The sequence below is a fragment of the Typha angustifolia genome, chromosome 14, assembly GCF_048772165.1.
Source record: "Typha angustifolia cultivar Huaian chromosome 14, ASM4877216v1, whole genome shotgun sequence".
In the NCBI taxonomy this organism is placed as follows: domain Eukaryota; kingdom Viridiplantae; phylum Streptophyta; class Magnoliopsida; order Poales; family Typhaceae; genus Typha; species Typha angustifolia.
This window is the reverse complement of record NC_133252.1, coordinates 7,184,029-7,256,117: the sequence shown is the minus strand read 5'-3', so window position 1 is coordinate 7,256,117 and position 72,089 is coordinate 7,184,029. Positions and strand designations below refer to the sequence as shown.

The following is a 72,089-nucleotide window of genomic DNA, read 5'->3' as shown; positions in this document are numbered from 1 at the left end:
CCTCTATCTGTCTATATCCTTTGACTACAAGTCTTGCCTTATATTTGTCAATTGAACCATCTGCTTTCATCTTTCTTTTGAATATCAATTTATAACCCAAAGGTTTACACCCTGGTGGAAGATCCACTAATTCCCAGGTATGATTTTGCAAAATGGATTCAACTTCACTATCAATGGCTTCTTTCCATAAAGGAGCTTCAGGAGTAGACATTGCTTCCTTATAACTCTAAGGTTCTTTTTCTAACAAATATGTTAGAAAATCAAGACCAAAAGACATAGAAGTCCTTGCCCTCTTACTTCGTCTAGGTTCATTATCATTTCCTTCTTGCATAGACTCTTCGTCCTGCTTATTTTCATAAGTTCTTTTGAGAGAACTTATTTCTAATGTAGATTTATATGGAAATATATTCTCAAAGAATGATACATTCCTAGACTCAATAATTGTATTCTCATGTACCTCAGAATTATCTGATTTGTGAACCAGGAATCAATATGCACTACTGTTATGAGCATAACCAATGAATATACAATCAATAGTTTTAGGTCTAATTTTTGTTCTTTTAGGAACTGGAATTGCAACCTTTGCTAGACACCCCCACACTCTTAAGAATTTATAGCTAGGTTCTCGACCTTTCCATAACTCATAAGGTGTTTTATCCAATTTCTTATGGGGTAACCGATTGAGAATGTGATTTGTAGAAAGCAAAGCTTCTCCCCACAAATTCTGGGGTAAACCAGAAGTTCTTAACATGGCATTCATCATCTCTTTTAGAGTTCTATTCTTACGTTCAGCAATACCATTTTGTTGTGGAGCGTAAAGAGCCGTTATTTGATGAATAATTCCATTTTCTGTACATATTTGTGCAAATGGTGACTCATATTCACCACCTCTATCACTTCTTAGCATTTTAATTTTTCTGCTAAGTTGGTTCTCAACCTCTATTTTGAAATGTATAAACATTTCTAATGCCTAATATTTGATTCTTAGCAAATACACATAACAGTATCTTATGCAATCGTTAATAAAAGTAATAAAATACTTTTTTCCACCTCTAGTTTGAACAAATTTTAAATCACATACATCGGTATGTATAAGTTCTAGAGGTTCTGTACTTCGTTCGATAGAATGAAACGAAGTCTTAGCTAATTTGGCTTCAACACATATTTCACATTTTTTATTAAAATCAATTTGGAAATTATGCAACATGTTAAGATTAATTAATCTACGTAATTTACCATAATTAACATGTCATAATCTACCATGCCAAATTTCACAAGACTCAAGCAAGTAAGAAGAAGATTCCCCTTTATTTATTTTTGGAGTTACAGTCATTACATTCATCTTAAAGAGGCCATTTAATAAGTAGCCCCTTCCAACATACATGCCATTTTTTATAAGTACAAACTTATCAGACTCAAACACCAACTTAAAACATTTCTTACTCAATAATGATCCCGAAACCAGATTCTTTCGAATGTCGGGCACATGCATTACATCATTAAGAGTAAGTTCTTTCCCTAAAGTCAATTTTAACACAACCTTTCCTATTCCTTCCACCTTGGAAGTTGCTGAATTGCCCGTGTAAAGTTTTTCATCTGTTGCAGTTTGATAAGATGAAAACATCCACCTATTGGCACAAATGTGTTGAGTAGCTCCGGTGTCTACCCACCATTCTTTAGGATTACCACCAATCAGGTTTACTTCTGAGACAATAGCGTAGAGATGCATATCATTGACATCAGAACGAAGGTGTTCCACTTCAGTTACATTAGCTTGTGGCTTCTTCTTTTCAGAGTTCTCCTTTTTTGAGTTTTCCTTCTTTTTTCTCAAGCGGCAGTCCTGAGCACGATGCCCTTGTTTGTCACAAACGTAACATTTGCCCTTGAACTTCTTTGCATTGCCACTTTTAGAGCCTTCGCCAATATGCTTTCTTTTCTTGTCCTTTGTGGACTCCACAACATTTGCCTTTGACACGTACTGGCTTCCAATTTTCTTTTCAGCAATACGATTGTTTTCTTCAATCCTCAATCTGACAATAAGTTCTTCAAGTGTCATTTCCTTGCGCTTATGTTTTAGATAATTTTTGAAATCCCTCCAAGATGGTGGCAGTTTTTCTATAATAGCCACCACTTGGAATGATTCATTAATCATCATCCTTTTAGCATGAATCTCATGAATTATTACTTGAAGATCTTGCACCTAGTTAATCACTAGTTTAGTGTCAACCATCTTGTACTCAAGAAATTTACCGACTACAAATTTCTTTGCATCGGCATCTTCTATCTTGTACTTCTTGTTTAAAGATTTTCATAATTCCTTAGACATTTTTACTGAACTATACACGTTATACAACAAGTTGTCCATTCCATTGAGGATATAGTTTCGGCAAAGGAAGTCGGCATGCTTCCACGCATCCACTACAGCAACTACTTGTTTATCAGTTTCCTCCTTTCGGAGCTCAGGCACATCTTCATGTAAGAATTTAGCCAAATTCAAGGTGGTCAGATAAAAGAGCATTTTCTGTTGCCATCTCTTAAATTCTGCACCATAGAACTTCTTAGGCTTTTCTCCATGAACTGTAGGTACTGGAGGAGCAGTGATAGGGAAAATAGTACTCTTTACTATTTCAGCCATCTAAAAGAATAAAAGAAAAATAAATCCGATCAGAAGAAAAGAACACTGATTGGAATCAGAGTAACAACCAAAAAATTGGTCTTAAGATTGTTGGCGGTAACAATCTGATTCCAAAGAGTCACAAAAAATCCGATCAAAATTAAATAAACTTATAGATTACAGAATATAAAATTCTGAATAGTCGAGTCTAGGACGTCGGTCTCCTAGGATACAACGACTGCCTTGCACTAGAAAGGAAGCAGCTTTCTAATGCCTTGATTGAACCTGAACCGTGCTGTACTCTCTTTCAAATGTAGACTCGGATGCATTATTTCGGGTCGGGTTCAACCAACTAACTGACCCATGCGTGCGAACCGAGCCGGGCGGCGCGCTTGTGTGTGAGTTAAATTGCATAGTAACATTTACCTAAAAAATAGTACCCCCCTTTTGGGGCCCAAAGCCCATAAGAAGTTTGTTACTTATATACCATACTAACATTTCTCAAATATCCAATATGGTACTAAACTTACTTTTCTTTATTTTCCATTGCCATGATACCCACTTTAGATCCAATTTTCATTCACTTCTCTTCATGGATTTGACTAAGTGAATATTTGACAATAAAGTACACTTTGAGCTAAATTAATTCCACCATTAAATCATCATTAATAATGTGTGGGCCCCACTTAAAATTTAGCTCAAAATTAATAAAAAATTCATGTCAAATACATGAAATTACCAACAACGGTGACAATCTAAAGTGGCTAGCATCGGCATACCGAGAGGGAGATGGAGTTTAAGAGCAAAGAACGAAACAGAGAAAGAGAATGAAAGAGAGGACATAAAGAGAGAGAGAGAAGCGGTGAAGGAGGTCTAGCGATGGCTGCGTGCGCGTGGCACCCTTAGCACGCGCCAACAACTTGCATAGCTATATATATTATGTTAGTCTTTCATCTTGTCTCTCTTCTTTTTTTTTTCTTTTTTTAATTTAAATTTAATTTATACATTGTTATTATTATTATTATATTTTAATCGAGGTTATTACATAATCTGTATGAAAAATAAATAAAATCCGCCGAACAGTGAATTTATATCATGCAGTGTGGGTACATATTGACACAATTTAAGTGAAGTACGACAATTTTTCGATCTCCATAGTTTTGAGTTTCGGGGAAAGAACTATATTATTCCAACTAGATTGTTCATACCACTATTTGCATGCCTTAGCCATTTGAAGAGAAGAGAAGGATACATGGCATCCGTTGAGTTTTGATACATCTAAGTATAGTTCCCAAGTGCTAACAAACAATTAGCTTATGTATATACAAATACTTCTAATTTATAGAACTATCACAGTACTAACAAACTGTCACCACACAATGTAAGTGAAGTTCGTCAATTTTTCGGTCTCCATAGTTTTCAGTTTCCAAAAAAGAACTAGATTGTTCCAACCACTATTTGCATGCATTAGGCCTTTGACAAAAGGATACGTGGCACCTGTGAGTTTTGATACAACCAATTATAGTTCCCAAGTTTTAACAGACATCTAACTTATGAACCATATAAACAGATACTTCTAATTTGTACAACTATCACAGTACTAACTAGATTATGAACCATATGTACATTATAGTTACCCAGTATTTGATTTCATTTCATATCTCCACTTGCAATGTCCGGACAGAACTGTCTAAAATGAAGAGAACAACAACAAACTGCAAAACCAAGGAACCGCAAGTCAATGTAGGAAAATAAAATCTCACTACTCATTGGTAGGAGGTAATATAGCTGAGCTTGAGCTTGATCAAGCCTAGCTCTTATCAAGTTTAAATTAATTATAATTTTGATCCTAGATTTGTGATCAAGATGGAATTAAAATTATTTTAATTAAAATCAATTTTGAGCTCGAGCCTAAACAAGTCGATCAATAAGTAATTTTAAGTCTTAATCAATTCAAATCAAATTTTAAGTTTAATAAAAATTAAATTAAATTTAAGTTTGATTTAGACTTGAATCATACTTAAAATAAGGTCCAATTAAAAAATATAAACTATTAGAACTGTCTATGTAATTAAAAAATATAGGATATGATCAGAATTCAAAACTAAATTCCACAACATCAAGGTACATTTACAATCTATTTAAGAAAATTTGAAAATATAATAAAATTATAGTATAATATAAAAAATATTACTTATAATATATATTATAGTTATATCGAGCTTTGTTGAGCTTATTTGATTGAGCTGGCTTATGATCAAACTTGTCTCGAAAATATTTTTAAGCCTATTCTAAAGATCAAACTTGGTTCAGCTTATTTTCGAGCCAAGCTTACTTGAGGCTTATCAGTCGAGCTCGAGTTGGCTTGTTTATTTTGACAGCCGTACTAATGGGAACAAAACAAATATTGAAGTCAGAGAGAGGGTTACTAAGGGTAATGCTACTAATTAAGAGGTCTATTGCTGGGAAGAGGGTTTGGTCAAAGCGGAGAGATCACTAAGAAAACAAGGAAGATTGTGTCGTGAGAAGCTTGCTGGGAAATTCGTGATCGCCAGAAAGGTTGTGGTCGCTGAGAAGGAAGACTCGACAGAGTAAGAGAGGAGAGGGTTTTTGGGTGAAGATGACCGAGTGCAAAATGACAAAGTGTTTTGTGTTTAAATAGCTATAAAATGCCTTCCTAGAAAGCGTTTTATTAAGTAATTTGCTATCCAGAAAAGCAATTCAGTAAAATGCTCTTTTGGAGAGTGATTAATTAATCGCTTTCCACTACAGGCTTTTATATACAGAACAATTGTATTCTAGCAAATTGGTCCATTACAATAACTCGCTTTCCAAGAGAGCGACTAATAAACTGAAAAGTTTTCTCGAAGAGCAGTTCACTAATCGCTCTTCCTGATGGTTTTTCAGCATATTAACTTAGTGATTAATTGAGACAAATTCGCAGTTTGAGATAATGATATGTTGAGCTGGCAAAAGTTGTACAACGGGAAAAAAAACTCCAATTTTGATGTCCTTGTGTTACATAGAATAATTGTTTAATAAAGTTATGTATTATGTTATATTTTAAATAATCTTATATCTAATGAACTTCATTATTCAGTTCTTATGTTAAATAACTGAATTACTTGTTAAATTAAGTTACTACTAGATATTTGATTAAATAATTTAATCGTAGTATTATTTTTTAAATATTAAATTAAATTAATTCGTTAGATAAAAGGGTACAGTTGATACGTCAATCCAATTTCTTGATCTTCTTTCTATATTAGAGAAAAATAAATTAAAAATCCAAATAATAGAAAAATAATTTTAGAAGTTATAATCAAAAGTTGCTCCACATGTCCTCAGATTAAACAAGATTATCCCAAGTAAATTGCTCCACTTGGCCTTAAGGCTTAAGCATTTTCAATTCTCGTTACTGATCAGGTCGTGCAAGCCGGTCGTCCCTCGGTCGGGTCCCTTGGCAGTGGATAATCATAAGAAATGGACTTAGAGCGATTGACCAAACTAGCCCCGTGTCAAATTTTATTTATTAAAATAAAATATCACTCAAACTTATTATCAAAAAGGGTATATTTTACTATAACCCTAACTAAAACGTTGAATTCATAAGTGTTTTATATTATTATACAACTGTTGATTAGTTCGGCATTTTTACTTATCCTAAAACGCTAGGCATTTCAATGTTTTATTTGTATAAATTTATTTAAGTTAGTATTTCAACAATTTAAATTAAAATTTTACTTATATGTAAAAATGCTTATCTTGATAGCGTTTTTACTATAAAAGTAAAACACTTATAAGTTCAAATTTTTTTGAAATATTCAAAAGTCATATAAATTTCTCCACATATTCTACTATTATTAAGGAAACGTTTACTGGATAACCAATAAGAAAATACTTAATTTTAGTTTACTAAATGGTTAATCTGATCGTATATGTAAATTGTCTTATATACTCTTTAATTTTTGAAGGGATGAAAATTATTTTTAATAAATATTGGTTAGTATCGTGTCATTGCTCAAGTATCTTAATAGTAATAAGTTTGAGGGGGCTGCCTATATTGATAAATAAATTTCGGAACAGATCTAATTTGGTCAAAAATTCGGGCGATTTACAACAAAAGGCCCCTCAATTATCAAATTGGTAAAAATAGGCCTCTAGTTATCAAATTACAATTTGAACTTTTTTTTTACTGATTTAGACTAATTTATCTTTTCTCTAACTCAACTCAACTGTTTAATCTAATATATCTAATTAATTAAATCTTTAACCGCTCAAACCCCTTACTTTTCGTCTTTTTTCATTTAGTTTTCTCCTCACACTTCAAATGAGTTTCTCTCCTCACCGTCAATCCCAACTTCCTCTCTCACGCATTGAGCCCCCGTCTTCCTCTTTTTCATCTTCTTCCTCTCCTTCCTCTTCTTCCTCTCTACTCTTTTCATTGTCTTTCCATTCTCATGCATCAAATCCTAATGCACACATCGACCATAATATTTTGCCTTAAAGTTGTTTGCATCAAACCCTAAAGCATGCATCCAACTCTTTTTTGTTCAATTCTTATTCTCTTATTCTCTTCTTTACCATTTTTACTATTTTTAATTGATCTTATGGCTCCTCGGCAAAGAAGCAAGATAAATCCTCAGGTTACTTTAGGTAATTAGTTTTTTTATTAGTATGAAATATTTAATTTTCTCTATATTTTTTAATTATTCTATTTATCATTGTTTGTCCTTATTTAATTTCTCTTATGTTTAATTTTGATAACATAGTCAATTGTTATTTGATATAAATAATTCTGCAACCCTATAAAGTAACCAATTGTACATCTTCATAGTTCCTCTAATCCTTGAATTTATAAAGTTCTCAATGAGTTACACAATGTTGATTTCAGACTAAACTAGAGCTAAAATTTGGGGCCTTAGAAGCAATAAAAATAGTAAAGATTGGAAGCTTCTTCAACCCATAAATAGTAGGGAGAAACTCGAAAGTACCATGGTTTCAGCATTTTCCTCTAAGTTGGTATAATTGTAGCTCAAGTTTCACATGAAATTTAACGAAAATATCATTTTGCCCAAATTACAAGAATTGAATCCTAGTCAAAATAAGGTGTCCATTACAAAAGGAAAAGCTCCTACAGTAAATGCAATTCATGGTCACTTAGAAATCATTTTGTACAGGAAATAATTTCAAACATAAATGAATCTCTTATGGTATACTTATATCTAGATTATCCAATATTCTTCATACTTTTATCGGGCCAAATATCTTTGTTTTTTAATTGACTAGTGATATTTTATCTTTCTTTAAGACAATCTCTTTTAATTCTTCTAATGTCCATTATTTTGGGTTGGAATTTATTTAAAATTTTTTTCTATTTTTGGAACAATTATGTTGGATTTACTTCATAAGATTGTAATTTGCTCGATAAGCTATGTTCTACTTGAAATGGCAATAACTTATTTAGCTATTAATTGTATAATATATTTTGTTCTAAATGCACATATGTTGTACACTAGATGTACACATTTTTATAATAGAATACGCATATTGACTAATATGAAAACATATAATTTATATAGGTGTGCATTGTAAATCAGACGCATATATTTTCTTGATAGAATGCATAAAATTTACTTAAGAGGTACAATATGCTATTTTAATAGTACAATATGTTTTATTTTCTGAGTGCGCGTATATTTTGTACACTAAATGCACATATTTCTATAATAAAATGTGCACCTTGACTAATATGAATGCGCACCTTTTGTAGATAATCATGAAAGTAGTATAGTTAGTAAAAAATCTAAGCGAGCAATACAAAATCTTGAGTAACCTAAAAATCAAGAAATTTTGGCAAATATGAGTAAGAAGCAAAAATTAGAAGATGAACAAAATAAATATACGGTATATTTATACTCTAGATGCTAAACTTGTGTCATCATAGAAGCTACAAAAAAATTTATGAGGGAGCCACATAATAATATCCTGATGCATACATGCTTTGCAAGATTGGTAGAATTTCCTTAAATTGATGCTAACATGATACGAACTAGGTTAGCTCGGATCATATCAAGGGGATATTGAGCTTAATGAGTTGAGTCTATTTATCTTATCTACTTTTATAGTTTAGTTAGTCTTAGTAGGTTAAAATTTTATGTAATTAGCTAAATCTAGCTCTACGCAGTTTCGGAAAAATATTCATAAGATATTCGTTAGGTCTCTGAATATTATGAAACCACTTGGATAAAATCGACAGCGTTAGTTGGTAAAGAGGGAGGAGGGAGATTGTAGCCTTCAACTAAGATAAGAGGGGAGATACTAGGACGCAAGATAAAAGCCCATTAATCTTTATTTTATGCATATCTAAGATATAAGCCATAAGGCCCTATTTATAGAGAGTAAAACATTAAGGCCCTATTTATAGAGAATAAAACATTAAGAGTCCTAAACAAACTAAACTAAACTAATCTTTCTTATCCTTTTCGGATTAGCCTTTCGTTTTGTCATTCTGAATCTTGAGAAACCTTGAATACGAAAGTTATGGATCAGGACGTCGTCGATTTTACCAAGTGGTTTCATAATATTCAAAGATTTGGCGAATATCTTCTGAATATTTTTTCGAAACTGCCCAAAGCTAGATTAGCTAATTAAATAAGGTTCTAACCTACTAAGACTCTAACTAAACTATAAAAGCAGATAAAATAAATAGACTCAACCCATTGAGTCCAATATCCCCTTAATATAATCTGAGCTAACTTAGTTCGTATCATAACATGCTGTTGGTGTAAGAGTTACTCTTTTGTTAGCTATATGAGAGTTGCTTCAAGATTGGGCATCTCGTTCTACCACTAACAAAGGAGAATGTAGCTGTTATTATTAGTATGTCGATTGTTGATCTTTCTATTGACATAGATTACAATAGGAATGAATCATTTTTGGAATTTGTTACAAAGCATTTGGATGAAGATAATTAGAAATTAGATCGTTTTGTCATTCTTAGGATGTTGGAGAAGCTATCACCTAGCAATGTGGAAAGTGATGTTGAAGATTTTGTTCACTTTTTATACTATCCATATGCAATAGCATACTTTTCCAAAGAAGTAACTACACATGCCCACCACGCCTTACACATTATTTGGAGGATATTGAAGGCCTTTTAAAGTATTCATAAGTATTCATGGACATCTTTGTTGATGACTTCTTAATATGATCTATAGATAAGACACATAAAAGAGAAATGAATGAAGAAGAAAAGAGAAGGAAAAAAAATATGTTATTTAAATGGTGTCGTCATCTTGCTCATTTGTTAGTTTTATAAGCATGTTGATTTTGTGAAGCCGTCAAACCCAAACGTGTTCCCTCAGCTATTCAAGTGGGTAAAAAATAAGGTGTTGCATCGATCCACAATAAAGAAGAACCTATAGAATAAGGCCAAGCTTGGTAATGTTTAATATTTATCTTTCTCAATTTTATATAGATATTATCAACCTTGACTCATTTTAATTTTTTTTATAAATTATTTCTCGTAGGTTAAAAAGACATTGATATATGCACAAGAAGAAATGAATTTACTTGTGCATGAGCATAGTGCATCTGTTATGAACCATATTTGAACATATTTACATAATGAAATTATAAAAATTTAAGTGGTGGTAGCCTTATTAGTTAGGGTTCTAATAGTTATAATTTTACATAAATCGAAGGTCTGGATAAAAAGATATAAATAAAATAGTAAAGCAAAGTCAAAACAAGGCAGAACGATAAATATTCGACGTTGCAGCGATTGTTGAAGGGTGGCGAATGGCCAAGGGTTGGTGGTGGACGACTGTATAGTAGGGTGGCTGCTGGAGGAATGTGGTGTCTAGGATTTTGGTGTTTGAAAGTGTTCTAAGTTACGATGTACTCCTATGAAAATAAGAACGATCTAACGGCTATAATAAAAACGGTAAATACGATAATAAGAAAATAACTAAACTTAATTAATTCACAATGCTTGGATGAATAAACAAAGAAGCCTAGCCCCTCTATATATAGAAGTTGGGTATAATGAGTTCTACTTGGACTTAGCCCTAAAGGCTTATACTACTCAAACAAGGACTTACCTTATAGGTTTACATGACTTAATTGAACTTGTTTTGGTAGTTTACATGACTTAATTAAACTTATCTTAGTAGCTTATATGATTTAACTAAACTTGCCTTAAGGGCTTACATAAGCATGATTTAACTAAAAGATAAATATGCTTGATCCATCGAGCCTAATGTTCTTATGATACAATTCAATCTAACTTGGTTCGCATCTATCCACTACATTTCCAACCACCTTGTCCTCAAGGTGTCCGTGGTATACTGATACGATTCGGACTTCACCGACGTCGTCTCGAGCATGGATTCACTTTAGGGGTGTTTTTGTTTCATGTTTTAGTGTTTAATTTCCATTAAAATAAGTTTTCTGTAAGTCGCATTCGAACGCGGATGGAGTGAGTTCGAATGCGGTTTGTGAACGGGGTTGTGAACGTGGGTGAAGAGAGTGCACTGTGCGTTCGAACGTGGTTGGCGAAAATTATATTTTTAGGGTTAATTTTGAGTTGTTGGTTAGCCTTTAAAAGGATGTGGATGGCAACCAAAGTCATTATTGATTATTGAATATTGAGATTGAGTTTTGCCTTGCCTCCTTCGTCTTCTTCACTCCCGTTCTCTCAATCCCCAGCGACGCCGCTTCTAACCTCCCTCGACCGGCCAATCACCCTAGTCCCTTAGGGGTGACCCTCTCCTCCCCATTCTTCCAATCTATCCAACACTTGCCCTAACCATTCTATCAACCATAACCCTTCCACCACCACTTTTTACCGGTGCCACCCCATTAACGCCGGTCCACCTTCAACCACCATTACCTAGGATCACGTGCCTCCATCCATGGATCTAAAATAGATCATCCTGACGTTCGTCCACTAAACGGACGATATCTTGAGATCCCCAACCCTGATTCGCTTGAAAATTGATTTGTTAGAAAGCTCTTTTACGGGGGCTACAATATCAAAATTTCATGTCGATCCAACGGCGCCATATTTTGGGATCTTATTTCAAAGTTCTGTGCCAAATTTAGTCCAGATCTGAGAATCGGAAGAGATCGAACTTTAGCCTAAGGGAAGATCGTATCAATTTGGTATCAGAGATCCATAGCCCGAGGCGTGATCGTATCAAGCTTGGTATCAGAGCCACCGTTCCTCGGACAAGCACTTCCTATGACGACCACCAGATCCATGGCTGCACGGCGAGATGATGAAGAAGAGATTCTTCCAATAGAGGAGAGAGAAACGGTTGCGGGGACTTCCACCTGCGGAACCACCTGATCTAATCGGAATACGGAAGAACCTAGCGTTCAAGCCGTGTTGGGTTCTCTTTCCGAACAAATGGCCATCAACAACCAAATGATGATGAAGATGATGCGGGAACTACGGGCGATAAGGGAAGCAATGGCGAACGGGAACACACCCTCGACCCCATGACGCGAGTCCACTCCCTTGAACCCACCGCCACCGATTCAGCCTTTGCAACCACAAGAGCCGTTGCTACCACCACCCTATGGGCAGAGGCAAGCAAGGATGGTTACACCAGGTCCAGTTGCGGGTGAACCCATCCGACGAGCAAACTACTATGGAGACCACCTTGGAGATCAAGATCCGTGGGCGGGTCAACATGATCCGGAACCACGATGAGTTAATCAAAATCTAAGGAGGGATCATTAACCCCTCATGGTGCATCCTCCCCCGGTTAGACAAGGACTTGGACATGATCCGGAACGAGACAATGGCATCCGTGGATAAGTCGTGCGTCTCGAATTCCCCAAGTTCAAAGGTGGCGATCCGATCGATTTGTTGTATAGGGCGAAGCAATTCTTTGCATACCAAGGTACGGCGGAAGAATACAAGGTGACGCTTGCGAGCTTCCACCTTGAGGATGCGGCGCTTCATTGGTTTCGAGCAGCCAATGCCATAGAGGCCATCGAAACTTGGGCTGAATTTTGCGTCGATATCACACGGCGATTTGGAGCATCGGGGTATGAAGACTTTGATGCTCTCCTCTCAAAAATAGTGCAAAAGACTACGGTTGGGGCATACCAAGAAGAATTTGAGAGGATTAGAAATCGATGTCATCCACCATGGATGGATCAGCAACTTCGCAGCACCTTCATCTCCGGGCTGCGGGGTGACATACAAGCCGATGTGAGGACTTTAAGACCTAGAACCTTAAAGGAGGCCTTCGAGGATGCAGTGCTTATGGAAGACAAACATAGGGCCATGAAGATACACCTGAAATAGAGTTGGACAAGCCAAGGAAGCCGCAATCAATCCCAACCAACCATAACGGCAGGAAACATCACCGGAGTACCAAGAGTTGCTGCTACAGTGGTACCTCCTCGAGCACCCTTGAAGCCATCCCAAGATGTGAAGTATGCACCTAGAGGTCCGAGACGAGCACTCACACCTGCCCAAGTAGAAGAAAGAAGGGCCAAGGGCCTATGCTTCCGTTGTGATGAGAAGTTTGTACCCGGGCATCGCTGTGCTAAACCGATGGGATCAGTGATGCTAATCGATGGATTGCAGGAAGCTGAGGATGAATTTGCAGCTGAAAGTGCAGATGTGGCTGGACATCAAGGAGAAAAAGCTGAGGAGCAACCCGTGGAGGACATGATAGCCGAAATCTCTCTCCACGCCTATTCGGGGACAGTTGCGCCAAAGACCTTGTGGGTGAACGGTATAGTCAAGAAAACCACAGTGAGAATCTTGATTGACACCGGGTCCACCCACAACGTCAGAACCCACGAAAGGGTTCGATGTGACGATCGAAGATGGCACCACATTGCGAGCAGATTTTATTTGTGGAGGTGTGGAATTGAAGGTGCAAGGCCAAATTTTCACATTGGATCTCTATCCGTTGGCCTTGCAAGGTGTCGATATTGTTTTGGGAACTCAATGGCTTCAAAGCTTGGGCCCGTGACATTTGATTTTACAAGCCTCACATTGATATTTTGGAGAAATGACCAGAGAGTGCTGCTGGATGGAACCCAACCGCGGCAGGGGCCGACATTGCAACCACTTGTGGGCTTTCCTTATGCAAGGGATCGGGCTCTACTATTGCAAATGGATGTCGCTGAACCTAACTCGAGTCATTGGGAGGACCTAATCCAGATCCACCAACTGCATATAACTCGACCTCCCGAGCGCAATCGGATGCACCAGATTTCTATTGCTGAACTGACATTGAGTCAAGTGGTTCGACCACCCGAGACCAAGTGGACTCAATGTAGATGGACCCGAATTCCACCTTGGGCTAGTAGGAGTACAAGTATCCAAGCTCGACTGAGGATGAACCCCTTTGAGGCGATAATGGTCGCACTCCCCCTGTCTTGCGTGCCTACGATAGACTCGTGGCGACGGATAGGACCGTGCTTGACTTGGAACTTGCTGATCGAGAATCGAGTGGCTAATGCTCTTTCGCGCCAACCGGACACAAGTAAGCTTGCCTCATTTTCAGCACCAGTATTTCCTATATCTTCAGATATGTGGGGAGCTAATGTAGAAGATCATACCATGGAGGAACTTGAGTCAGAGTTCAAAGATCGCTTCACAAACTTCAAACCTTGAGGACAAGGTTGCGGAAGCGTGGTGGATTGATACGATTCGGACTTCACCCGACGTCGTCTCGTGCATGGATTCACTTTAGGGGTGTTTTTGTTTTATGTTTTAGTGTTTAATTTCCATTAAAATAAGTTTTCTGTAAGTTGCGTTCGAACGCGGATGGAGTGAGTTCGAACGCGGATGGAGTGAGTTCGAACACGGTTTGTGAACGGGGTTGTGAACGTGGGTGAAGATAGTGCACTATGCGTTCGAACGCACTGTGAACGCCTGCATCGCGTTTGCAAATCCAGAGGAGTGAACTCGGTGCGTTCGAACGTGGTGCGTTCGAACATGGTCGGGCGAGTTCGAACGCGGTCGGCGAAAATTGTATTTTTAGGGTTAATTTTGAGTTGTTGGTTAGCCTTTAAAAGGATGTGGATGGCAACCAAAGTCATTATTGATTATTGAATATTGAGATTGAGTTTTGCCTTGCCTCTTTCGTCTTCTTCGCTCTCATTCTCTCAATCCCCGGTGACGCCGCTTCTAACCTCCCTCGACTAGCCAATCACCTTAGTCCCTTACGGGTGGCCCTCTCCTCCCCCTTTTTCCAATCTATCCAACACTTGCCCTAACCCTTCCATCAACCATAACCCTTCCATCAACCATAACCCTTCCACCACCACTTTTTACCGGTGCCACCCCATTAACGCTGGTCCACCTTTAACCACCATTACCTAGGATCACGTGCCTCCATCCACGGATCCAAAATAGATCATCCTGACGTTTGTCCACTAAACGGACGATACCTCAAGATCCCCAACCCCGATTTGCCTGAACCTTGATTTGTTGGAAAGCTCTTTTACGGGGCTACAACATATCAAAACTTCACGTCGATCCGATGGCGGCATATTTTGGGATTTTATTTCAAAGTTCCGTGCGAGATCTAGTCCAGATGTGAGAATCGAAAGAGATCGAACCTTAGCCTAAAGGGAGATCGTATCAATTAGGTATCAGAGCTCCATAGCCCGAGGTGTGATCGTATCATATACCTTTCGTCGCTCTCAAACTGCATGTCTTTGATCTCCATATGGGTCTCGTGTACCATGAGAAGGAGGGCCCCATAGTGGGTTCTGCTCAAGGGCCTACTTATTCAAGCCATAATCTACTATAGCCGCTGGCGGCTTGGCCCAAATCCTAGCCATAAGTGGTTCGAGGCAAGGTACTAGTGCATATGGTTTAGGCCATGGCTCGGGCATAGGTGGTCCAAGGAAGTGATCAGTTATGATGGTTTGGGCCGGTGGGGCCTGGATTGCTACTAGTGGAAAGCTAGAGTTTTTAGCCCTAGCTTCCAACGCAGGTGGGGAAGATGACCCTGCGGCCACTACTGGGGGCTGCTCTAGCGCTACAGCAGCTGCGGGGATGATTTGCGGTGGTGGGGGAGCCCCCACTGTAGCCAGAGGAGGGGCTGCGACCGTAGTTTGGGCCAACACCTCCTCTCTCTCTCTCTCTCTCTCTCTCTCTCTCTTTCTCGGGTTGTGTAGCGGCCCAACTTCTAGAAAAGTAGATCTAGATTTGAAGAAGTTGTAGATGCTTCTAGGTGTGGTAATTCTCTCGTTTGGGGTCGAGAGAGGGTGGCCACGACCTGGTGGAGGAGTGGTAGAGGACGGTTGTAATAGAGGTATAGAGGAAAATTTCAGAGGTGTTGGAGGAGGCTATTTAGATTGTGGCTACTCCTAAGGCTAAAACTAGCTAATTCATTTCATAATGAGCAAAAGAGCTGCACACCATAATTTATAAGTAGCTAATTCCAAATTAGGCTAGTTAACCCTTATTTGGACTGACTAATGCTAATAAGCAAACTTAGACCAACTAGGTCTAATAAACAAATGCAACAGATCGTAAGGTCTTAATTAAACAACTTAAAGAAAATAAACAAATCTAAGATAGATAGTGTGTGCATCCAATAGTTGATCAAGTGATTTTGCTTGGCTAGGCTAGATCAGCTTGGACTTGGGTCATAACACTCTACCACGCTTCCATTCACCTTGTCCTCAAGGTGAATATTCTGGAGAGCGTTGCATCAGCTTTGACTCCAACTCCCATGTTGGGTCCTCAACTGGTCCACCGATCCACTCTACTAGGACTTGGGTCTCAAGTCGACCTCCCACCCGTATCCTTCTCTTGGTTAGAGTCCAAAGTGGAACTGGATCATGGTCTTCTGTGATAGGCTCAAGAAGTCGATCCAGTACGACCTGCTCAGCTCCAACTCGCACTCGTGGAGTCGACACGTGAAATACATGATGTATTCGCTCCACGACCTAGTATGGACCGAAGTAACGGTGAGCTAATTTCTGGTTAGGCATCGATCGAATTGAAATTTGGTGATATGGTTGTAGTTTGACAAAGACCCAATCTCCTACAACAAAAACTCGATCTGTGTGTTTGCGATCATAAACTTGACGCATCCGATTATGAGCTCGAGTTAGATTTAGCTTCAATTTCCTGAGTTGCTCATCCCGCTCCAGTAGAGCTTCTTCTACTTCTGTCCTCTCTAAACGTTGTTCCGGAAGATATGCCATAAGAGTGGTGGTGGTCTTCCATAGACAACTTCAAAGGGCGTGACACCAATAGCGGAATGGTGGCCAGTGTTGTATGCCCACTCCACCAATGGGAGGATTTCTAGCCATTTTTGTGGTTGCTCACTAGCGTAGCAATGCAGATATTGCTCTAAGCAATTATTAACTCTTTTAGTTTGCCCATCAGTTTGAGGATGATAGGCGGAGCTCATCTTTAACTCGGTCCTTTGAAGAGGTGCCATTTCAGTCCAGAACTTGCTAGTGAAGATAGGATATCAGTTGGACACAATAAAGCGTGGAATCCCATCGAGACGAACCACTTCACATTATAAAGCTTCCTCTGTTGTCCGAGCCGTGTAAGGATGACTTAGAGTAATGAAATGCACGTACTTGTTGAGGCAATCAACCACAACCATGATCACATTTTTTTTTCGAATTGTTGGTAGGCCTTCGATGAAATCAAGTGAGAGGTTCTCCTAGATTTGATCTGGTATGGGCAGGGGCTGCAGCAAGCCAGCGGGCTTGGTTGACTCAGCCTTGACCCGTTGGCATGTATCACAAGCCTTGACATAGGCTCACGTATCCTTCTTCATCCCTATCCATCTATAGCTGCGTTTAAGATGGAGATAAGTTCTAGTCATACCTTTATGGCCGGTTGCTAGAGAGTCATAAAAGTAGCTGACGAAAGCTCTTCTAAGTTCAACATTTGTAGGCACCATAATGTGCCATTGGATCAGAATCAGACCATCCCTTATGGTGTGGTCCGGTTTAGCCTGATTTTGCTCAATTTGAAGTTTGATCTTCTAGAGCTCTGAGTATTCTTTGGTGGCAGTCCTAATTCTGTCTAAGAGAGAAAATGTTGGACCAAACAAGGTTGCTAGTTCAGCCGATTCTAGTTGCCTTGATAGAGCATCTGCAACATCATTTTTGCTACCCTTCTTGTAGGCCAAGTCGTATTCGTACCCAAGTAACTTGGCTAACCATTTTTGCTATACTGGAGTATAGATTCACTGTCCTAGGAGGTATAGTAGCGATCGCTGATCGATGCACACAATGAAGCGACGCCCAAGTAGATAAGGTCTCCACTTCTCAATTGCATAAACCACAGCTAACATCTTGCGCTCATAGGTGTTGAGATGGCGCAATTTCTTCGATACATCAAAACTGCTCCTAGACCGGTCCCCGATGCATCACATTCCACCATGAAGGTCTTAGTGAAGTCGGGTAAGGCAACCACTAGTGCACTTGTCATAGCTCGTTTCAATTCCAGAAATGTAGATTCAACTTTTTCACTCCAATTGAGCCCGTTCTTGCGCAGGAGTGCAATCAAAGGTGCCGCAATCCATCCATATCCCTGCACGAATCGTTGGTATTATCCGGTCAGACCAAGAAACCCTCTAAGCTCCTTGGGTGTTCTCGGCTTAGGCTAACGCACCATGGCCATAATCTTCTCCGAATTTCCCTCTACACCATTGGCTGAGATTATGTGGCCCAGATAATCAACTCAAGGCTGAGCCCAGGTGCATTTGCTACTCTTGATTCATAGGCCATGCGAGTCTAAGATCCCCATAATTGTGTGTTGGTGGTCCATGTGCTCCTCTCGGATTCTGCTATAGATGAGAATATCATCAAAGAAAACTAGAACATACCACTTTAGTAGGGGATGGAACACATCATTCATTAGCCCTTGAAATGTTGTTAGGGCATTGATGAGGCCGAAGGGCATCACGAGGAACTCGTAATGTCCATCGTGAGTCCGAAAGGTTGTCTTATGAACGTCTTCGGCTCAGACTCAGATTTAGTGGTATCCTACGCATAGATCCAATTTGATGATGATTGTTGCACCCGCTAACTCACCTAGGAGCTCCTCAATGATCGGAATAGAATACCGATCTTTGATGGTGATCGAGTAGAGGGCACGATAGCCCACATAGAACCGCCATAAATTGTTCTTGCGCACAAGAAGTACTGGTGAAGAGTAGGCGCTATGGTTTGGTTGGACGATCCTTTGCTCTAGCATCTCACGTACTAGCCTTGTGATTACCTCCTTCTGAGTGTGAGGGTACTAGTATCACATTATATATGTGCATCACCTACCTTTATAATCTATGCATATTTTATATATATACATGAAAGATTTTTATAATCTATGTGTTTACATTACATTTGACCTCTAGATTATTTTTCAAAATATTTCGATCATCAAAGAACAAGATGAGAGAGATGTTTAATGGACAAATTATCTTCTAGGATTGCCAAGTGATAATTTAGAGGAGAAAGAGTATTTGAATTGTTAGTGATAAAAATAGAAGATGAAAAAAGAATGAGAGAAGAAGAATGAGAATAAAGAGGAAAAAGATAGGGAATAGATATATGAGAAATAACGCTAAGGAGGAGGACACGATAGTCTTTTTCTAGTTTGTTAAGTTTAAATTAGTAAATAAGGTAATAAGATAAGTTTGCGGGTAATAGCTATGTTATTTTACGATACAATAGTCCTTTTGAGATTTGTTAGGAGTAAATTAGTTAAAAAAAATGTTTGAAATTGCAATTGGATAACTAGTTGCCTATTTCTGCCAATTTGACAATCGAAGGGCTTTTTGCATATTTTTTTCGTTTCCTTTAAACCAATTACTTAACCGGAGGAACCCATCCTCTTTTCGTCTCCCAAGTTGGTACACAACCATCTCTAATGGCGATGGAGGGAGAAGAGATAGTCGTGATCCACTCGTGGTCGGCTCCCAGATCCCTCAGCACCAGTCTCATGTACTCCTTCGCCCAGGTCTCACTTCTCTCTCTCTCACTCGTTCTGTATGCTCTTCTTCTGTTCTTTTTCTTTTCTGTGTTACAAATGTACATCTTTGAGGCCTTGCATCCATTAGTGCACTTCATGTGTTTGCTGATTAGTCCCATTTGATTGGTTATGCGAAATCGCTGGTCAGTTGTTTGCTTGCTTGCCCACTAACACATCCCAAATATGGGATGGTTGATTCTTGTCGAGTATAGAGTAGACTTGTGATGTCTCTCTCAGGTGTTGATGCAATCATACTAGTTGAAGTTTGAGGAGGCATTTCCTTTAGAAATCAAAATATGGTGTTGAGATTTAGAGAAAAAGAATAAAGGAAAAAGAAAAAGAAGGAGAGAGAAGGTCACATGCTGCATTGGATATCTCTTACTTGACAAGTTTTAGACCTGTGAAGCTATCCTTGCTTACTTTCAGTATTGGATTGATCGATTAACATAGACAGAACTAACCTAGCTTGTTTCTTGACTTGATCATTTCATTTATTTATCTAATGGCAACTTGAAAAGGTACTCTGTTTTGCAAGTCTATAGTAGGATGCTTAAAGGATTAGCATTTATTATTTCAAAGTTAAGCTTCCAAAAAGAGGAAATATTTTTTATTTTTTATTTTTCTGCATTACATGCTTTTTTGGCCTTGTACTTTTATAAAAAGTACATATTGCTGCTGTAGTAATTTCTTAAATAAATTTTATTGGTCAATTTCGGAGTAACTTGAGATGCTTCTTTTAGACTGGTTCTGCATTTGCAGTTGCATTATCCTGATATTCTGATATGTTTCAGAGGGATGATACAGAGGTGCTAGATGAACCTCTCTATGCAAATTTCTTACAGGTTACGGGTGTTGAAAGGCCTTATCTTGATGAGCTTCTGTCTAAAATGGTAAGTTGATTAGTGAAGAATTTAATAGATTAAGCATCCGCCCATTAATTGTTATGCATGTTCGTAATTGCTATATAGGAATTCCAGTTCCATGATATTGCTCGACTAGAGGTAACAACCATCAACAATTTCCACCATCTACTTCTTTGTGGCTCTTTGCATTAAAATTCTTAGATTGTCATAATTAGTGCATTCTATAGTCAAAATAAATTACGTCATTCCTTCTGTTGTTATTATGCCTTCTTCATTCATTCTTAACAAATGATCTTACCTTATTGGTGAGTTGCACAGCAGTTAGTAATTAGTTTTATCATTTACTTTCCTCATTTTGAACTTTTTTTATCCTGATGTAGGATCCTGATGGAAATAAGGTTGTCAAGGAGGTTATTTTTGGTCCTGGAGAGAAGAAATATCGTTATTGCAAGGTGATTTTTTTTAATCTTAATTTGAACACAATGTAATGCAAATTACATTTTGAGTAAATCTGATTCACTAAGAAGTATGGAAGTTATTATGTCCCATTATAATTACTTAACATATTAAAACTTTCCCCCTTGGAATAATATGCTCATTGGCTGTAATGAACTCAATATGTTTTCAAGGCGCCGTTTTTTTTCCTAGTTCGCTTATATTGCAAGTATAATTGCATCTTGAACAGAGTTTCTTAGCACAACGAAGCAAATGCTCTATATGAATTTAGAGAATCTTGTTATCTACGCAACATAGAAAGTTTATATAAACTTAATTGTCTAAGTAGGGAAGTCATTCAAATGAAATTATCGGTTCCTTTTATTATCACGAGGTACTTACATTGTTTGTTTGGGTTGGGCCAGGGTAAGTGCAGCCTCTAGTGCGCCTTGAGCTTGGGCCGTTTTTTTCCTCTCTTCCTTGCAGATCTGGTTCAACTAATCCAATTTAGACTCCATCAGAACTGCCAGCGAGAAGGCCTAGTCAGAAGTAGTGGGCGTTAGGTCTTTGATCTCAACTTGAATGTCAAGCTTGAGCCCACTGATGAACGTGCTTTTTAGGGCTGAGTATGACCAGTTGGTAGGGGTGAAAATGGATCGGATACAGATTGGATAGTGCTCAACCCATATCCGGATCCATATTTTTAGTTCGGATACGGATATTGGACGGATAGCAAAATTTAAAACCATATCCTAACTAAACGGATACGGATAATTTTCGGATAAAGGATCGGATCTTAAAAGGATATTTATTGAATTTAAAAGAATTATAATATTTTATTTAGATATAATTAACATAAAAATATTAAGAGTTTTACAACAAATAAATTTTTTGTATGTCAAATATGTAAAATTAGAGAAATTAATCTCTATAAATAATATATAATGTATTATTAGTAATAATATTAATATTTACTATTTAAATAAGCAAATTAAAAACTGTAAATCATTCAAAAAAATATGTGGGTAAACGGATATCCGATATTCGTATCCGAATCCGAAAAATATATCCGACCTGTATTCGAATCCGTATCCGAATTTTTTTCAAAAACTCTATCCGTATCCGAATCGGATAGAAATTTTCTATCCGAATCCGATCCGAATCGGGTCGGATAGCGGGTTGGATCGGAGTTAATCCGACTCGTTTTCACCTCTACCAGTTGGTGACCCAGTTGCAAATCCATTCGAACTCCTCTCGGTAAGCCCGAGTTGTTGTTGACTGAGTTAGCTTAGTCAACATTGCTTGGAAATTGTCGTACTAGGTCATATCGAATCGAGCACAAATCGTGTTAGCAAAAGTCTACCAAGACTCGAAGGGTCAAGTTCGCTTTGCAGACTGGTACCACTTGATTGCCATCCTCTAAGTGAAATGATGTAAGCTGGACTTTCTAGTGGTCAGAAGTGCCATGAGATGAGAAAAACTGCTATGCTAGGTAGGTCCAGTCTAGCAAATCCCCTTTTGATAATTTTGGGAAATCTAGCTTGACGGTCTGAGCTTGAATTCCCAAATGTAGTATGTTATCAAGAGCCAGACGGTCTCGTTGTGGATGCTGGTCATATGGGTCATGGGTCCATGAGTTTGGCTCGTGTCGTGTTCGGGTTGCATGTAGCAAGTTTGGTTCAACTAACTGATGCGGGCTCATCGGGTTGTTCCATCAGTCATCCTTTGGCTCGTACTCGGGCTCAAAGTCCTGTTCATGAGTCCCAAACTGAGTCATGCGAGGTGGTCGAGTCAGTTTGCGAAAATTCAGCCTACTTCGAGAAGTGTGCACTTCATCCCTTCCACAATTTTGCCCTAACCATATCCCTAGGGCCGAATTACTGTTTTGGCCTACAGGTGCCGCTAGGCCGCTGTAACCTCGGTGGCGGCTAGGCAAGGTCCCTGGCCGGTGGCAATTGGTTTTCGGCAGATGCTCACAATTGGCGATGGAAGAAAATTGTTGATCTTAGGCTCAACTTGCTGCATGGGCAGCCATGGCATGTCTCCGCCGGTCTTGTCGGCCTCTGGTGGTTGTGGTTGGTATTCAGGGTCCCACTGCAACGGGGATATTTCACAATGATGGTGGTCGTCAAGTTTGGCCACCCGACGGTCAACTACGACTGCAGCGATCACCATTGGCTTTGGCCCTCATGTAAAGGAAGCCAGCCGTGGTCGTTGGTGGTCGCAAAAGGGAGGGAGATGAAGTAGGGTACCTTAATCACCAGTGGGAGTCGTTGTTGCGAGGGGTAGTCGCTGCTGAGGGAGTCGCTGTGCGAGGGAGGGGAGGGGAGGAAGCTTTCGTCGCCGGCGTGTCAGGGAGGAGGGAGGGAGGCTTTCGTCATCGGCGCGTGAGGGAGGCAGGAAGGTTATCGTTGCCGTCGACGCATGAGAGAGAAGGGTTTTTTCGGCTAGGTCGCGCGAGAGAGAGAGGAACGAGAGAGCTGTGCGTGAGCGATATCGAGTTAGTTAAATACTAATGGGTCAATTATTAATGGGTTTTAAATGACCCGACTAACTTAAACAAGTCAAAAACGTATCTCGCTGTATTTCGCTGTATCTCCATCGTATTGGATATAAAATTAATTATTTTAAATCAGATACTTTTTATAGCTATATTGAATACGTATCGGGGCCATATTGGTATCCGATATGTATTTGATACTGGTACGGAGGCCTAAATGAAGTATCTGTGCTTCATAGGATGGAGCTGATTGCATTAGTCGTGGGTTTGTTGCAGCGTAGAAGGCCATCGATGACAGTCTTTTGGTCGGCGTTCGTGCGAACGGTGGCCATGGCTTAGGTGTGAAGGACCCAAGGAAGAGATTGGCAATAGTGGTTTGGGCCGGAAGCTCGTGAAATGACGCCGGTGGAGAATTAGGGTTTTGGGCCCTAGTTTCCATTGCAACCAGGTAAGATGATGTCAGGGCTATTGTTGGGGTGTGCTTCGAGATCATTGCAGTGTTAGGGTGCGTTTGTAGAGATGGCAGGGGCTCCACCGTGGTGGAGAAGGTGCCTTTGCTGCGATTGGTGATTCCTTCCATCACCTTCTCGGTTTGGCATTATTTATCATGAAGGCGATTGTTCCACTACGGGTGGTGGTGGTGGGCAGTGGTGCTGTGTCAGGAGAGCCTCTATCAAGGCTTGTAGCTACTTGTCGAGTCGTTTGGTGCTCTTCATGGTAGAATTTATGGTTTCCCTAGTTAGATCTTTCAAAGTCTCCATTGATTTGATTAGCACCTTTGCCCACACAAGTGGTTCATTAATGGCGGTGGCCTCAATGAAGCTTCCACAGGGATGGAGATGAGTTTTGGTTTTCCGTGGTGGCGAACTCCTTTGGATTTGCTTTGGATCGCGTGTTTACTTAGCCAAGGAACTTTGGTTTTGATACTGCTGTTACAAATCAAATCTGGGCCAATTTGTTTGCAGAAAAAAATCTATAAATTTTATTGGAGGTAGCTTCGTGAGTCTCAAATCTAATAGCTTTGGAATGAAGTGATTCCAAGATCATGATAAAAAGATATGAAGGAAATAGTGGAGAAGGGTTGAAACCAGATAGAAATCAGTAAACTGATGATGCGGCAGTCGTCTAAGAGTGGTGGATGGTTGTGAGTTCAGGTGGTGGAGGTCGGTTGTATGAGTAATTGGCTTGTGGAGGTAGAGAATGGTTAGGGTTTGGAGGTAGAATTAGGGTTTCTAAGTTAGATATACTTCTAGAAAAATAAACAGCTTGATTAAAAGGTTAAAAGAGAGATAAGAGATTGAATAAACCAATATTCTTTTCATGATGGTCCCAAGTAGACAACAACCGCTCCTATTTATAGTAGAGACACGGTGGGCCGGGGCCAACTTGCTCTATGGGGTTTATATATGTGGATTATCCGCTTTAATTCAATTTTAAAAACAATAAGCAAAAGCAACCAATTAAACTCAACTCGACTTAACCTAACTGACTCGACCCTTGTGGTCGGATCGTATTAGACACCATCTTCAATTTAACTCAGATGAAGTTCCATGAATCCAAGTGGATCTAATATTGGTCTAATTGACTTAATTAGACTCATTTTACTTTCAATTTAATTTGTTGAGCTGATTCTAATGTAATTGATCAATTGGGATCAACAATTGATGGTTATGGTTAGCTTATAGTGGGGAGGATATCCACATTGAGTCAATTGTAGTTTGGATTAGCTAATTAGGCTAAATATTACTAGATTTGGGTTAAATAGAGTCAATTAGAGTCCTATTAGGAGTTGAAGTCCTATTAGAATCATCTAGAATTGATTCTATAACCTATTTAAAGGGTTATGCAGATATTATATTTAAGTGTGGTGAAATACAATTTTTTAATCAAAATCTCTCTTTCGGTTCCTTTTTCTTCTCTCCTCTTCGTCTCAATTTTCTCTTTCTAACCTATCTCTTTTCTTTCTCCAAAATTATTTGATCCCTTCTTTCTTTCCTTGAAGTTTCTTTCTCAATCTTCTTCTTCAACCTACCCAAAATTTTAGGCGAAAGGGGACAAAGCTATCAAGTCACGTAGATAAGAAAAAAAATTGAACAATATTTAAAGTATTCAAAATGTTAATGTAAAACTTCATTAACATCAACTAAGTTTTACATCTATCATGCTTATTAAATAATAAAATAATACTCATGTATGTAAATTTCACTAAAAAGTAAGTCCCCGTAGAATTTTGTTTCGTAAAAAATGCTATATTGTTGCCTTATTGTCGATGTTCTTAAAATTTACATTTTGTTGTTACCTATTTGTTTTTGTTATCTATAATAATATGGTTTGAAGCAATGCCTTTGAAAGTGGCTAGATCATCTTAGCGGGGCAGGGCATCAGCCACTCGCAAAGGGAGTACGTGACAATGGTTTGGTGGTTAGGTTGCACGATGAGCAGTAGGCAACGGCGGCGGCTAGCTCCTTCTCCTTATTCTTCTTCTCTCTCTCTCTCTCACTAGCTACCACATGCCCCACTCACCCAATCTTTCCTCCCTCTAACCTCCAAAGCGCTGACATGGAAAAATGGATGCCGTGGCCATGTTTCGACATGCCGGGGACACGGACACCCCATCGACACGTGTCGGATATGTCGTCGAGTATCCAATAGTTAAAAAAATAATGGATACGTCGTGGACAAGCTCTCAAAACTCAAACCCTAAAAACCAAAAAAACCCAAATCACAACCTACCTCAATGCCAATGAGCTCCTTCTTCCTCGACAATGCTCTCGACGATCTCCTCCCTTGACAATGCTCCTGATGAGCTCTTCCTCCATCAACGACGCTCTCGACGAGGTCCCCCTCCCACTGAGGTATCTCTCTCTCTGTGTGGCTGAGTTGAGAAGGAGTGGGTAGGTGTGTGTGTGGGGGGGTAGGTGGGTTCTTATTTTGATTAGTGGGTGGGTGTATTTTTTTTTTAATTTTAATTTTTATATAGCACTACAGCATAGCAGTGAGTAAAATTTAAATTATAAATAGTTTTATTTAGTGATTTAATCATTGTGAGTTAGTGATTGACATGTATATATATAGGTTGATATTTATAATTTTACATATATATATTATTTATTAATTTATTTATTGTCGTATTCTAGCTGTGTCTGTATCATATCTTTTTTAAGATTTGTTATATTGCCGTATCCGTGTTTCATTGTCTCTAACTAATCATAGCCGTCATGCACCATGCATTAGATATATTTAATAAAATATGCACGCACACACACACACATATGTAGACATATTTCTGAATTGTGATCTTTTCTTAAAAAATTAAAATTATGGTTATAAATTGCACTAATAAAATTTTTATATACATATAATGTACTATATTAATATTTAGGGTTAAACACATTATATTACTTTGTATTTATGTCCAAAATTATTTTACTCTCCTATACTTTAAAAGGACTCAAACCAGTCATTGTCTTATGATTAAAATTGTTAATTTTTCTGTCAAATTTAATTGAGCACCATGACTAATTTGGTTATTAGCGACATTATCTCAAAAATATGCATGTTTTGTCTAAAAAACACGATAGAGATATTTTGGTCATTTTAGTGTTGTTCAGTTAAATTTAATAAAACTAATGGTCTCACTTTAATCATAAGTACAGATACTGGTTTGAGACTTTTTAAAATATAGGGGGGTAGAGGGTAAAGTCATTTTGGGTATAAGTGCAAATGATAAAATATATTTAACTCTAATATTTATTATATATCATATATACTTATTTTAGTCTCTCTTGACATACACCTTCTGCCTTGGTACTAGGCGGTAGAATGACCGCTCGCCACCTATGATTGCCTTTCAATACACTGGTTCAAAGTTTCGATTTTAGTGTCAATCCCTAGAAAAAGATGGAACTTCTTAAAGTTTTGGTTTGTTTTGAAGTTTAGGATTAAAGAATAGATTTTTCAAGTTTCAACCTTTTTTAAATAATAAAAATAATGAAAACTCTAGGAAATTCTAAAAAATAACAGAAAATTAAGGAAAATAGCACTAAGTTTTAGAAATTACAGAAATTAAGGCAAACCACAAAAAAAATCTACTACTCATATTGTGAAGAAACAAATCAATAATCACTACCAATGGATGGAACTTCGTTGAGGATTATGTTTAAATTTTAGTGGCCGTTGCTATCCTCATTGTCATTCTTATCACGTCGATGAAATAATATTGATGATGAGGACCAAACACAAAATATCTATCTTGTCAATCCTTCCACGTCGTAGGAAGAAGCAATTTATTGATGCTCTTGATAAGCATCCCACTCATTAGATTGAATACCACCATAATCTCTATAACTATAACTATGCCTCGACCCTTCCGAGTAGATATGACACGAAGAATCATTGGGAGCACAAAAACCCTAATATTGTCCATGTGCACCATATATATCACCTCCTTGACTTTCTCACTCCCTACTAAGATAAGTAGGTCTAGGTTGATCTCCTCCGTATCTAATCGACCTCTCCTGTGATGCAACATGATTATATGTTGATAGGATAGCTTTTGCAATGTCATTATTGTCATTGTCATTGACATCGTACTTGTATTCTCAGTTCTAGAATGGCTTGGCCCTACCCTTGCTTTTGCCTCTTGTAGTTGTAGGATGTTAACCAACTATGAATTATCTCTATCATCGAGAACTCTATCCTCTATCTAGCTTGCCTTAAGGCATCAGTTGATCTTCATCATCAAATACATAATCCGGATCAATGAGGTTATCACTTTGTTCTCTCCTTTCTTTGAGTCAAATATTTTAATGATAAAATACTAGCTTTTCCAATTTCTCCATCATGAGTCTCTTTTGAGGTTTTGTATGGATCAGTAAGAAAGTTGTCCAATTTTGTTCACACTGACTTAATGAAAGTCATGAAACAGTTACAATTCAAAACTTAAATGCGAAACGAGATGCATTTTACCATGTCAGCAAAACTGTTGAACGGGATGACGGCTTCTAAATATAAGTCGTTTTTCAGTTTAGCTACTTATATGAAAATTTGAAAATATCTAAATAAATTGCTAAGTCTTAGGAGAGAAATTTCCACATAAATTCCAGTTCAACGACTTTCAAATAGAAATCACTGCATCAAAAAGCGACTTATGTGAAAATTTTTCTCCCAAGACTTAACAATTTACTTAATAATTTTCAAATTTTCTTATAAGTTGTTGGTTGACTTGGAAAATGACTTATATTTGAAAGTCACTTCCAATATAGTAGTTTTGCTGACGTGGCAAAACACACCTAGTTTTGAAGTGAATCATTAACGAAAAAAATAGCAGCAGACTTAAAATAGTCAAAAACTCAGTAAAGCTGCATATATTGTCCCTCCCTAGATCATACACTTGTAGATTTCTCATGCATTGAGGAACCCTTTCTAGTGGCAAGTATTACTGTTTTTGTTCCTACTAGCTAGCCTATGTTTCATTTCTATCCTGAATTATACCTGGTTGGATTAGTATTCACGCCATTGACTTCACCAATTTATTTTGTGGGAAAAGAAAACACTTTTCCTACTTGAATTCAGGTTCTTTAAGTTCGTGATCAAGATATAAGATTGTCTTATCAGCTAATGTTGCATACTCAATGCTAGTAGGTTATGTTTCTCTTAGATAACTGATATAATATGAGTTCTTGAAACTTACATGTACTTCACTGTGTTCATATGAATGTGCAATTTCTGAACCTGTTTTACTAGTATTGGATGATTTACTCTTTTGTAACTCTTATCCTAATCTTGTCTACATGGAAGCTCTAATTTTCTTGTCCTATTTTCCCTATGTGTAGCACATGGCTAAACAATGTCTTCCTAACTTGACAAGTGATTTAATGAAGAAAGGAAAGCACTTCATACTGATAAGGAATCCTCTTAATATCTTGGTATGCATACAATGTTATTATTTTTCAATGTAGAATATCATTTATGTAGCTCTTAGGTCTTTTTCTCTGTAAATTTACTCTTCTTCATTGATGGTAATGTTGTCTGTTAGTGGTAAGCAAACACATTAAATATGAAATCTTAGTTTTCAAGGATTTCTTCCTGTCTTTGTTGTAAAGTTATTGCTCTCTCATTGTGCTTATATTAGATTTGTTCTTTTCCTTTTTATCATAGGATAGCCATTTCTCTTTTAAAGATTCTTTTGCTAGAATGAAATGAATACTATTCCATCCTTTGCCTGAGCTAATCTTCTCCTTTTCTTTTGTTGTTATTTTGCTTCTTCCTAAGTGCTTATTGTAAAATAGTGCTATGCTTGTCTTGTACTTATGTCGCAAAATATTTTGGTAGTAATACTTCACTTAGGCACCTTTTCCTTTGATCTGTTAATCATGATCAATTTGATTTTATCAAGTTAATTATCATATCGAAGAATGAAGAATCTAATTATAGATCTAAGTTCTAACTGTCATTAGCTATAGGCAATTAAGTTAGTCTCTGATATTTGTTTTCTTGATGAGTGAACTTTATAATTACAGATTTATTTAGAATCAGAACATAAATGAACACATTTGAAGATCTAGTTACACTCCATGCTATTAAATTGGCTGGCTTACTATACAATCGGTGAGTGCTTATTAAGCATATTAACTCTTAGAATCAAAAGCTTCATATGATCACATTGTTAGATATTAAGAGAATATTTATTACTAGTGAAGATACAAAATCCACGTACATTCTTGTGTATTTGTATATTGTTGTAGTTATGGATGATCTATGTCATTTCATGTTGGTTTCGGTTTGATCAACTATCCTTTTTGAGACATAAAGCAGCATTAGAAGCTTCCTCTTCCCCTTTGGCCATGGATACATAGTTGCTGGTCGTTGTTACACTTCCTAACTTGTGAAGCTTCGCCTATATCTGATATTGTTTCCTTTCTTTTAGATTGCAACTTCCTTTGTAAAAAAACATCATAAATGTGCAAATTTATTTTATCATTTGGAGAATATTGGATTGTAGTATTGTACTCTTTGAAGCTTTCTTTCCTGTCAATACATATTACTCCTACTTGAGCTCTTTGTTAGTTACTGAATCATGGTTTGCAAATATCTTGTCAGCTATCGTTTGACAAGATTGCACCATTTTCTTTTCCTCTCAATACATTTTTATGCGGAAACTTTTTTTTTTTGTTCAGACTAAATTCGATTGTACTGTTTTAAAAATTTCTTCTCTTTCAATACGTATTACTTCTACTTGTTCTCCTGGTTGCTTATTGAATCATGGTTTCCATATATCTTGTCAGCCATCATTCGACAAGGTTGCACCATTATCTTTTCTAGAGCTGGGTTTGGCAGGCCTTGTCTCCATATATAGTGAACTATGTGAGCTTGGAAATGCTCCACCTATAATAGATGCAGAGGATTTGCAAAATCATCCTGAGGTAAGTTTTATTTCCACCTGACATTGCTGCTAAATGATTATATACTAAAATCTGTTTTTTTAATTTTAATTTTATTTTTATTTTTAGTTTCCTACCTATGATATTGACGTCATGACAACTTAGATCAAGAACAACATATTATTATACCTTAGACATTATATGGTGAAATCAATTCCAACTTAATGGAAAGTGGCTATAAGCCTATAAGTATTGAGTCATGTCCAGAATGCCTCACAGCTATGATATCTTCCTATTCTACCTTTAGTAAAGTTTCCTATTTCTTGTAGAACTGCAAAACTGTATGTACAAGGTATAAATATAGCAAAAGGCTTCAGATCCAGTGGGAACTTTTGGGAGCTCATAGTAACATATATTCAACCAATTGCAAAAAAAATAATATAATAGATCCTAATCTTATGATAGAAATCTGTTTGGAGATGATCTTGTGACTAGGAAATACAAATACTTCATACTAGGAAAATCCACCAAAGGAATCTCTAAGTTTGAAAGAATTTTAGATGTTTCTTTTGCTGTCTTGTGCCATCGGTTTGAACGGACCTATCTTGGTTCGCACCAAACTTATATACCTTTAGTATTCTGGGCTGAAGTGTGCCACAATTTGCATCAACCAAAGCTCAGTTCGAATTGAGTTTTGTGTATTGCTAAATTTTGCTCTTTTGGTCTTTGTTCTTCGATTTCTTCGCATAGACAAGTTTTCGATAAATAGTGTGACTTGATTATACATTAAACCCTAGATTGTACAACATAAATACTAGTGTTTTGTTGTGTCCATGAATTTGCCATTACAAACTATTACACTAACAATTAACAGTGAGATTTCCAGGTTGGTTGTTAGTCTTAACAACTGGGACTAGAGTTCCTAAATTTTCAGATTTCCTTGTTGTCTATTTCTCATTACATTTGCATTCCTGTGCAGGCTGTTTTGCGTGGACTTTGTCAGGATTTGAGTATTCCCTTTCAGGCATCAATGCTCAAGTTAGTGAACAATTAGTTTAAAAAAGAAGCATAGCTTGTATTTCAGATTTCATTTTTAATTGTTTTGGAGGCTTAATATAATAAACAGAATATAGTATTTAACTATTTATCATTTCTAAACGATTTTATGGTTTCATTATGATTATCATGGAAAGTGCATCTGCTAGCACAGGGAAACTTGGTTAGCTCTGTTCAGGATTTGAGCATTACTTTTTAGGCATTAATGCTTTAGTTAGTGAACAGTTAGTTTAATAGAAGCATAGCTTGTATGCTTGTAATTCAGATTTCTTTTTTTAATGTTTTGGGGGCTTAATATAATCCATGGAACACAGTATTTACATTTCTAAATGATTTTACGGTTTCATTATGATTAGCATGAAAGGTGCATCTGCTAGCACAGAGAAACCTGTTTAGCTTTGTTCAGGATTCATATTTTTTGTCTCCTTGAGTCAATATTTAAAGTGCTTGAACTGAATAATTTAGGCTAGAGAATTGGAGTTAGCAAGTTACTCATTTATTTAATCGCATGAATCTGCACTACAGGAATCAAAGTAATGGAACAATTTAAGTTGTCTTCATTCTGTGTTTTATTTTATCTGGCTACATGTATGGCAGGTGACCAAGATAGAGGCCCAGAATGACTAATCTATCATTTGACATTTCATAAGCAGGGCTGTTGCTTCTTCTGTTTATTGAGTACATTGTACGTTAAGGTATGTCCTGTACAGTTGTCTAAGCGATTGGTATAAACCAGAAGTATGTATTAGAAAGACGATTTAGTATCGGCACTATGCAGAAGAAAATCAAAGAATGAAATTACACAGTGAGAAATTAAAGGTGAAGCAGCAAGCTATATTTACTTCATCAACATCCTCTCTTGAAGTAAGTTGTTGGCACCAATACTAGGGCGTCTCAGTCTATAGACCTCCTCATTAAAAAAAAAAAATAAAGAGGAAAAACTTTGGTGTATTATGGATATCATGCCATATAATCCTATATGAATTAGGTGTCTTTCGTACCACCTATGGTACTGGAAACTCACATAGATAAGCTGCACAATCCATATCGTGCTGCAGATGATGTTCATCTCCTGTGCCTTGTCATAAAAGTGCCTCATGAAGGGTGCTTTTGATCTTGGAATCTTTTTCCAAGCTCCACAAACTTTGGAGAGAAGTGTTGAATAGGTGGGGATTCACAAATCAACCTGTTCAACTCCAGGATAGCCTCAGTGGGTGCCATATGAAGGATTCTTTCATTTTATATCATGCTAGTCATATCTTGTTACAAACCCACAATATTGAGTGAGTGCAAGCAACTTGTCTACCTTCACATTGTTTAAACTAAAATGTAAACTGCTAGCCTTATGGTCAGTTGAAAATTTTACTAGCATATGAGGCTTTGACGCAGATATATCATTGAGAACCAGGAGAGAGTAGGACATCTCAATCACTCACTTAGATGCTAGCTCAATTTAAAGCTACAATAAGCCATAGGTAGAACTGTAGAAGGATAAGCACCTAGGGCTAGCCATTAGGCAAATGCTTAGAGCCTTAGACAATAGGAAGAATCAGAAATCAAGGTGGTTATGCAAAACAAAAACAAAAATTATACAATTAATAGATAAAAGTTAAAATTAACCATTAGAAATCCACAAGATTTGGTAAATCTAAACTGAGGTTGAAATTCATGATGTACCGAAATCCTAACATGATGAAAAACCAAGGCATGTACCTTAGGAGACTAACTGGGGCCTAGGGATGCTTCATGTAAGGTGAGTGGGTGGTATTGCAGTTGTTTTGAAACATTGATGTTTGGATTCATGCAGAATCATGGTGGTGTTGTGCCTGTTGTGCTGTGGATTGATCTGCTAGTAGACAGGATTTGGAATCCACCTTGGCTATAGAATTATATTATTAAGGTAGCTTGGGTTACTGAGTATGGAGATCTTAGCATACTTGCTTATGCATATGAGGTGGTTAGTAAGGGAGCATGGAGAACTATTAGAGACCAAAATTCCAAATATGGGTATCAGGATTGGCCACCTAAAAAAACAATGTACATTGGCCATATATACCGATTTGGTATTAGAATTTTTTTAATTATATAAGATTCTAAACATTATTTAAAAGTATAAAAAAATTTCTAAAATTTAGAAAAATGATAGAAAAATAAGAAAACAATAATCACTCACATATAAAACCTAAATTAGAAAAAAAAAATATTCACTTACTCAAACCTATGATAATTTTGAGCTAGATCTAGAAAATTTTTATAGTCGTCATTATCATTATCACCATAAGTTTGTAAATATTGATACCTAGGGTTTGATATTTCAAAGATTGATGGGATCAAACTAGTCATGTCAAATGAATGCCTTTTTTGTCATGTTTAAGAAGGATAATAACTAGCATATAAATCTTGTGATGACATTAAATAATGAATAGTCGATGAATTATTGTCATATGGAGCAATATCTTGTAATATATGTACATTCTCATTTTTTGTTTTCAATCTTTATATGTAGAAGGGACGATCTTACTAGGTTCATCATCAGGGTTATCGCTAGTACTATTGGCTCTATTATTTCTTGCTATTGAACAACACATACTAGCATTTACCCTCATTATTCTCACTCCTATAATGCCTTGTCGAACCAAGGATTGTCTCTATCATTTAATAATCTATCATCCACTTCTTTGATTTGTAGAGTCAAAGGATCTTTTTCATCAAAAGTATGATTTAAATTAATCAGCTGATTATTTTCTGTTTTGTTAAATTTCTCTTCCCCAATCTCATACTATAATGGCAGAACACTAATGGTTTCAATCTCTTAATTGCCAATTTGTTATGTAATTTGGTGTGAATCGACGAGAGAGTACTCTAATTCCTTTCATACTACGATAAAGATATAGTTTGACTTAAGATTTTCTTTGTGATTAATGTTAAATTTGGTGCCTCCTCATATCTAATTGTAACAAATTAGCAGTACTAAATTGTCTAGCTCTCAATCTATATCTCTCAACTTGAAATATATTACTGCATGTATTTTATAAGATATTGATTAGGTTGAAACTTAAAACAAGTAGTAATAAAATTATTTACTTGAATCATAACTCGTTTCTCTGTAGTAAAGGATTTGCTTACGAATGTCAAGCTCCAATCTATTGATTACTCTTTTTGATAACATTAGCGATTTTTCAGAGAATTGAAATCTTGGATTAAAGAAATACCTTATGGATATTGTAATATGAAATTTATAAGCAATCAAACTTCAAAAATACTTATACATTAAAGTGAATTAGTAAATTACAAACATGCTTACTAACAATACGTATATCTTGATGTAGCTGTTTTGTTATGTCCATAGCGTCATACAAGAAACTCATCTTAAACTTGTCGTCACTATCTATAAGTCGTAATATTTTAAGAAGAGTCTTGAATAATGCAGTGGCAATTGTGATATTATTCCAAAATATATTTTCAAGAACCATGCTATTCGAAGTTTTGTCTAAATCACTTTATGTTTTTTAATTTTTATAAACCATTCTGTAATGTGAACATATGTATAATATCATTTTTGTTTCATATGATGCTTTCCAATGCCTTTTGAGACTAAGTATGATGATCTCTCTATCACTAATTATCTACCTAAGTAAATTAAGAATCCCGCCATGCTTATATATAAAGTTTGTCAACTTTTGACCTCTATATGTCACTTTGTTAATTTTAGTTTTCGCAACATGATATTAAGACAATGTGCAGCATATGTCATCCAATACCAATATTGTTTATTCAGCATAAGTAATTTTCTAGCATCTTTAAAATTTGCTCCATTATAGATAACAACTTGGACTACCCTTTTTTCACCTATTTTTTCTATTACATCATCCATTTGCCAAAAAAATATAATTTGTATTTTTGAAATAAGTAGTGACATCCACAAACTTTAAAAATACTATCTCAATGCCTGAGTACACCTAGAAATTAATTATATTTTTCCTATTATATATAATCCACCTATTATACAACAGTGTACAACCAAATTTATCTTAAATATTTTAATGTAATTGTGAAGCTTATCTACCTTTGACTCGAGATTTTTTGTAGCAATATTATTTAAACTAAAAGAGTGAACACTAAGCTCTGCTGATTGTATAGCATCCATTATAATAGAATAATAAAGACTATCAACTTAATTGAAAAGAATATAGTTGTAGAAAGCTAGGTCATCGGTCGTTCTTCTGTTATACTCTGAGAGTGAGCGGTATGGATCTGCAACAAGATACATCTTCTTGTATCTTGCTTAGGACCTCAAAGGAGGCTTGCATCAGTGAGGTTAACCTAGGTAAGTGTATGGTGGCAACCATCTCCAAACGTTGGATCTTGGTGAAAGCGCTTGAGATGGCGATGCGAAATATGTGGAAATGGAAAACTGATTGGAGGGCTAGGAGTGTTAGGGGCTAAGGGTGGAGTTTCCAAATGCTAAAAGAATGGAGGAGGTTGGGAGAGAAGGTTTTTGGTACTGCTTCATTTTCCTTTATCAATGGAATAGGGAAATGAGGGCTATGACTAAGAAAGGATTTAGTCTGAATTTGTCCTTTTGGTTTCCTTTTGCAATATAGGTGAGTTAAGAAGTTTTCACAATTCATTTCTTCTTTTGGTGTTTTGGATGTGGTTGATAATAGAACTCTAGTTAGTTGCAAATCTAAAGATCGCTTGGTTGCGTGTGATGCTCATGATGCCCAAAGACTTTCTCAAACACTAAAGGTTTCTAACTTTCTATTGGTGGTTTAGTATATGAAGTGAAAATGTAGGTGGAGAAGGACCCTATTGCTAGTTCTGACTTCTTAGGAGCGCATTGTAATGGCTCCTTTCGACGCCCACATGCACTCTCACGCGCCCACACGGCACGCTCAACGAACGTGATAGAATGGACACAACCGTCACACAAAGATAAAACTATACTTAAGATAATCCATTCCAAAGATAAATCATACTATCATCTAAAGAAGCATATTAAAATATGAATATCTAAATTCACAATTATACTATACTTTACATAATCTGGTAGGACCTATACAGGTCATGACAAACTATCACGAAATTGAGCTCTTTTATATGTAAACATCAATGAAATTTATGGGAAACCCTAGGGAAATCTCCTTTGGAGGCCTGTTCTCATAAGAAGACCTATGTTTTCGGGTCTCAGAAGCTCTATGGTGCTCAGAAATTCCCTGCCAAAAAAGGGATTTCTTCTAAAAGTAAGGAAGTTGTTGAACCTTGCATGGAAGACCAGAGAAGTGATGCAAATCTAGTATGAATGCAATGTTTTGGAGAACAATTGACCCAAACAAGTAACTAAAGTAAAATATAGTAAGCAATACTGATAAGAAGTTAATTGATTAAAATGATCACTACTAGATGGAAGGAGAGAAAACTACTCAGATAAGGCAGTAGCTTCCTCAACTCTCAAATAGGTACGTTAATAGTAGAAAGACCTAAAATATGGTGTAAGGAAAGACCTTAGAGTTTAGGTTTACCAATAAATGGAATAGTAGTGCTTTTACTTTGAAACTAAGTCCTCTTCACGTCTGGGCACCCAAAGATTCTCTTTCACTACTGGAATCTTCTGGACAGCAACAGTAACCAACGAAAAAGTAGATATTGAAGAAGAAGAGATTAGAGAAGAATTTTAAGATAGAGTAGGAGAAAGGGGGAGAGAGAGAGAGAGAGAGAAGACTTCAGGAGAGAAAACGAGAGATTTCAAATAATTTTTATTCCAACTTGTCCTTGTTTCTCATGCAATAATCCTTAAATAGGTTAATAACTTTAATTCTAGCTGATTCTAATAGGAACTTATTTCCTAATAGGACTCTAATTGATCATTTTACCTAAATTGACTAACCCAATTTAGGTAATAAATCAATGTGGACATCCCCCACATATAAGCTTACCATAATTATCAATTGAGATTTTAATAGGAATTTATTTCTTAATAGGATCCTAATTGATTAAGTCTTACCTAAATTGACTAACCCAATTTAGGTAGTAACTCAATGCGGACATCCCCCGCATATAGGTTACCATATCTATCAATTGACTAATTCAATTGATTATTTGAGTTAAAAATCAACAAATTAGACCAAAATTGGACTCAAGCAATTCTATTTTGGTCAAATTGAAGATAATGCCCACATCAAGAAGTGAAGTTAACACTGAGGTCTCAAAAGAAGATTTAGAGAATGTGACTATGATTGAGAGGGTCTGGCAAGAGAGGTCTATCTTGATGGAAATTAGAACTTGGGAGAAGATGTTGGAAGTGGAGAAGAAGGTTAAATTTGAAGGTATGGAGAATGTTGTGGAAGAAGAGGTGGACAGAGGGGATTCTGACAGTAATTGGCAGCTTGCTGTTCTTCCTGATGAAGAGGTGTTTGATATTCAAGCTCTTCATTCAGTGGATTATCAGATGATTAAGGCAATAAGAAGAATATTATGCCAACCTACTAGGAGTAGTATCAGGAATATTCTGAAAAAAGGTGATCACTTCAAGCACACTAATGATGTTGTGGAGCAAGCTTGACAAGTGTGAGAGCTTTGGAGATCTCGAAAAAGAGGTGTCTAAGAATTGATTTGGCAAAGATCCTTCTTGATCGCCAATGCCACAATATAGCATTGTCGGTGAAGTATATGGATGTTGTTTGGACCTTCTCGTCTTCGTCCTCAAACCGCATGGCCTTGAGGTAGCACTCTACATTCCATAGAAAGTTCTCAACTTCCTTGGCATCACACATGCCTTTGAAATAACGAGGTTTACGGACGCATGACCTGGGTGTCCCTCGCAGGCACACCTCCACTTTTGACAACCCTCTCAAGGAGAGCAATCTTGGTCTTGAGATCGTCAATCTCGTCAACCTTGGTCTCCAACTTTTCTAAGTTGGTTGTTTCAGCCAACGATGGTCGTGCCACAGGCACGGACCGTGTAGACCACCGGCCGGCATGACACATGCCGTGGCACTTGCCGGTCGTGCCGTAAGAGAATGAGAGAAAGAGGTAAGGAATAGTCACCTTTGTCATTGTAGTCGTTGTTGTCGTCGCCATTGCTCACCGATCGCCGCCCGCCGCTCGCCGTGGCCGTCGCTTCGTGCCCTAGCCCCCGAGAGAGAAGAGAGATAGAGAGAGAGAGAGAGAGAGATCCGAACTCGCAATTTAAGTTTTTAACCCTCTCTCTCTCTCAATCTCTCTGTCTCGATCTCTCTTTTCTGTCGGGGGCTAGGGCACGAAGCGGGCGGCGATCGATGATGCATTAGGAGGGGTGCCGTGCGGCACCCTTGTGCCACGTGTCAGTATGCCGCCGGCACGGTGCCGGTCGGCACATCCATCCTTGGTTTCAGCAACTCTTTCATCTGTTCATCGAGCAAGCTCCACCCTAATCTCATAGAATTGATCTTCGAAAGCACTCATGGCATCTTGGACACTTTCCTACACAACTCGCATATTCTTTTCAAAGCCGATGTGAAGGTTCTCCAATAATAACATGGCATCATATAGGGGCACACATCAATCCTCTATTGTGAACAAGCGATCCTCCAACGGTAGAAAATCCATTGTAGGCTCCTTCCTTGCTGTGATTGAAGTACTCATTTTAGGTGCAATGCCAAATTGTTGATAATGGCAACTTCGGAGGACGACATTCCTAGCAAATCACCGCAGGTTCTAATACCACTTGTCACGGACTTAGGCTTTTGTGGCCTGTGAGTCTGTGCAGCACCCTATCTTCTTCACAAGGTAGGACGAGCCTTCTCCCAATTAGAGTTTGTTAGAGAAGAGAAGAGAGGCTGCAGGAATTGTAAAGACACTTTTATTATAATAATTTCAAAATTTTCAATATACATGCATTACATGTGGAGGGGCTAGCGCTTTATATAGAGGCAAAGGGGACACAACTACAAGTATAACAAGTATAAAAATGAGTGGTGGAGGGCTTAAGACAAATTGCTTGCCTTCCTGATCTGCTGCCCAGAAATATGCACACACTGAAGGCGGAGTGAGCTCCTCTCTTTCTTGCAATTTGTGATTAAGGCATGGTCCCATTGGTCCAATCTAGTAGCAAGGTCATTTCTTGGGTCAGAGAGGGCTGCAAGAAGGTGACTTGCTCTCTCTAAAGCCAACAAAAATTGCTGCAATTTGCTTTACTATTATCACTGCAGCAGCAGTTCAGCAGTAGATAAATAGGTCTCTCCAAATTACCTTGGTGTCTCTCATGGCCAACTTAGTCAAAACTTAGTTGGGCACTTGGGTTTGGGCCAAAATTTCAATTGAGTATGGCAATGGGCTGTGCCAATTGATACTTAAATCCTTCTCGTACACAATAATGCTTTGCTTTTCACAATTTATCGATTCTAAAGATTTTCTTTTTTCCTTTTTGTCAATGTAGCATCATGCTTCCTCACTTTTCTAGTAATCAACCTTAAAGATAAAGAAAACTTATGTTTCTCAAATCTAAAGATTTTCTTTTTGTTGATGTAGTGTCATATTTACTCACTTTAAGTATATTTATAACTTTATATAATTTACATGGAATTGTTGTCAGGTGGGAAGCTGGTCCAAAACAGTTTGATGGAATATGGGCTCCCTGGTGGTATGGAAGTGTGCACAAGTCAACAGGTTTCTCAAAATGTCGTTCTTATCCCTTGGTAAGAGTATCTTGATTACACAATTATGTTTTGTTTTATGAATATACTAGATTCATTCTATGGTGCTAGAGTTGGCCCCTGTTGTCTGTTGCGCTAAGCAGAAATCTTTAAAACAATTTTATCTACTTATTTATTTATTTAGATATTTTAGTTGTGTTGTTCTAGATAAAATCACATCATTTTTTATGAGATGGCAACTTATTTATTACTCTTTTATATGACCAATAATTGATGGGACAGCTTCCCGAAGAGAATATTACGTTATGTTTTGATACTGTTCATTTTATTAATGTGCAAACAAGATTGAAAAACAGATTTAATTTGTTCTCGAAGTAAACTCTTCTTTTTTCTCTTTTTTTCCTGTGGTATAGAGTCACAATAGATTAGTGATTATTCTTTTCAAAATTTTGGATGACTAATGTGAAGTTTAACAGGTAATATAGACGTCAGCCCACTTGATGATCCCAGAACTATTAAATCTTCGCCAGCCTTGGTTTATATTTCCATTCTAGTGAACATGTTATATTAAGTTTGTATTGTCAAATACGTTTTTCATTCTTTCATTGCCCTTTCATATGTGTCTTTTTGTTTCCAAGCTAGTATTGACATGAGAAATTATCTTGCACTCTTTTGCAGATATTTCCATCTGGCCTATTTGACTTGCTAGAGCAGAGCATGCCTTTCTACAACCTGCTTAAACGTCAAACTAGAAAAACAACATCTTTGCAACCTTCTTTACCTCTTCCTGGTCTTCCTGTCCCAGACAATGAGAAAATTCTTGTTTGGGTTGATGATGAGCTCTTACCTCGTGATAGTGCAAGGGTATATGACAAATGACTACTATTGACAAACCTTGTATTCAAATTTATTTTTTCTTCAATATTAGTCTAACCATAATGCTGTGAAGGTTTCAGTTTTTGATTCAGTTGTACAAGGGGGTGATGCAGTGTGGGAGGGGCTCCGTGTGTATAGTAGAAAAATTTTTAAGCTTGATGAGCATTTAGATAGGTGTGTTGTTCCTAACTTTTTATAAGATGAGAAAAGTACACTTGTATGTCACACTGAATATGCTTTTCAGTTGTCACTTTTAATGTGTTCTTACGTTTTTTTGTTAGCTTTTTTCTTCCTCCACCTGCTACAAGTCAGTTCCACCCTATTGATATGTTCTAGATTTAATTGGCTTTCTTTTTTTCGTCATAACAGATTGTCTGATTCTGCCAAAGCTTTGGCCTTCAACAATGTTCCAAATCGTGAAGCGGTACTCCTAAAATTCACTGCTTTATATTTTTAATGTTACTCTAAACCTTGACCAGAAACATGCTGTAATATGGATATTACAATTTATGATTGTAACTAAACGGTACTTTGGCTCAAAAAATTGGAGTTCTAACTTTGCTGAGTTTTGTGTTTTTCCTTCTTCCTTTTTTTTTCAATCAAAGCTCAGATTAAGGAGGCCATCTTCAAAACTCTCATTTCCAATGGAATGTTTGATAATGCTCACATCAGACTCACTCTTACACGTGGAAAAAAGGTAGTCTATTTCTTGCAGATAAAAAATATTAAGCTACTAGTGATGGTTATGTTTTTAGGCATAAAACTGTTTCACATAATATTAGTATCTTTATCCTTTAAGGCTTTTAATTTTTCAACTAACTCAATTCATTCCCCTTTCTAGGTTACGTCCGGGATGAGTCCAGCATTCAATCTATATGGATGTACTTTGATAGGTATCAATTTATCATTTCTTTCTTGTAGCGTTTTATGATGTGCACTTTTGATTGTGCCACTTAGGTAGAGATTTTGTTTTTCCCTTACTTTCCGAACATGCTAAGTGTACTATTGAGCTGATTTATACTAAGGATGGTTGAGCCGGTTTCTATGCCAAATTTCTCATCAATTTATCATTAAATCAACTTTAGTTATTTTCTTAACAAATATGATATGACATCTTTTTTAGTTATTTTCATCAATCATCATCAACTTTAGTCATTTTAGAAATGACAACTCATGTCTAATTTTCTTGTCATTCTTTAATTTTCAATCAAATCAAATAATTAACTCATGTTTTGTCTTCTAATTTTATTTCTTTTTGTCTTTTCTTATTTTCATCCATTAACTCTTTTAAATGCCTCTAAAGTTCCCATGAAGTGTTAAACATAATTATATTATGGAGTATTCAATCATTAATACTAGTTTTAATGATTGTATTCAATCATATTATGTGCTGAATAGTATTTATATTTAACTATTGCTTTATTTTTAATAAAATAGATCATTTACAAAAATAATCTAAAAATAAACACTATAATGTAGATTTTGATATCTATATTAAAACTAAAAATTAAAGATTAACATACTAAAAACCCTAAAATATTTTTAAATATCCTAAATTTTTTATTAAAAATATGTTAAATGTGTGCCAATGGTACGACCATCGTTAGTTTATGTAACAATAGAAGATCCAAACCTAGAATAGGTTTGGAGAGAAGAGAGGAGAAGAGGAGAGGTTTTAGTGAATGTATTTCTCATTGAATGATAAATGGGCATTGGGCCTATTTATACAAAGTCACCATATATGGATATGAAATTTGGATATGATAAGATATAGATATACGGATTCTGTAAACCTACGACAAGGATGTGATGATACACCAAAGATATGTGGGGTGTATATCTCTACATATCTAGGACTGTTCCCTAACCTCACCAGAGTCACCCAAGAAAGTCACCGCAGTGATTTGATTTAGAACTTTCTCTTGGACTTTCAGATAGACTTGAGTTATCACGGAATATTGCACGCGATTTATACTGGGACTGTTCTCTAAGTTATACCAATACTGGTCTCATTTTTTTTCACAAAAATTTAATATTTGTATAAGGTATGGCGATGCACTGAGTATAATGATTAAATACACACAGAAAATGTAACAATTAAATTTGCACGTAAGGATGAAATAAATAAATTTGCACTTAGAAAATTTCATGGTTTGACAAGGTACAAAATATAATAGAAAAAAATAAATAAATATGTGAGTGAACTCACACGAGTCTAGGTAAGACAATCAAAATCTCAAATGTCTAGTTCACGTACTAAAAATCACCACCTTTAATAATAAATAATAATAAAATTTTTAATTTTAATAATATCAATATTTCTAAAATTTAAAAAAATCTAAAAAAAACTAAAATGGGTTAAATTACCCATTGGATTAGGCTAGGCTACTGCTAGCCCGGCCCAATCCAAAAATGAAACCAATCGGGCTGGGCCAAGGCCCAACCAAAATAATGGGTTAGGCTACGGGCTGACCCGTAGCCCAACCAAATAAGTGGTTCGGGTCGGGTCTTTGGATCCGAAATCCAAACCTGAACCCGAACCACAAATTCGTAATAAAAGGGTTGGCTCGGGTTAAACTTGAGCCCAACCAAATCCCTTTCGTCCCATGATCGACGCGAGGAAGAGAAGGATCGAGGGAGAGAGTGGCCGCCGGTGACCCTACCGGCGACGGTTCACGACCGGCTCTCTCTCTCTCTCTCTCTACTTCGTCGTCCTCATGAGGTGGAGGAGAACCCACCACAGATGGCCGACTCCGAAGCCGACGACGACTGAAGCCGCGAGGGTTCTCTTAGAAGGCAACCATGGCGCAAGGTCAACGGCTTGGAGCTCTTGAGCACGAGCAACAACAGCCCGAAGTTGCTGGCCGACGTGAGTTGCCGGCGAAGCCGAAATCCCCCCAAATTAGGTATTTCTAATTTTCTTTATTAAACTGAAATTAAACTAGAGGGATAAGAGAGGGCTCACTAGGAAGGAGTGTGATGGTCCCTATTTACTCCGGCGATGCTTCGACGGGCCGAACCCACGTCGCGATTCCGACGGTAAGGAAGAAGGAAACAAAGGAGAAGAAGAAGAAGGAAAGGTAAAAGGAGGCTTGGGGGGGATTTGAGGAGAGAGAGAGAATTAGGGTTTAAATTTATAGGGCAAAGAACGAAATCTGAATTAGATTTGGTTTCGGCCGATTCTGTTACGCCTCGTCGCGTGCCGGAGAGGGAGAGGGGAGGGGGCTGCACGTGCAGAGCACATGCACCCTCCTCTCTCAACGCCTAAATATTTTTTTTCTGGTTCTTACACGATACATGACCTAAATGCCAATGCCACAGGTCTTAAGGAGATAGGGGAGTGACAGGACAAACATTGGAACTAGGTGGAGGAAGATGAAGCTGGTTTAGATAGTAGAGCCCATGAATTCGACTACCGGTCCCAATCCTCTAGCCTGTTGACGTGTCCTGCACAACATACGAAGTAGAAGAGAAGGACACAGTGTAACCAAAGTTAGAAAGCTGAGTAATAGAAATAAGGCTCATTGTAAGACTAGGAACAAGCCAAACATCAAATAAAGTAAGACGACTAGTAGGATCCGTGGTCGGGGTGATGTAACCAATGTAAGAGATGGGGTAATGAGTCCCATCAGTAGTATGAACATGAGGAAGATCGGTGGGGGTAGGAGTGAGACTAGTGAAAATGGACGAGTCACTAGTCATATAATATGAGGCGCTAGAATAAAAAATCCAAGATTTTGTCATACCAGAGAAAGCAGAGGCACAAATAGAGGCACCAGTGAAGCTAAGGCTCTCACGACTGACCAAAACACAAGGAGTGTCATTAGAAGAGACAACCTATCAAACACTTTGAGGGTGTTTCAAAATTTTTTTGACTTAGGCCTTCGTTAAACACCCGGTGAACAGTGGTGTTAACCTTGACACGCTACCAAATAGATGTCAAATTTGGACAAGTCTGCAGAAAACTTACGGGCTCGACATAGTGGACTTTCGTCGAATATTTGGTGAGCAATTGCTGAAAATAGAACTGCTAAAGAATAAGAGCTCGACACATTGACATTTTGTCGAACATTATGCCCACATGCTAGAAACCAATTCTGTTACTATGCTGCTGCTGCATTTGACACAGTAAACTTTTGTCAAACACCTGGTGAGCGAAAACTTTGAATAGTGCTGCTGAATGAAAGAGCTGAGGACAAGTGAACTTCCGTCAAACACTTGGTTGCTGTGCAGAAAAAGAGAGTTGTGGACTCTAACTTTCGTCGAACACTTGGTGGGCGCTCGCTGAAAACAGTGCTGCTGGAAGAGACTGCGACTGTGGTGATGGTGAGGAGAGGAGCTCGTGCCAAGGGAGAAGCACAGCTGTGGCTGACTGTTGCTGCTGCTGCAGTGGCGGTGGCTGCTGCTATAGCGATGGTGGCTACTGCAGACAGGATGGCGAAGCGAGAGGGAGAGGCTGCTGCGGCAACTGTTGAGCTCGAAGAGGGTGAAGGAAAGAAAAAAAAAATCCAAAGAGATAGAGATAGATTGTTGGAGAAGGAGAGATCCAATCTTAAGAAATGTTCCTAATGATCGGGAGGCTTTAATACCATGTAACAATAGAAAATCCAAACCTAGAATAGGTTTGGAGAGAAGAGAGAGGAGAAGAGAGGATTTTGGTGAATGTATTTCTCATTGAATGATAAAGGGGCATTGGCCCTATTTATACAAAGTCACCATATACGGATATGAAATTTGGATATGATAAGATACAGATATACGGATTCTGTAAACTTACGACAAGGATGTGATGATACACCAAAGATATGTGGGGTGTATATCTCTACATAACAAAAAAAAAGAATATTTGGGTATGCTTATATTACATTGAATTAAGATTGTATTATTATAACTTCTGATAGTGGCTAAGCTCCTTTAACTTATTCATTGACAAAGATAATCATTTATAATAAATTATTGAATACTTGGATTAAGAGCAAAGAACATTGATTTAAAAAGCATGAGTTGATTTAACATCTGTGGCATGAATTCCGAATATTGTTTCCCTTAAAATTCAAAATTCGTAGTGCACATAAAATAAGATCTAGGATCAGTTTTTCTGCAAAGAGAACCTTCTTGACCTAGTAGAAAACATCCAATTTGACTTTCCTTTGGACTTTCAAAGATATATAAGTATACTGAAAGTATCCGAGAGTATCCACTTTTCTATTTTTATTTAGAAAAAATCAGATACATAAAGGAAGTATCCGACTATCCGACATGTATCTGTAAAGCATCTGACAAGTATTGTATTCGATAGTGTCCAATATGATACAACTTGAGTTCTCCACACTTCTATCTTTTCTATAGCATACTACTCTTCTGTACTCCCTCTGTTCTTCCCTTTTGGCTGCCTTCTCTTGCACTACAGCCTTCTGCATCTTCCTACTGCAGTCAGTCTTGCTCTATCAAATAAAAAAAAGAATTCTTCCTCCGTTGCTTCATTGAGTCAGCACTGTTATGAAATTGCATCTCTGCTGGATTCTGCTGAAGTTTTTACTGTTGCCAGAACCAATAAAGGTGACTCAGAAATCAAGAACATTGATGCCATAAACATGAAGATAAAGGCTCAGATTCAGGTTTATGGACTATTATCTTGTTGGGTGAGGAATAAACATGAAAGACATCTTTGGAGATCCTAGTCTAATTCTTACTGCTCTCTTTCTATCTCTAAGCTGAGAACATGGGTTCTTCATTTGATGGTAAAGTGGCTGGATTGGAAGTTTTCCTGTCTGTTTCCAATCTTTCCCCTACCATATGATAATAAATTTCGCATGTACTGCTCATATTTTTCCTTTCTCATCTTGTTTAATCTAAGAGCTTTAACAATTTTGAAAGTCTTGCTCATCTCAACGGGCCTTGGAACATCCATATATATATAACAGCTGAGTCCAATGAACTTTCTTTCAACAATACAGTGCTTGCTGAGTGGAAACCGCCGGTTTATGACAACTCAGGCGGTATAAAATTGGCTACTGCTACCACACGTCGTAATTCACCAAATGTAAGATCCACAATATATTTCCTGTTATTCTTTTTCTTGTCAAATTTCTGATGTAGTTAATTATTTCTGTGAAAGTCAATCATCAATCCTGTTGTCTGCCATGGAAATAAAAATTAAATTTTGATGAGATGAACAGGAACAACTGAGGCTTTAAATATCAGCAGATAATAATATACAATAGGAAATAGTGAAGAAAAGGTGAATTTGCACAACTATTTTGCTTAGTGATTGATCTTTTAGGTTTATTCTGTTCCCTCAAACACAGGAGAATGGTATGTTGTCCTTTTATTATCTTCTCTCTCATCCATCTGGAACACTTAGATTGCTTTTATTTTCTGGCTTTGGTTAACGAGTTACAGTGTGATGTTTCCTTGATAGGCTGCCCAGATAAGGAGAAAGATTCCAGCCCGTAACTATGCGAGCTCACTCTTATCAGGGTTTTGAAGAACTAGGATTATATTAGTCCATCTTTAACTCATCATTTTGATAATCACAATAAAGTAACTGAGTGTTAGATCATTAGGTTTTTCATATGTTAACTTAGGTCAAAGTAAGGTATAATTTCTTAAATTCTTGTCCAGAAAAGCATCAAACTTTTTTTAAGTTATAATTGTTACCTAGAAGCATGGATGGCACGGGGTGTACCAGTGGCACACCCCCGTGTAGGGCTGTCAGGCTTGACGAGCAGCTCGGGCTCGGCTCGGGCTCGGCTCGGATGAAGCTCGAGTCCGGCTCGGCTCGATCAGAGCTGAGCCGAGCCCGAGCCATTATAATAGGCTCGAAATTAATATCGAGCCGAGCCTGAGCTGGAGCCGGCTCGCTCAGGCTCGGCTCGATAGGCTCGATAGCCTGAGTCCCTATGACTAAGGACACGTGGTATAAGGAAATATTGCCACGTGTCCCTCACTAACTCATTCTCACCCGTAACTATCCCAACATTCATCATCCTCACCTACCCCACCCTCACCTACCCTCACCTACCCCACCCTTATTAATTACTTCACCTTTCCCATCACATCACCTTTCCCATCATCAATTCCCCCACCCTCACCTTCACTCTCACCCTCATCCACCCGATCACCTTCACTCTTCCCTCCCCGTCGGTTTCCATCAGCAACGACGGCAAGCCACCACCACGGCGCCACACCTTCCTCTCCGTCGGCCTCCTCCAACTCCTCCTCCATCGTTGGCCTCCTCCTCCTCCTCCTCCGTCGTCGGCCTCCTCCTCCGTCGTCGGCCTCCTCCATCCGTCTTCGACTCCTTCGGCAAGCCGCTGTCCATGTCGCCACCGCCCACATCGTCACCGCCCACGTCGCAACTGCCCACGTCGCCACCGCCTCATCCTCTAATCAAGCTCGAGCTTTGCTCGCGCTCGGCTCGGGCTCGGTTAGGCTCAGCTCGAGCTCGGCTCGGGTTGAGCTGAGCCGAGCCTAAGCAACATTGTGAGGCTCGAAACTAATTTCGAGCCGAGTCTGAGCCAGAGCCGGCTCGCTCAGGCTCGGCTCGTTTACACCCCTACCCCCGTGCCGACCCATGCCGAGCCGTGCCGGGTTGGCATGGCTGTGTGCCATTCGGCACAGTCCCGTGCCAGTCATTGTGTCATGTGGAGCCATTTTTTTTAATTTTTTTATTTATTTTCATCAGTCATTATCAAATCAACTGATCAATTGATCATTTAGAAGGCTTATATAAAATTAATGATAATGAGACTAGAAATGATAATGATGATGATGGTGATGGTGATGATGATAATAACGAAACTCAGTTTGACGGCAATGATAATAGAGAAGATACATACGTCCCTATTATACAACATTCTCAGAGAGGTATTCTTTTTACAGAGGACTTGAGTTTGTAGTTAGCAGGACCTTAGGAGAGGTGCACCCACAGGATGATGTGAGTTCATCATAATTACCATCATATCAATTACACCCACTAGAGCTAAAACACCAGTATTATACTCTATATCTACCAGCTACATATGCTTATGGTGTGTCTGTGCCTGTGTCGGTGCCGTTCATTCCCGTGTATGTTCAATATTCATATTATATCATATCATAGGAGAATTATAAAATTTCTATTTGTATGAAGGCCATGTGAAACGTTACAACGAGTAATACTATCAGTAAATGAGTTTTGAAAAATATTGATAATATTTAATGCAACATTCTTGTGTTATTCTTATACCGACAAATAAAGTATTTGATTCTCTTCGTCATTTTATGTTCAGCTAAATATTAATTTTAATTATTAAACTATTATTAATTAATATTATGCGTTCAATTATATTATGAAGTGTTCAATCATTAACATTAGTTTTAATGAATGTCTTCAATTATAGTATGTGTTGAATAATATTTATATTTAACTATTACTTTATCTTTAATAAATATGTCATTTACAAAAATACTCTAAAGATAAAACACTATAATATAGGTTTTAAACTTTTATATATATTTAAACTTAAAACTAAAAATTGGTGTATCGAATACCGAAAAACATCTTTAAATATCCTAAAAAATTTATTAAAAATATTTTAAATACGTGCCAGTTGCACATAGAGGCGTGCCATTGGCACGCAGGGATGTGCCATTGGCACGGCGGGGCGTGCCGAAGTGTGCCGCTCGGCACGCCTCGTGTCGACCGGCACGTGCCGTGCCGATGGTGACATGGCACGGCACATGCCACTGGCACGGCCATCATTGCCTAGAAGCACTGAACTTAGTCTAGAAAAGCATCGAATTCTTACCTAGATGTATCATATTTTCTTAATTCTCTTGGTAAAGTAAGGTATAATATTTTACATTATTTGGTCTAGAAAAGCAAGATCTCATTATGTAAGCCCTTAATACTCATATAAAAAGACTGAACTCTGAAGTACACATAATTGTCTTACACTATTGGTTTAGAAAAGCAAGATCTCATTATGTAAGCCCTTAATACTCATATAAAGAGACTGAACTCTGAAGTACATCTCTCTTCTTTTGTTATACTTTTGATGTCTGAGTACAGTCTGATATGTATTATATCTTATACTGGTATGTCCCTCTGGATTGGCTGTTGTTGAGTTGGTTCGAGATCCATCCAGCACTTTGTATTTTGTGGTATTGTTAAAGGCGAACTCGTGCAGTAGTGTAGAGTTGCTATAAGCCTATAAGTATAACATACATGTAGGTAAGAGATTAATTGAGCATTGAAACAACCTTTAATGTAGTGAATGCAGGTATTGATGGAATTCTTAGGCCAATGATTTTTATTGCAAGCGCAACATGTATGATTTAAGGAGGAAGAAAATTCGTCCAGTCCACTACATCAAAAACACATCCCTACCTGTTTTATTACAACCTCATACAACACTAGAAATACATAAACTGTCACACACTATCACATTATGTCTACTAATGTGTACATCCAATTGAAAAATGCTCTTGTACACGTCACCTAGCATTGCATCCTCGTGACTGGCCTCTCTGTCCTGCTCCTCCACTTGGTGGTCGAGTGAGCCTAATTCTCAGTGATTAAACCTTATCATAAGTGAGAGGAGGTTAAAAACTTGTGCTGGAATTGCATATGAATAAAACATATAATGCCAATTTTCACAACATATAATGTAATATCATCATACAAAACTAAATGAACAACAGTCTCTATAGTAATTAAGTAATATAATATTTGCAGCCAGATATAATGAAATTCACATATCCTATATATTTGATGGCTTTGAATAGTGATTGTTTGGATCCTCCATCCATATCTCGTTGGATTATACATGTAAAGACTGGTCAGCATGACAATCCTTGAATGTAAGTTAAAGATTAGATATACTATATATTAAGTAATGCTTTATGATAATTTTATATATATATATATATTTTTTTTTTATACATCAAGATGGGGAATATCATAAATCATAAATCTTACATAGATTGACATTTATTACTCATATTTACCCTTATCATGAGTCTTAACTTAATTGGGGATAATTAACATGTGTACATCTAAACATAATGCATTAATTTTTAGTTTCCAACTGATATGACCTGATACGTATCGGATATGGCTGGAGGAGTATCCAAATTTGAAAAATTAATTTTTAATTTCTCGGATATGTTTCAACTTTCAATAACAATTTGAATTTCATATTAGTTTCTGTTATAAAATTATTCTAGTGTTTTAGGTTTGTAGCTATGAAATTGATAGCTATATTTCCTCTTATGTTATCATTTCTGGGATGTTATTATTTTTACCATGTGTTATATTGGTTGACAATAGATTGAAAATATATTATTTATTTATTGGCATATCTATGCCACATCCATATCCTACTTTTAAGAATTGATCGTATCACCGTATCCCTATCATCGTATCTCTGTATCTTGTATCCGTATCCATGCTTCGCAGGCTAACAACGAAATGGAGTAAAGAAATTTAAAGAAGGAAAATAAATCAATAAAAGAAATTAGGTAAAAGAAGAGTGTGATGCAATTGCCTTCCCTCTGGCTGGGTCAAGCTCAACAATGTTGTGCTGAGTAAGAGGAGAGAGAGAGGAAGGGAAAGGAGGGAGAGAAGGAGAGAAAGAGAAAGAGGGAGGCCTAGCTGCCGCCAACCTAGAGATGAATGACTTGCTCCAATGAGTGCAGTGAGGGAGAGAAGAGAGCATATTTAAAGGGAAGGAAGAAGATACGAGAGAGAGAGAAGAATGGAGAAAGACAAAACAAGAATAAGTGTAAGGGAGGGAAGGTTTGATTGCTTTAATTTTTTGGCTATGTCTATTGAGATCATTCCAGGACTTAATTATTTATTTTTCACATGAAAACCTTTTCAAATGCTCAGTGGAAATGGATTTCGCTAGAGAGAGAGAGTCGGTTGGGTGGTGGGTGAGGTGGAGCTGCTGGCTACTGTTAATGGAGAGGGCAAGTGGCAGCCCTTGGCCCTTGGGTGAATAGGCCCCTATTCACTTCATGGACATGGGCATGCAAGCCAATTAGCCACACTTTTGTCAAATATGTTGTCATTGAATCCACCTATATTATTCATAGTCAATTGGATGAAATTGCTCATCCGACAAATTGATCTTGTACACCTAACCACCCTCTTAAAGTTAAAGTGAACACTAAGAAAGTTAAATAGTTGATCTTTTTTTGTATCTTCTTTTGACAATATGTTGAATACACTTATCTATTCTGTAATATCTTTTCTCGGTAGAAAAATCAACTAGTTTGTCCTTTATCTTTTTTTCAGAGCATAGATTCCAAGATTCATCACAACAATCTCATCAACAACATCTTGGCAAAGGTTCGCCTCTTAGATGTGTACTTAACTACTAATAATTCTTGAAATAAGTTAACTATGTTACATTTACTCTATCTTTTTATTTTCTAATGTTGCGACTTTCTAATTATTACAGATAGAAGGAAACCTTGCGAAGGCAGATGATGCAATCATGCTAGACCAAGACGGTTTTGTATCGGAAACTAATGCAACCAACATTGTAAGAGGATGTTATGTTAGGAATTCAGAGACACTGTTATAATAATGAAGAAAGTAAATTTTGGGATTACTCACAACTCTAGTTATGCAAATTGACAATTCTGCAGTTCTTGGTCAAAAAGGGGCATATACACACACCTCATGCAGACTACTGCCTTCCAGGCATAACTCGTGCAACTGTAAGTATAATTACACTGATATTTAACTTCCTTGGAGTTAGGAGACTCGTAGCCTACTCAGACTTAGCCATATGGAAATGATAACAAGGTCTGCAACACACTAGTTGTACCAAATAAGTGTCACATGGCTTTCATAGCTTGAAAAGATTTAGTCATTAAAATGTTTGTGGCAAAGGCCCTCTTCTGAACTTTTTTTGTTCTCCTGAAAGTCAATTGATTGCAGATCTTCATTGAAATCATAGGTTATGAATCTAGTGGTGAAAGAGAAACTGGTACTACATGAGAGGCGTATTAGTCTATCTGAGTTCCATACTGCAGATGAGGTATGCAAAATGTTGATCTAGGGAGATTCAATGCTTAGTCACTGATACTTGCTTTTTGCTTATTTCATTGAAGCAACTGAAAATCACACTTTGACAATGTCTACTGCTTGTGCAGCTTGTAAGCAAGATACATAATGCTATATATTTTATTGTTTGCCCTTTCAAAGTATTACTTTGCTAATGTTTCTGGAGTTATGACCTGAGATATTTTCTATTGTCTCAACATGAGAATGATGAGATGAACCTGCAATTATGGAATGAATAGAGATAGATTTTGTTTGAAAAGAACATAAGAATATAGAATTTCGACTGTTAGGACACAATAAACAAAAGGGAGGTAGAATAAAGGAAAAGTAAGGGTCTAGGCACTGATTTACATTGTATAGTTAGATAGTGTAAAGGTAGATTAATTGACCTGGAAGAAGAAATAGAGAATATTATAAGGTAACTCTTGGAAAGAAGAAGATTGTGAGGTCTAATCTGATAATTGTTATGTTTGACACATAAAAGTATAATACCCTTCTAATGCAGAGAAGTACAGTATGCATGTCTGGACTTTGCTCCATGTGGATAAATGTAGATGGACATATTGGACTGTTATTGTTATATTTATTGCCCTTCTAACCAAGACATCTGTTTCTCAGTTCCGTAGGACAAATATTGGGAAACTGAAGTATTGTTTTGGAAGAATGTTCCAAAGCAGTAGAGCATCGTTTGCTGTACAATTGAGCTTAAATCTAGTTTGTTGCTGAGTTGCGAATTATGACTATTGGAACTTTAAAGTTTAAACTGAACTTTATATCAGGGAAGTGGATAAACCTAAACATTTTGGACCTAAGGATTTTGATTTTTTTCTATTCACAAAATTTAATTACAAGGATCATGAGAAATTATGATTGCTTAAATCTTACTCAAGAATTCAAAATTTAATTTTTAGTTAAGATTGAATTGCAAAGGTTGAGTTGTTAATACTTAACAACACTTGTCATCAAGAGTTTACCTAAGCAAAACTGCACTAAGTTCAATAAAGTGGTTATGGTATGTGACCAGCCAGGCACCACAGTCCATACACACTAGTTGCAGGTAAGCTTGTGTGACTGTCCATGGTAAACATATATATTTGCTATTTTAAATTCAGAAAACATGTAAGAGTATACAACAAATTAAAGATAAAAGTGGTATAGGCCATGATTATGAGGCTCTCCTCTGGTCCAGCATTGCCATTACAAAGCAGGGCATCGATCAAGGCAGTCTTGTGCACCATAGCCAGCATGGTCGAGCTCAGTTGCTGGAAATGCTCTGCTGGGCCGCTCTCATTGACTTGGCCCCCACGCCTCTCTCCTCTCATCCTATTGCTGACGTCTGAAGAAACTTCCCGATTGGACAGTAGCATGGGCCCCTCATCCGATGTTCCCTTCAATATACCTGGCCTACACCTTAGGATGGGGACAATAGCCACATCTACACCTACTCAAGGAGACCCATGGTTCAAGCCCAATCCTTCTCTTTCTCTCTCTTTCTCTCTTTCTCTTTCTTTCCCTCTCTTTCTCTCTATTTCCCTTTGTCTCTTCCCCCTCTTTTTCTCTTACCCGTACCCGTCTCGGGCAGGATCGAGATCGGCTACGGCTGAAATTAGGATCCATGATGGAAACACCTTGGACTCTTGGGTTTCAATTAGTGCGTCCAGCTCCTTTAGAGGACTCCTCACCGGCTGGAACTTTTTGTGTTTTTCCATTAGGGTTCCTCACCACTTGGGTGCTTACTCCATCCTTGTTTCCCTCCAAGATAGCTACTCTAGTCTTCCCTTCTCGGTCATCAACGTCTATGGTCCCACGAGCTCAGATCTAAAGACCACCTTCTAGGCCAAGCACGCTTCCACAATCTCGATAGCAGAGGATGTCTTCTACATTTATAGGCGATTTCAATGTCATTCATTTCTACCACGAGAGGTCCAACAACTTTGCAGCCTTCAATAATTTTAGCAGCTCTCACAGTCTTCTCACCTGCCCTATCAAGGGTAGACTTTTTGCGTGGTCTAATTACCAATTGTCGGGAGTTATAGTTGACGAGAGTCATAATTGGTATTTTCTTCCCTCTCTAAGAGTCATAGTTGACGGGAGTGCTATCTCCACAAGATCTCAGCCTAAAGTAGAATCTAGTTGAGTGATTGGATGCGAGAAGACCTTTAACGGTCTGCAGGAGAGAGGGGAGAGAGATCCTCTAGCTAGTCAAGGGCAAGGATGCTAACTAAGAGGTCAACTTTAATTTTTCGGATGTCGTGAAAGTCAAATATGCACCAGCTCTTGATTTTTGCACAAATTAACCTGTGCTTGAGCAGAAACTATGTTGTAGCATTTGATGCGGACAGAGCCTCAAACCACCACACAAGGATGAAGTTGGAGAAGCTCTAGTGTTGCAGCCAAACCTTCTTAAAGTGAAAGACCTTAGGAGATCTTCAGAACACGGCAATCTAAGGAAGATTTGCACATGATCAAAGATTAGGCAAGTCGGGGCCTCACAATAGGAATTGGGGAAGAGAGGTCCCAAGCCTTAGAAATCAAAGCTTTGTCTAGCTTGGAAAGAGTGGCTACTGATTGGTGGTTGTGCCAGGTGAAGTTTTCCCTTTCAAGGGGCAATCGGTGAGGTCATTAGCCTGAATGAAGTCTGTAAAGGAGGCAAGGTCAGTCACATTGGCCAAGCTGTTGGAATGTTCCTAGAGGAACCTAATAGCATTGAAGTTCCCAAAAATGCAATAGTTGCTGTCAAAAGATGAAATAGAATAGGATAGCTCTAACCAATAAGACTACTTTTTGGTTAGAGGCCATGGGCCATAAACATTGATTAAGAAAAGGGAACTACCAATGGTGCAATTCTAGAGAGTGGTAGACAGAGAGAAGATGCCCAGATATCTCATGCCAGATTTAGAGGAGTTTTAGCCCATGATGATCCCACTCGATGCATCAATGGCATTGATCTAGGCCCAAGAGTTGATAGAAGGGCCCTAATAGTCTTTAGGCTAGGATTAGTGGTTTTGGACTCCTAGATGCAGATGACATCACATTCACTAGAAGTAACTGGCTCACGCACATGCCTATGCTTAACAAAAGAGCCAAGGCACCTTACATTTCAAAATGCAATTTTCATTAAAAAACCCCAAAAAATTGAATCCAAAACAGGAAAGTTTAATCCTTCAACTTTCCTTTCTCCTTGTATAGACGAAGAAGGTTGGCCACTTTAGCTGGATCTTCAAGCTGGATGGAGATACCAACTATTTGGGCTATGCGCAACTTTTCTAGTTTTTACTAGCGATCAGAACAAATATAAAAAAATAGGCTTGACATGTGAAATTGTAAACTTAGAAGAGTATATCTTTTATGTCTACTCTTTAGTTGGTCATCTTGTACATGTTCCTTGAAAGTTGTAGTGAATTTTGGGTCAAATTAGTGAAAGAAGATTTTTATCCAGTTTGTTCTTTCCATCCCCAGCATCCTAGATCCATAATAGCATTCATTGGATGCCCCTTTTACCTAAAATTTGAAAAAAAAAAATTCTCTAAATTTAGGGTGAAATTGTAGGACCGAATTACTCCTATTTTTACATCAATTTGGAAAAGTTTCCAAAGACAATGCGTCCCAGTGCATGAGGTAGAATTGATTTATAGTTTTGGGTAATTAGGACAGACTGTATCTTTGTGATGAGTAGCCTGTAGGCAGAAGACAGTCTTTGAAACACCCAACCTCCAAATACACGTGTAAACCGCGTGGGTAAATCCCTCCACGCGGTGCATCACATGACCTGTCAGTACAAGGATTTCACAAGACACACAACAACACAAATTCACCATAATTAAACTCAACCATAAGAGTCCGGATACAAGTTCCACAGGCCACAATAAGCCTTTTAAATACACATCAAAAATACAATGCTAAGTCCAAAATACATCATTCATCATAACGCCCTCACAGGGGCTTAATACAACTAATAAACATACTGAAAAGGAAAAGGTATCTACTCCTCGCTACCCGCACCTGCGTCCTCTAGCTCTGAAATAATGCCACCACGAGGTGGTGAGCTTACAGCCCAGCGAGTAGGATCCATACAATCTAAAATAATGAAATCATATGTGTATATCCAATGTATGCCTATATTTGCTAACAATAATAATATGCTTGTTGAAATGATTTATCATAAATTACTAAATCAATGCAATTGATAAAGATTACCAGTCACTATCCTGGAACATGCTAGTTCCTAAACGTATCACGATAAGTCCACGCAGATATAAAGCTTGATACAATCTCTTATTCGTACGCATCTTAATCATAGTGTTTACATGTTATGTATAGCAATAAAAGAGCCGTTTAGTCATCTTATGCCTACCAAAGCATTAATCATACTCATCATCGCTCATCGAGCTATTCACCACACAGGATAAATACTCTCAAGAAACAATCATCTCATACATCGAGGGTGGATATATACACATCTAGCGGTACTGCTACCTACACGTGTATGGCGACACTACAAGTGACCGGTTGTCTGTGGCCATCAGACTAAGGACCCCAGTCGTAAGCCCATATCTCACTCTCTTTAAATCATCACTGCCCTCAGCGGGAGAATCGGAAGCCCTCGGCTCATCAACAGACGCCCTAACCCTGCGTCGTCAGGTACCGCTAGAGTTATATCCCCACCTCACAATCATGTTCTTCTATCATCATAATCTAGTCCTGACTATGCAGTATAACTACCTGAATGCCACACAGGCTCCCGATCTAGGCCACTAATAGTATAGTCATATAAAATACACTCTACCCTTAACCCTGGGCTGAGTGAGTAAGGGTACTGCCTAGTTAGAATCCAACTACTAATGATAGGTGGAAGTGGTGCAGTGTCTATAAGTGTATAAAGCATGTCATAGTCATCATGATTGTTACATTCTATATTCACAACAAATATACATCTATGTAAGGGTATACCATACAGGATACATGTAGAGCATTATCACACTAATGCTTATGCTACATTAACATTCTCATAATATTATGATGAGCAAGTTATCAATAACTGCATATGTAAAGATATAACATGGTGTACTAAATGCATACATTAATACCGACATTTCCTACAGTGTCATGACAGGTATAATGACTGTAATTATGTTATTCTAGATTTGTATAATTCTACTCGCTTGGGGGGTCTCCGCAGTCGTCAGCTAGCCGGCTCCTCCGGAATCCCAAAATCCTCCTCACGCTGTGTCAATCCTATTAATTCACGCAAGTAATGCCATAAGTAAGATTAGCGAACTAATAAAATTAATTATCTTATTAGAGCATTTATGTTTGGCAAATACATGAGTTAAGGGTCTCCTAGGGCGAGTCCTATGTTATCCTAAAATTCACATGATACTAAATTGTCATTACGGGGTTAGACTAATTAAATCTGGTGGAAATAGATAAACGGGGTTATAAAGCCCAAATGGTCCCAAAAAGGCTAGGCTAGAGGTATTGGGTTAAGCTCAAACCTAACCCAATAGGCAAAGGGGGGCCTTGGTGAGCTGCAATTGGACTGCAGCCCACCAGGGAGGGCCCGTGGGCTGCGGTCTGACCGTAGCCCACCAAGGGGCTCAGTGGGCTGCGGTATGACCACAGCCCACTAAGGGGAGTGTGGGGGGTTAAAGAACCCTCGACCCCCTCCCTCCCTCCCTCCCTCCCTCGGTATTTCTCTTCCGAGGGAGGAGACGAAAGGAGAGCGGAAAGCCCGAGGGGCTGGGACGCTGGCGGCACGGCATGAGGCCGACGGTGCCCGTGGCACAGCACGAGGCTGACGGTGCCGGCGGCACAGCACGAGGCTGACGGTGCCGGCGGCACAGCACGAGGCCGAGGAGGGAAAGTAATAGGGGAGAAAAAGGAAAAAGGGGAGGAGGGCTTATCGAAAGAGGGGGGGGCGGGGGGGGGGGGCGGGGGGCGGGGGGCGGGGGGGGGGGGTTGGTCGGCAAGCTCGGCGGCTCTGGCGTCGGTAACCCACGAGAAGGAGATGGAGAGAGGTAGTGAGGTGGAGAAATGGCGCGGTCAAGGAGGGGAAGATGGGGATTAATGGAGGTGGGGGGAGGGGTAGCGTGCACGGCAAGGGAAAGGGAAGAAGAAGGAGAAGAGAGGACGCGGGGGGGTAGGTACGGCGCGTGCGTGACGGGATTTTTTTTTTTTTTTAGAAATTAGGGTGTTACAGTCTTAATGAATGGAATAGCACGCAATAATATAGATTTTTCTTTTTTTTTCTTTTTTGTAAAACCATCTACTCAATTTATTTTCATGAATCTACATAGAAAGGATATCAAAAGTTCCATAGAGATGCCAGTTTAGCTGTAGAATGCTATCCGTTGGCATGACAAATGCCCCAGCCATAGCATCAAAGTGATACAATCCTGTGATGGTAATGTTGCTGGTATGTAAGGCTATCCTACAGCTAGCTATGTATAAATTCTTGCAGAACACATGCATTATGAAAAGTAACACTATTATGTCCATTGGAGCTATTCTCCAAAGCTCACCTGAATTACATTAGATAGAGTAATAATTCTTAATACATGACTGACGTACTAGTGACAACCTTGGTGGGCTGAAGGATGTCACAGTTCCACTACTAACACTATAGTAAATGGAGTGTCAGCAGTAAGGGGTGTGTGACAATAGCTGAAATCCTTATAGAAACTAAGCATGGTAGCAATACTAATTGTTAAGAATGTGATGGCTAACCTCCAAATCTATGTTTTTCCGGTACGAGACAATTAATCTGTGACAACACCATAGCTGTAGTCAACTATTTGGTGTTACTTGTATGGATCCTTTTCCTCCATTGATCTCTATCTAGTGTAAAGTTGTGTTAAAGCAATTACTATCCCTGTCTTATCTGAGTACTTTCTAACATAGATAATAGTGAGTATTTGCATGCTGAAATCTCCCTGATGATGTGCATATTCATATGCAGGTGTGGACAACTGGAACAATGGGTGAGCTTACACCAGTGAGTCCTCTACAAATTGTAGTGCCTTAAAATCAATTTTCAATATTATTTATACAGATTTTATTCCTGCATACATAGATAAATGTGGTATTAGTTAACTCCCTAGCATATTAAAAATAGAAAAGGAATTAACTTGAAAGGTACAAAATAGATCTATTCATTTCTGATCTCACTCTTGTCTTTGTACTTTTCAATTATGTTGAATGCACATGGTTGTTCATACATCATTTTCTTTTGTCCAAACCAAGCACGATAAGAGAATGAAAAGGCAAAAAGGATAACCTATCAACAGTGAAAAGGAGTCAACCATATCCCGATGCCCATGTTTGGAAACTGACAATTGACAAATATCTGATCTGATATAGATTCGGATGAATTTTTTTAACTATATCATTATCCAAATAATACTAGCTGGATAAAAATATGAATCAGAACTTTGATGGACCAGTAAAATGTCCATATCTAGTAAAATTTATATATTGAAGCCAGGTGAGGAATAATTTCCCATCAATATTCACCCCTACTAAAACATAGTTATCCTGCTTTGCGTTGTACAGGTTGTAATGATTGATGGACGCCTGATTGGCAATGGAGAAGTTGGTCCCGTGACTAGAAGAATCCAAAATGCCTACAAAGTTCTGACTGCAGAATCAGGGGTGCCAATACCCATGAATGGAGAGTCTTACTACACTTCTTCAACTGGTGCTAAAAATAACTAATAACATGATCGGTGCTCTTGCAGATTACAGAAGTAATCTATGTAGGCTACTGTAAACATAACAGTTTTATAAAGAAAAAATACTACATTGTTGTTCATACTTAGTACCTGGACTCTTGTGGGCATGGCATGGTAATGTAATCACCAAATAGAGATGGCTTCTGTTTGTGATAAACCAATATCATTATGTTAGTCCTCACTGGAGGTAGAATTTATTGGGAACAATTTAGGTTAACTTGTTTGTAGAGTGCTAACTGGCAAATTTTTAGATTGATGAACTGAACTGAAGCAAAAGAACAATTAAATTGAGCCGCAGCTGGATGAGTTTTGTTCAGATTGATGAACCAGATTTTGGTAAACTGCTTTCCGGATCAGCATCTTTTGCTAAATTGTTTACCACTTCAGCAATTTACTCAGTATAAGAGGGGCCATTTAGTCATTTTTGCTTCATTCTCTTGTTGTTTATATTCCTGGTACTTCTTCATACTCCTACTTCGATCTGGTGGAAAATCCTCCTCTACTCCCTAATCTTTTTTATTATGCTCTCGTCCTCCTCTATCTCCACTCTAGGGTTGCTTGTGCTTTTGTGGTCTCACCTAGTAGGGTTGGGTCTCCACTCTAGGGTTGCTTGTGCTTTTGTGGTCTCACCTAGTAGGGTTGGGTCCGCACTAGTTGCCTTTGCCGGTTGCTCCTCAGTTTTCTTGCTCCTCGTTTAGGTTTCATTTTTATTTTTTTCTGAAATGTTGAATCATGTTTACATTATAGTGTAATATAGATATGTATGGTGTAATTTAGATTTTAACTATGGAAAATGTCGAATTTTGGATTGGGTTTGTCTGTAAACTCTTGTTGTGGTGTGTAGGGGTAATTTTTTTGGTGGTTCTGGCCATTTTTGTTGGTTTTGTCAAAGATGATCACAATTAAGCTTCCTCAATTTGTTTGCCATAAGCATGCTTGTAAGTTTCTGTTTCGGCTGTCCACAATTGTAGAGAAGCAGAACAACACATGCATTGGATGAGTTCGTCTTTATTAAAAAAAATGTTTGTCCTTATTGGTTCAACTTCTTCATAAATTTTGCTTTTCTAGGGTAGGGGTTGGGTGTTATATCTTTTAATGTTCTAACTTTGCGTGATTCACAAATTTTGCTTTTCTAGGGGTTGGGTGTTATATCTTTTAATGTTCTAACTTTGCATGAGTTTTTGACCAAAATACTGTTGCAGGAAATTTTATTTCCCAAATTAGATTATTGTTCAAATTATTTTCTAAACTAGTACTATAGGAAAGTCGTTTTCTCAGACTGTGACTATTATTCTTCTAATCATCTAAGTTCCATCTTTAACTAATAGGTGAAAGTGATTAATAAATCGTTGTATGGGAAAGCGATTAATTAACTAAATCCCACAGCCTTGTTTTGCAGCTAAATAAATCACTTTTGAAAAATGCGACTTAACAATCGCAATCCCAGAGAGTGATTTAACTTATACAAAAACCAACCCACAACACTTGGTATTCTAACTTTTTCCTCTCACACCCAAGCAAGCGAAGCAACTCTCTTCCTCATAGTCCCCATGGGTTGTCGATCGCTTGCTGACGAGAAGTGTGATATTTTCTTCCCTCTCTCTCAGTGTAAGCTCTCTCTCTCTCTCTCTCTATCTTAGTGTTGACCTAACCCTCTCTTGCTGCCATCTCCTTCTATCTCACAATCCACATGGGTTGCTAGCCAATTGCTGACAAGCAATGCGGCATTTCCTTCCCTATCTCTCATGGCATTTCCTTTCTTTTTTTCTCAATGTAAAGCTCTCTCTATTTGTTGCAATTCTTGATTTAGGTGCATAGTGAAATCGCTTCAATTTGTATTAGTTTCTATTTATGTTTTAGGAAAATAAAATAGTTTCTAGCAAGTGCGTTCTAACCCAAATGGATGGCGTTCGAACGCGATCATTCGAACGCCTGATCTTGCATTTGCACATACAGAGTATGTGTTTTGGCCGTTTTAATGCGATCGGTGTGCATTCGAACGCACGATGAGTAAGTTGGGTTGTAATAGGATTTGTTTAGGACTTTTAGATGTTTGGATTGATTATTGAATATTGGAATTTGTTTTCATCTAGGCTTAGTCATCTTCTCCCTTATCTTTTCTCCCCTTTGGTATCTAACCCAAGTTCTCGTCTACACCGAGGTTAATCTTCCGCCGCCTCTCTCTCCTCCCTCTAGTGACCAGTCATACCTGGAAGCTCCCTTCTCCCCTCTTATCTAGTTCTTAGCGCTAATCCATTCACCATACTATAATCATCTTTCATAACCCTAACCACGTATTCCACATCCATCTGCTATCTCTTGACCTTTGGTCATTATTTTATAAGTAACTTTCGATCTACTTATCTGATGGTTGTGATTCTGGTTACGTTGGATTGCTAACTCACAGAGGAACAACATATTCAAATCTTAGATCAATCCAACGGTTAGATTGATCCCAGTTGCCTTCGCAATTTTCGTGCTGATTTCTATCTAAATTATCAATTCAGATAGAATCCAGTCTTCACCAAAAGCGACCGTAACACTCTCAATGTAATATGGTTAAATGGTAACCTAAGAAGGGGATTCTTCAATTGCTAATTAGTCTCCAAAAAAAAATCTATTGTTGGTACTTATGATTAAATATTAATCTAAAAAGTGAATTTTTCAATTCCTAAAATTTATCTTATACCATATGTTTTTCAATTTTACACAGTATGTTCTTCAATTTTGGCCATTTTGGGTGAATGGAGAATTCATACCTAGTTTATTTTAAGTATTGAGAAGCCTTTCACGAAAGTCCGTAAGCACAAGCCTTATAAAAAAATTTATGGTCATCATTTTCACTTGCATAACTTTTTGGCATTATTATCATATACCTAGAGATATTCTCTTTAACTATAAGCATAAGGCATTGAAGATTCCAAGAAAACAAGAAAAATGGAACAATTATTTTATATTTGGGATTGTTCATATGACCATGTATTCTCCAATTCTAAGTATCAATATATCATGCCAAGCCAAATTTCATCTATTTAATAAATTCTGATTTTTTTAGGAAGTCCTCATAGTTCTTTAATTAAATATTTGGTAGATTTTCTTATTATTTTTCATATAGATTATGACTCCGAAATAAGTGTCTATGGCTTGTTATTGGAATGGTTAAATATGATGGTGGAATCAAAAGACTTGTTAGAGTGGATAGGAGGTCAATATATGAGGAGTTATTAGATAAAATATTGATATTCATCGGACTAAGTAAGGGTGAATAAAACTTGGAATTGCATTATAGAATATGCAACTTTAGTCGTGAATTCGATACTATGCTAATTGTTGATAACGAAAGTGTGGATGCAATGCTTGATTTTGCCTAAACAAAGTGGTGGGTGGAATATTTATAGAGTCTACGCCAAATGACAGAGTACATGGTGGTTTGATGAAATTCACTACTTTGCTCATACAATCTAATGAACAAGTGATATCTCAACCACTAGTAAATTTGAATTTTTGTAAACAATATTATGCAGACCTAGGTCAACCAAGTTTTAACAATGTCAACCTAGATTTGAAACACCAGTTGATCTGAATTATCATAAACAATATTATGCATGTCCAAGTCAGTCAAGTTTTAATAATGTGAGCCTTGGGATATTTCAACTGGTAATACATCTGAACAGTAATGAAGATCAGTATAATGTAGGCCCAAGTGAACGAAGTGGTAGAGTTAATATCGCATATATAATAGATATTATGCGTGGTTCAGAAACAAATGATGATTGTGCTTCTACATCTGATGAGGATATTGATTAACAACTAAAGGTTGTTTAAGATGATCAAGATCATTTTGTGCCACCTAATTTGAACCTCCACAGAGTTGTGTAACGCAAATTGGGCACTTCGTATGATTATTAATAACCAAGTACAAGGTATACCAGTTACTTTGTAGAATATCAGTAGTGAGTAGAGGTGAAAACGGGTCGGTTTAAGACCAAACTGACTCGTTACCCAATCCGGATCGAATTGGATATGGATGAAAAAAGCCTATCCAATTTGGATCCGGATACGAATACGAATAGGCTTTTAGTTAAATATCCAAATCCGGATACAGGTATAACTAATGTATTCAGATTCGGATCAGAATAATAAATATCCGATTAACTACTAATATAAATACCTCTAACCTGTTAGCCAACCCTCAGCTCACTAATTCTAACCTAACTCTCTCCATCACTTTCCCAAATTAATAGCCGCCTACCAAAATCCCTCATCACCATCACGGCATCACCCGATCAACCAATCACCATCTTCAACTCTTCCGTCACCATCAATTCTTCGGCTCACCACTAGTATGGTTGCTTCCAACTTAATGCAATTTATATTTGTAGCTTGATTGTTAAGTCAATAGCAATAAGTTAGGTGTTGGGTTACATGCAACACTCGTAAGGTAAAGAAGGAAGATGCTTCAAGTGAGGATGCCAAAAATGGAGAGATTTTATCCGAGAATGGTAGTGTCAAGGATAATGATCAAGAGGCTGCAGTCCGTAAGGAAGCGCCTATTATGAATTGTGATGATGGGTAGATAGGCTTCTCTAGTCAACTATTGAAACTCTTAAAATCATTAGGATGTTTTGCATCAAGATTTAGTTTTTAAATCTTCATTTGAACTTTGTCTATGGTTACAGGCATTAGACATAACATAATTCAGTGTTGTACCCTACAATATGGGGTGCTAAAAGCATACATGTATTGTAGGTTGCTAGTTCTCGAATTGGATCCAAAATTGATGGGTTAGTGTGAGCTTATCTTATAAGTATGTTTGTTAAGTCAATAGCTTGATTCTAGTCTGCCTCAGGTGGAAGCTCCTTGAAGGTTGACTTGTTGTGATCTTACTCTGAATTGTTAACCCATAAATTTTTACATGATGCCTTCATAGCTTGTTAATATCCAAGCTGGCAAACATAGATACCATTATAAAAATAAACATAGTAGAGATAGAGGGCAAATGTTATTCAATCTCACAAAAGTTGGAGAAGATGGAATTTTAGAATCATACAAATATAATGAGGAAATAAGTCCAAGAAAACTTATCATGGCAATAGTGATTCATGAATATCCTTTCTCTATCATGGAGCATGAGTATTTTATTGACTTTATAAAATCTCTATGGCCAGCTTTTCCAACAAAGTCACGGATTACTATTAGAAAAGAGATCTTAAAACTATATGTTGAGCAAAAATAAGTATATATGTTTGCTTCACTTTCATGTCGTATGAGTGCTACCATAGATCTTTGGACTTCTAGACAGAATAGGAGCTATGTGTGTTACAACGCATTTTATTGATGATGACTGGAGTATTCAGAAAAGAATCATAATTTTCATGCATTTAGAAGGAAGACATACATGATTAAATCTATTTGTGATAGCATATTTTTTTCATGTTAGATGTGTCACACATATTATCAATTTAGTTGTACAAGATGGTTTGAAAAAAAATAAAAGATGTAGTGGAGAATATTCGTCATATCATTATAATTCTCAAAAATACACCTTTGCAATGGGAGGAGTTTATCAAATGAGCAAGAGAATGCAATTTAGATACAAATAAGTCTCTTTCAATTGATGTATCTATAAGATGGAATTCTACCTATTTGATGCTTAAAGATGCTATATATTATAACAATGCATTTAAAAGACTTAATTGTACTGATCTAATTAAATTTGTTGCTTGTCCAACTAATGAGCAATAGGAAAAAGTTACAATGTTGTGCAAATGTTTAAAACCCTTCCATACAATAACTAAATTGCTTTCAGGAACCTCATATCAAACAGTTAACTTATTTTTCAAAGAATTATGTGCTATTCAGTTGCAAATTAAATAATGGTGCAAAAGTTTTGATAAATACTGGAAGCAATGCAATCTTATACTAGTTGTGGCTTCATTTCTGGATCCTTAGTACAAGATGAATTTATGGTGTATTATGAAAAAACCCCTAGACACACATATGTATCTAAACACTAGGCAATGATATTGCTCATTCGCTTAAGTAAAAGTCCGAAGAAATATTAAGAACGAAAGCAGAGATGAACGCCAAGATTTTAACGTGGAAAAACCCAAAACGGGAAAAAAAACCACGGATCCAAACTCGGATCAAAACCAATCACTATGATAGTAGTAGTTACAAGATTGACTCACAAAATAACCCGTCAATCCAAACGACTTTGTTCCTCTCAGTCTTGATCGCTAGAACCCACGATTCACTACTTCTTGTGATTGAAGTCCAATCTCAGTAACCCTCGAGATTGATCTTTCATCTAGATAGCCCTTAAGACGAAAGATTAAATTCTTGTAGATGAGTGGAACCTTGTTCGTTGAAGAACCGATGTAGCCTCAAGAAGTATCCTTCAATAATCTTCTTCAACTACCCTAGAGTTAGGGTTTCACAATCCTTATATATGATCTTCAAGATAGAGCCAAATCTGAGTCTTATCCGTACTCACGAAAATCCAATAAATTGCAAACTTCATAGGTGCGTTCGAACGCGGCCCGGGTGCGTTCGAACGGCCTGACTTAATCTCAGGTGCGTTCGAACGGGCCCAAGTGCGTTCGAACGCGACAGCTTGAATTCTTCAGGTTGCGTTCGAACGCATTTGTGAACGCTGCTCTCGGTCTGTGTGAATGCAGTACCCGCATTCGAACGCTTTTGTGAACGCGGCTCTCTATCTGTGTGAACGCAGTGCCCGCGTTTGAACACGTTTGTGAATGTAGCTCTCTGTCTGTGTAAACGCAGTACCCGCGTTCGAACGCGTTTGTGAACGCGGCTTTCTCCAATGATCTTGCAATTCTTCACACCAAAGATATTCTAGACTTGTGAAAAGCTCATATACATGAAAAAATACACTTAGAATATTTTGTACATAATTGCCAATAAATAAAAACCTAACAATCTCCCCTTTTGGCAATTTGTGACAAAACACCTAGGTTACAAGATATTACAAAGACTTCAAACTGAGCAATCAACAAGTCTAGAATATTTTGCACATCAATCCCTGCAAAGAAACATATACCAATCCAAGATCAAGTGAAAATAACTTGAAATAAAAAAATCAAAACACAAGTTATCACAAGAGCAAAAATTTAAACAGACAAAGATTAAACACACGTTATCACAATTACTTCAAGTTAAGTTCACATGCCAACGACACAAAGACAAAGCAAAGTTCAAACATTAAGTAAACTCCACTAAACTCCCCCTATGCCTATACTCCCCTTACACACCTAAACACCTAAACACTAAGACACTCTCCCCCTTTTTGGCACAAATGCCAAAGACTAGGAACTCGGAGGAAACTGACGATGAAGAATCGTCAACACGGAATCAAGTACAGTTCCCTGACGGACTTGCTCAGTACGTAAATCATTCACCGCTGAATGGAGATCCTACACTTGAGTACTAAGTTGATCGAAACGGTCCGAGTACTGTGGTAACCCCCCCTCAGTGGGAGATGAGTCATCGGCAGAGCTATCATCAGTGGGAGATGAGTCATCGTCAGGGCTATCATCTGAACTGTCGAGGTGCGATGACCGACCAACGGCGGAAGAGGACGGTTTGAGAGGAGACGACTGGTCGTCAGCTTGACTCCGCTTCAGAGTAATCCGATCCAATGGTTTCTGCAAAGTAAGAGAAGGTTCCGAAGCATCTACACGCACCCCACTCTAAGTGCACAAATTTGTAAGAACTCAAAAATTCGCGTTCGAACGCCCTTTTTTTTATTTTTTATTTTTTTTTAAAACTAAAAAAATCAAAAATATTTTTGGAGATGCACTTCTAGAATTTTAAAATATATTCAAAACATAGAATATGACAATCAAATGGAATAAGTCATACACAGATCAATCAAATCATCAAAAGCATATTATAATCGATTCGAATGCATCACTCAAAATTAAATTAATCTTGATTGATCATAACGATATGCATATGCAAGATGAGCATAGATAACATGAACCAATCTTCTTAAACAAACTTTCCTATATAAACAATGATGCAACACAGTAGTCAAACCGACTTAGTATTGAAATTTTGCACTTTTCGACTTATTCTCCATAACACAACAGGAATTTTTCCTGTATTTTTTTTTACTGAAACAAATATGTGCAATGATGGCTTTCACACATGAGTAGGTAGCCATTTTCTTATAGTACAAATCAAACAATGTGCAAAAAGAATTTCACATATGTCATTTTTTTTTGTTAATTTTGCAAATAATGTACTGAGTCAAACTGGACTCTAAACAAGACGGCTTTCACACTAACTCATTGTAGCCCTTTTCATTGATCTTTTATGAACAAATTTTTGATGACTAAGCATGAGGTCAAACTGTGCAAATTAAGGTTAATAGTGAGCCATTTAAAAAAATAATTCATGATATCATGCTCACTCAAGAATACATATACGTTATGCGTGCATTAAATTTGGTTTCATTATAATAGAAGTCGAGGGAGTGACAATATCAAAATTAATACAATATACTACAAGATGACAAGATTGACTATAAACACTCATAATCAAGAGAAAAATCATATTTTTATGTCAAGAGTATATTATTGAATCTAGGAGTGCATCAATTTTATTTTATGACAAAAACTCTCGATAAATCTGAAACTAAAACCAAAGAAAATTTCAGAGTAAAAGAAAACCTAAAAAAAACGAAATGAAAGAAACTCGCAAACTAAAAAGAACTCAAATCCTAATAAAATTAGTCCAAAGCACAAATCCCTAAAGAAGTACGAAGATACTCAAATCTCTGTAAATCCAAAGGTTTTGTAAACAAATCACCCAACTGTTTCTCCGTCTCAACATGTTCTAGTGCTATTGTTTTGTCTTCAACTAACTCGCGTATAAAATGATGTTGGATATCAATATGTTTTGTACGCTAGTGTTGAATAGGATTTTTCGATATATTAATAGCACTGATGTTGTCACAATAAAGCACCATAGTATCTTGTTCAATGCCATAATCCTTAACCATCTGTTTCATCCATAGTAACTGAGAACAACAACTCCCTACTGCAATGTACTCGGCCTCCGCAGTAGATAAAGATATCGAGTTTTGTTTCTTGCTGTGCCAAGCAATCAGATTGTTTCCAACATAAAAACATCCACCTGAAGTACTTTTTCTATCATCACATGAACCTGCCCAATCAGAATCCGTGTATCCCGATATGATAGCGCCCGAGTCATAAGTAAACCAGATACCTAAATCAACTGTGCCACTGACATATTTTATGATACGTTTCACAGCAAACAAATGTGATTCTTTAGGTTCAGACTGAAACCTAGCACACACACCACACTAAATGCAATGTCAGGTCTACTAGCAGTTAAGTACAAAAGGCTACCAATCATGCTCCTATACACTATCTGATCAACAGTTTATCCTGACATGTCCTTACCTAGTTTGGTAGTTGTACTCATAGGAGTTCTAGCATGTTTTGCATTTTCTAAACCAAATTTAGTCACAAGATCCTTAGCATACTTGGTTTAAGCGATAAAAATCCCTCTCTCCAATTGAGTAATTTGAAGCCCTAAAAAGAACTTCAACTCACCCATTATGCTCATCTCAAAATGACTGTGCATGAGATCAGCAAACTCCTTAGCTAATAATTGACTCGTCGCCCCGAAAACAATGTCATCCACATATATTTGTGCCACAACTAAACTCTTGTTTTCACGTCTAATGAACAATGTCTTGTCCACTCCCCCTCGAGTGAACCCCGCATCCACTAAAAAGGTGGTCAACTTCTCATACCAAGCTCTTGAAGCTTGTTTTAGCCCGTAAAGAGCCTTTTTCAATTTAAAAACATGAGAAGGAAATTTTTGATCTTCGAAACCCTTAGGTTGTTCCATATAAACATCTTCATTCAGGATACCATTCAAGAAAGCACTTTTAACATCCATTTGAAACAATTTAAATTTTAAATGACAAGCAATGGCAAGTAGTATACGAATAGACTCTAATCTAGCAACAAGAGCAAATGTCTCATCAAAATCTATATCCTCAACCTGAGTGTATCCCTGTGCTACTAGTCTGGCTTTATTTCGAACTATATTGCCATGTTCATCACTCTTATTCTTGTAAATCCATTTTGTCCCAATGACGTTCACATTCTTAGGTCTAGGAACTAAATACCAAACATCATTCCTAGAAAATTGCTCTAATTCCTCATGCATAGCATTAACCCAAGAATCGTCTAACAATGCTTCCTTCACATTTTTAGGTTCAAAAGAAGATGTATAACAAGTAAATGATACCTCACTTTGGATTTGTCGCCTTGTCTTAATTGGTTCATTCACGTCTCCGATCACTTGTGACAGTGGATGATTTGATTTCACTCTAGCTGATGGTTCCGGTACGTTGTAGTCATTTTTGTTCAATTCAACTTTGTCCTCGTCCTGATTCTCAATTTCCAAATCAAGCTCATTTCCTATTTCTTTGTAATATGTATCTGCAGAAATAGAAATAGGAGTAGCTTCAGTTAAGTCAGTCGAGGATTCATCTATCATAACATTAGCAGATTCCATAACAGTAGAAGTGTCAAGATTAAATACTCTGTAGGCTCTACTATTATTCGAATACCCCAAGAAGATGCCTTCGCTACTTCTAGTGTCAAATTTAGTCAAATATTCTCGATCACGCAAGATATAACATTTACTACCAAAAATTCGAAAATATTTGACACTAGGTTTCTTACCTTTCCAGATTTCATAAGCAGTCATATTTGTACCTGGTCTTAGATAAACACGATTTATCACATATACCGTTGTATTGACCGCCTCTGCCCAAAATCTTTGAGTAACCTTTTTAGCATGAAGCATAACCCTAGCCATTTCCTGCACAACTCGGTTTTATCTTTCAACAATCCCATTCTGTTGTGGAGTTATAGGAG

At 37.6% G+C, this 72,089-nt stretch overlaps 1 protein-coding gene across 2 annotated transcripts; it reads left to right on the top strand.

The window, feature by feature from the left end:
• The first annotated feature begins 19,402 nt into the window (after nucleotides 1–19,402).
• LOC140776294 (branched-chain-amino-acid aminotransferase-like protein 2) lies at nucleotides 19,403–61,467 on the top strand. 2 transcript variants are annotated; one of them, XM_073119955.1, is made up of 19 exons: nucleotides 19,403–19,595; nucleotides 20,399–20,497; nucleotides 20,851–20,922; nucleotides 29,240–29,332; nucleotides 30,692–30,829; nucleotides 31,767–31,825; nucleotides 40,416–40,518; nucleotides 41,155–41,340; nucleotides 41,426–41,526; nucleotides 41,722–41,776; nucleotides 41,963–42,049; nucleotides 42,194–42,245; nucleotides 47,310–47,395; nucleotides 52,637–52,690; nucleotides 52,803–52,886; nucleotides 52,993–53,064; nucleotides 53,307–53,387; nucleotides 60,372–60,407; nucleotides 60,965–61,467. In XM_073119955.1, exons 1-19 carry the CDS (start codon nucleotides 19,506–19,508, stop codon nucleotides 61,124–61,126), a joined length of 1,710 nt encoding a protein of 569 aa, XP_072976056.1. In that variant the 5' UTR covers nucleotides 19,403–19,505; the 3' UTR covers nucleotides 61,127–61,467. The 2 variants fall into 2 exon arrangements, with proteins under 2 accessions (XP_072976056.1, XP_072976057.1); XM_073119956.1 differs by lacking the exons at nucleotides 19,403–19,595; nucleotides 20,399–20,497; nucleotides 20,851–20,922 and adding an exon at nucleotides 25,759–26,260.
• The last annotated feature ends 10,622 nt before the right edge of the window (nucleotides 61,468–72,089 follow it).

What these genes read in the sequence shown, in the direction of transcription:
- LOC140776294 (XM_073119955.1), top strand. Translation starts at nt 19,506, where the DNA reads ATGGCGATGGAGGGAGAAGAGATAGTCGTGATCCACTCGTGGTCGGCT. An exon ending in GGAATCCTCTTAATATCTTG is followed by an intron (nt 29,333 to 30,691) that starts GTATGCATACAA and finishes ATATCTTGTCAG; the next exon opens with CCATCATTCGACAAGGTTGC. An exon ending in ATGTTCCAAATCGTGAAGCG is followed by an intron (nt 41,777 to 41,962) that starts GTACTCCTAAAA and finishes ATCAAAGCTCAG; the next exon opens with ATTAAGGAGGCCATCTTCAA.